Here is a 72,089-nt window from a genome sequence, read left to right on the forward strand (position 1 = left end):
CCAATCGACGCATGGGCGGCCCGGCCTCAACAGACGGCTCAACCCCAGGCGACACCGGAATGGCTACGAGCGTGGCTGGCCGTTGCTCGACATCGAGTATCTCAGTTGGAGGTGCAACGCTAGCGACTCGCTCAGTGGCGGCGTCGTCGTTAAGCTGAGCTTTGCCGTGAAAACCGTTCAGTGTCTCGACTGCCAGCTCTGCCTCAGCGTTGCTCGGTTTGCAACTCGCGTCCGGAGAAACACCATTCGTTTCAAAGGACTCGTGTTGCCTCCTTTCGCTAACGTCACGGTTTGGGCTTTCCCGCGGAACGTCGTTAGCCTGCGAACTGCACGCGTTCAGGTCGGTAGCCGCTTTCAAGGCCTCCCGTGAATCTGAGCACTCCGAACACAACGCAGACATTTCTCTGCTCACTGTAGGGTCTTTACACAAAGTGTATGTACGCTTCCCTCTGTCGTGAGCCCCCAGAAATGCCCCATCCTCGCTATCTCTCTGAGTCTCGCAATTCCTCTCAGAGGTGGTGACACTATCGTTACTTGAGCCCTTTGCAGCGAGCTCAGCTCATTCTTTCCACGGCTGTTCCACGCTGATCCGACCTGTTCAAAAATAGGTACCTGTATTCTGGAAGAAGTTGTGGGGATACCGCCGCCTGCGTGACATGTTCACCAAACGAACGTGCGATGCTGACTATAGCAATCGGCAGGCGCACGTTTCATGCTGCTACGGCCTCCTTCACCCAAACACTCTGTCCCGCCAGCTGATCCGGTTCAACTAACGCAGGGTGGACAATGTCTACCTTCGCCGCGGAGTCGCGAGGAACTCGGCGCTGTTTACCGGTGACCACTAGCTCACGTACGTACGGCTCTAGAAACTGCCTGCTGTCCTCACTCTTATCTAGCACGTGAAAGACGAGTTTTCCCGTCTTGCAACTAGCAGCAAAATTTCCCGTCTCGCCGCAGTTGTAACACGCAGCCTGTCTGCGCGCTTCAAAAGCTTTCTTTCTGCGCTGCTCCTCAGCGTCTGCTCTCTTTTTGTTTTCGAGGCCAGTTTCATTATCCGAGTGAACGACTTTGCTACCTCCACCGTCTTCCTGGGGAGCTCTGCCTCTCGGCCCTCACTTATCAGGCCTTGGCCTGAACTCTTTTTGGCCGTCTTTAGGCCCCTGTGCACCTCGTCGTGTAACGAACTCATCGGCTGGCTGAGCTGCATGATCCACAATATTTGCACCTGGCCTTTCGTGCACCCAGAGTCTCAGGTTTTCTGGTTGACGGCGCTAAAACTGCTCGAGACCGAAGCACTCAACTACCTTGTCATGCTCTCCCAAAGCCTTTGCCTCTTTGAGACACTCCTCCATGTTAGCGCTCAGCTTATACACGAACTCCGAGTACGACTCATCATAGCTTTCTCGGCTTCACGGAATTTCTGGCGAAACATTTCTGCCGACAGCCTGTACTTACGCAGGAGGCGTGACTGAATTTCTCGTAGTCCTCCGCCTCCTCCTTTGGCAAGCGGGCCATCACGTCGGATGCCTCACCTAGCAAAAGCGTAAGCAGCTTTTGTGGCCATGAGTATCGGCTAAACTGGAGCCTCTCGCACGTACGCTCGAAGTTGACCAAAAAAAGACCGATATCTTCTCCTAACCCACGCGACAAAAACGCACCCCCTACCAGCTATCCTCAGAAGCCTGGTAAAACTCAGTGAAGAAAAGTGCCGCCCTCACTATTGACCGCCGTGAATTCTGCAAAGTCCTAAGCCGCCTCGACGTCCGTGGTGTTGGATCTCGCACCGCTGGCTCAGGGTTTACGAAGTTGCCCTCCGACCGCTGCCACCAGTTGTTTGTTCCTGGAAGGCCAATCCGACCCGAGCTCTGTCGCCTCCGACATACGTGTGGTAGCGTGCGAACCTCCAGCGAATGGTGCAGCCGTAAATAAGCCCAGAAGCCGTAGACAAAACGTAACTGTTTACTTCATAGCGATATATGAGCCGAAGTCAAAGAACAATGCCCCGACGGGTGAGGTTACGGTACAGGACTCGAGCAGAGTGACATTATTGATTCGCTGCTGAAACAGGAATGAAGTACAGCGCTTGGAGGGGTCTTATGTATACCCAAAGCGCCAAAGGTCAAAACAGCGTTCACTCTAGATTGTACACACGATGCGAACGGCACAGACACACACAATATTGTTTCCAGAGTTCGTGAGCAGTCGGTAGTAGCGACGCACGCTGAGTCCGAGAGAGGGGAGAGAGGAGGTCTCCGCAGCGGACGCGTGGCTTCTGCGTCCTTGAGGCAAGTTGAAGCGTACCCCGTCTGCCAACGTCGGTTTGAATCGCGCCGATAGATAGGCGCCAGAGATCCAGACACGTCGGAGCTTGCTGCAAGCGTGAGTCACCGACAAAGGGGGCCTGCTTGAAAGGCGCACGTAGTGGAGGCTTCGCCGCACAGCCGAGGAGTATTGAAACAAAGCCCAGCGGCGGGCTCATTCGTAACAGCCCCAGATTCAGCAGCCCGTTCATTATTTAAAATAATTCTTGAATGACAGTTTTATATTGGCAGAACCTTTTCAATGCATTACCTCTAAACAGCTGCTCCATATTTCTTGGAGAACGTCAATGCATAACTGGTGTTTGCAGTGCTATTTTAATAAACTAGATGTCTTGATAGATTTTGTGATAGCAAATTAAAAAAAAAACGCTTTGAAAAACCAGTTGGAACCACGAAATACAGACAAGGCTCTCGCTGGTACCTCGCGCTCGTGGCTGCAGCACGAAGTCCAAACAGTCCCAAAAGCAGTAGTATGGACGCGGGAAAATTGAACTCCGCAAACCTCCAATGAGTGAACCGAGACAGGAGGGCAACAGCGTGAGAGATGGGTTAATGATACAAAAGACAAAGTAGCGTAAGCTACACTAGCCGTTGTTCAGCAGTTTCGCGTGGAGCTTGAAGGGCCGTGCTGTGCAAACGCGAGGAGCATTGGATTGGATTGGATTGGATGGGGGCACGACATCGCTATCAACATGGGCTCACACCCCTTTTTTGTACAGGTCCTGGAATGCCTGACTGCAATCGCCCGTCCGATGTACAGCGCTACGGATAACCAGTTTCCACCGCCATTTCCTGCAAGCCACCGCATCGAGTTCACGGGTTTCAAGCAAGCGGTACTGCCCTTTCATCCCTTCCCGGATACGTGTCGCACATCGCCAGGTTTGGCGTCGACGGCGTTTTCTACCTGGCAACCTGGTACAGCGAGCGACATCCTTCGTCTGACACGAGCACTTAACCGCCACTACTCCGTTGGACGCGTGGGGCACGACATCGCTATCAACATGGGCTCACACCCCTTTTTTGTACAGGTTGTTTACTTACGCTCTTCTTCATGTTACCGTACCTCGAATAGATATGTTATGGTGGTGGCGTGCCCTGATACTGTATTTGAGTGTGCCGCTTCTATCAAGAGACGGTGTTTTTCTGGTGTTGAACGTATGCTTATGTGTCTTGCCAGTATGCTGTTAATGGTGTCGGGAGATGTTGAAAGCAACACTGGCCCTAACGGTGACACCCCTTCCGGCCCTCATGACAGCCAATCCTCTCAGGCCAGCATTGATGGCATTTTTGAAATTTTAAAGCGGTTGGAATCAGGGCAAGTACAGTTTTTTCGCGAACTAAAAGAAGCGAAGGACCAACAAGTTGCAATGCACACCTCTATTGAAGTTTTGCTGGCCAGGGTAACCGTGGTTGAGAGCGACGTTAACTCGTTGAAACAAACTACGCCTAGCGCAGCATCGGAAAACAATCTTGCTAGTTCCCTAACCCGAGACATCGCCCAGCTAAAAGGACAACTAGAAGCCGCCAATAACAGAACTCGCAGAAATAATTTAATCATACATGGAATAACTGATACTGCAAACGAAAACTGGGCTGATTCGGAAGAAAAAGGACGCTCTTTCTTTCAAACACAATTAGGCGAATGCGTCAGTCCCGACCGTATTGAGCGTGCGCATCGAATTGGGCAATTCTGCGAGAGTAAGAACCGTCCAATTATTGTGATGTTTTCTAGCTACAAAGATAAGGAGCGCATCCTTTCCTGTGGGCCTAAGCTAAAAGAGACTGATTTTGCAATGCGCAATGATCTTACCCCTGCTGTAAGATTAGCATATTCGAAACTTCTACAACACGCCTGCACGTTGGATTTACCGTACAAACCGAGGCATGACAAGCTAGTTATCAACAAAAAAACATTCGTCTACGATTCTGGGCTCGACCAAGTATAGTCGAAACAAAAAGTTAGCTAAGCGGGACGCAGTTGTCTCGGCAACATGGTGCATGCGGTCGTAACTCTGTTCAGACAGCATTACATATTCCAGAGTTTACTATCCTCGTCGTAAACTGCCGTAGCATAAAAAACAAAGTTGATGAATTTGCTACGCTCACTTCAAAAGCCAAGCCACACATTATCATTGGCACAGAGTCTTGGCTTCATAGTTCGGTCCGGGACGCTGAAGTTTTTCCGCATGGCTTTGTCGTATATCGTAGTGACAGAAATACCCAAGGGGGAGGTGTTTTTCTGCTTGTCGATGCCAGCTTACAATCTACTTCACTAACCGTATCGTTGAGTTGCGCAGAATCGGTATGGTGTAACGTTCACTTAAACAGCGGACGAGTCATCACTATCGGGTCATATTATCGTTCACCAGCATGCGCTGATCCGGAAGCCTTCAGGTCTTTATCAGACTTTCTGTCAACATTGAACCACAATTACATACTTGGAGGTGATTTTAACATGCCGCAAGTTCAGGGGTTGGATCAAAAATGCATTCCCACCGACTCGTGTGCGCTGTCTGCCGGTTTCTACGAGTTGATACAAGCAAACGATCTTTTCCAATTTGTAACCGAACCTACCAGGAAAGGAAAAGACGCGCTTCCGTTTTAGATTTGCTCTTCGCAAATAGGCCCTCACTTGTCCGAAATACTGTAGTCGTCCCTGGAATTAGTGATCATGACTGCGTCCTTGCCTGTTTACCACCAATCAGATTCAAAACTGTGCACTATAATCCACGTAAAGGTTTCTTTTATAATAAAGGAGATTTTGTCTCCTTATCCAGGGAACTTGCATCCTTTTTACCAGAGTTTAACGAAATGAGCCGATGCTCTAACTGCAACACTCTATGGGAAGCTTTCAAGGACAAACTACAGCAATTAATAGCAAAATGTGTTCCTAGCAAACTAATACCCCGCAAAAGGCGTGCCGACAAGCCGTGGGTGTCTCGTGACGTACGTCTACTTATCAACAAAAAGCGCCGTCTTTTGCAAACGTATAGAAAAAAGAAAGACCAGAGCGTATTGGATGCCGTAAGGCTCCTCGGCAAAGACATAAAAATCCGGAACAAAATTGCTAAAGACAAATATCTCTGCTGCTTGGGAACTAAGTTAAAAAAAATCCCAAAGAAATGTGGAAATTTTTGAAATCCCAGGGCAAGGAACATACAGGAATACCCTGTCTTCACGTAAACGCCACAACTGTTTCTGAGGACCATGAAAAGGCGAATTGTTTCAATCATTACTTTCAGTCTGTTTTCTCTCCAACGTATTGTGAAAACGCTCCGAGTGTCTCAGAACAAATAAATGAACAAATGGATCCCGTCATTGTGACCTATAATGGTGTACACAAACTACTCCAGAATGTTAAAGTTAATTCTTCAGGCGGACCTGACGGCATACCCAATACCTGCCGTGAGACTATTGCCCACTTTCTCGTTACTCTGTTTTCCAAGTCGATCGCTTTTGGTGACCTGCCTGAGGATTGAAAAATCGCTAACGTTGCGCCCATTCACAAAAGTGGCCCGAAAAGCAATCCTGAAAACTATAGGCCCATATCCCTCACAAGTGCCTGTAGTAAAATCCTAGAGCATATAATATATAGCGCCATAATAAAACACCTGGAATCTAATAGATATTTTACGAACTGCCAACACGGCTTTCGGGCAGGTTTTTCCTGCACAACGCAATTAACAGAATTTAGCCATGATCTCTTCTCATCATTTGACGTGAAAGAACAGACAGAGAGGGAATTTTTGGATTTTAAAAAAAGCATTTGATTCTGTCCCGCACTCGTTGCTGCTCCATAAGTTGTCTTTTCTTGGCCTACATCATGATGTTGTCCAGTGGATAACAGGTTATTTGCATAATCGTACCCAATGCGTCCTGATAAACGGCTGTAAACCAGGTGCTGTGAGTGTTAGTTCTGGTGTTCCGCAGGGGTCTGTTTTTAGGGCCCCTGCTTTTCCTTGTATATATTAATGATATTGTAAGTAATTTGTCCTGCAAAGTACGCCTTTACGCAGACGATTGCGTTGTTTATGGCAGTATCAAAAGCCCAATTGACACGGACTATCTTCAAAGTGATCTCGACCATATCCAAACGTGGTGTGCAAAATGGAAAATGACTGAATATTGCGAAATGTAAGCACGTTTCCTTCACACGCAGTCGCAGCCCTGTTTTATCAAAATACACTCTCGGAAGTACGCATCTTGATACAGTGCTAGACTATAAATATCTTGGAGTCTATTTCTCATCTAACCTAACCTGGAAACGTCAGTTGAACACATGTCCTTTTCTGGCTTCCGCATGCTCAACTTTCTAAAACGCAACTTCAGTGATGCTCCTGCAAAAGTTAAAGAACTTTTATGTTTCACCAACGTAAGATCCATTGCGGAGTACGCCTGCGCCGTGTGGGACCCACAATTTGAAAATTTATGTGCACTACTAGAACGCGTCCAGAACCGCGCCACCCGATTTGTAACTAAAAATTATAGTTTTCGCACTAGCATTACATCACTTAAGGCAGAGTTGGGCTGGGAAACATTAAGTAAACGTCGGTTGCATCACAAACTTGAACTACTATATCGTATTTATTTCAATAAGACTGGTATTGATCCTAAAATTTTCTTACTACCCCCGCACTTTGTATTTAAGCGTGCGTCGCGACCATGAGTGGAAAATTCGTGAAATTGATTGCCGTACTAATGTGTACAAGGGTTCTTTCTCTCCCCATTCCATTGGGGAATGGAATAAACTACCAAGTAATATTGTTAATTGTACATCTGATGCTCTGTTCCACACGTTTTTGTCGCACATGTAAATTTCTCATTGTGACACTGCTTGCACATTTGACGCGCTATTGTGCAGATTTGTACAACTTATTCTCATGTCAGTTTTTTTTCTTCTCTCTTTTTCTTTTTTCCCCATGTGATGAATCGTGTCCATGTATTTGCATATACCCCCTTCTGTAATGCCTTATTGGCGCTGCAGGTAATATGAATAAATAAATAAATAGATTGGATTGTATTGGAATTAATTGGTTTGTATTGGCTAATTCAATTGGAGTACGGGTGCTTAAAGAATTGGGTTTGCACATTCGCCGGTCTTCGCATTCCATAGAAGTCGCGTCATAACCGCGCCAGACGCACTGGCAGCGGCGCTTGCCTAGCTGTGCGCCTCCGTTGCGCAGTAGCCAAGTCTGACGCTGCGCAGGAGCCGCTGGATAACCGTTTCGCGTGGCTTCTTGGGAGCTTTACTTCGCATGCGCGAGGAGCAGTGACTGGACCGGACTGAACTGGACTGGACCGGACACGACTGGATTGGATTTTCATTGGATTGGATTGGAGTAGAGTGGAAATCGTTTGATCAGCACTAAGAATGATAATCAGATAATCCTAGACAACCAGGAAACCGAAGAATACCCAGCTGAACCTCAGCTTACGCTACGTATATCCTGGCCTAGCCGAGCTAAGCCACTTCTAATTTTTTAGACGACATTTCGAACGAAGCGAGCAGATGCGGGCAAACGTTTTTGTGTGTCATCGCTCGCCAAGCACACCCACCTGACAGCACCGCAAATCATGCTCTTTCACTGCAGCGCACCGTGAGTTCACCAAATGATTCGCTGGCAACCCGTTTGGTTTCGTTCGCATGGTTTGCGAGCGTGCGTGGTTTCATTAGGGTTTAAATTTATTTACAGATTCTGCAAGCCCTTCCCGGGCCCATGCATAAGTGAACAGAAAGAAATACATCAACAGAAATGCAACATACAACTCGACAATCCATCAGTGTTGCTTGACGTAAATTTAAAACTCACAACACACATACCTGAGGCCTAAATATGCTGACAAAAACGGCCGTGGACATGAACACAATAATAGTGTATTCCAGTTTGCAGCAACGCTTCAACCAAAAGATATATTACCAATACGTTGACCGAACACTTCTAACGACACCTAATTCACTGTTCCTTCAGGCAACATATTTCAGTAATAAATTGCAGGAGGAAGCGAACAATTGATCATATTAATGCCGCTAATCGGTTGCCTAATAGTCTTCCTGTGATGTGTTCTCGCTGAACGTTTGAAAGGCTCTTGGGTGTAGTTTTCCTTAGACAATTTCAAGTGACCGTAGTAAAGCAAATAAAGAACTTTTAAGCTAGATATCACCCTACTCTGTTCTAGTTGCTGAAGGTTGGCGCTATTACGTAAAGTGATTACGCTATAGTGACGCGAATAAAAGAATAAATGAAACGCAAAGCTAAAATCTGTACTTCCAATTTTACTAATCAAGTATTGTTGGTAAGGGCTCCAAATAACATCTGCATACTCCAACTTAGGTCGCACTACTTTGTAAGCGTTTAATTTCACAGCAGGGGGGTATTACGGCACTTTCGTTTCAAAAATATCATTTTCTGAAGTGCAACCTGACAAACGTCACCGTGCGTTTCCCAAGTGAGGTTACCTGTAAGTGTGAGGCCGAGAGGCCTAGAGGTTTAACCTTATCAGTTCTGTTGATGGTAGCACTACCAAAACATAAGCAAAACTGAGGGGCCTCTTTTGGTGGCTGATTGCAATAGAACTTGTCTTGGTAGTATTTATCCTTGATTCCCACTTTCTACACCACATCTCAATTGAGTGCGAAGCATTGTTTCATTTAGTTTGGTTGTCTCGGTATGTTAATAGCTGTGTACACCACGCAGTCGTCCGCAAATAGATAATATGAATAGAGGGTTCAACAGTAAGATCAATATCATTTATATATACTAAAAAAGGGGAGAGCCCAGCACAGAGCGCTCTGCCACTACAGAGTACACGTACAACTCTTCGGAGACGCACTCATCAATAGCGACATACTGTCCCTATCCGAAAAGGCAGCGCGCTGGCAAGCTGCGATCAGCGCCCGCCTGATTTACGGACCAGCGCGCGTGTTTTCCAGCGGCGCTGTCCGCTGAAAAACGCGTGCCCTGCCAGCTCGAAAACGCTTGTGCTGGCGCTGTTTTAAGTGCGAATGCACTTCTTAAGCGAGCCTGAATCGTCCGCCGCCGTCGTCCGCATAGCAACAGCTGCGGGTGCGCGCGCTCCTCGTCTTCTCTAGCAACGGGGGGAGATGGGCGCGCGCTGCCTGGCCGCGTCCCCATGGCTCATTCTTGTTGTTGTTCCTGCTGACATGGCACATACCCACGTGGGGGATTGGCCAGGAATCGGGCGTGAGAAGGGCTAATGCACCGGCAATCAAGCAATCAAGTACAACGACAACACAAATAGGTGTCTGTGAATAAATGCAAGCAATCGGGCAAGCAAATCAAATCGGGCAAGCAAATCGGGCAAGCAAATCGGGCAAGCAAATGCAAGCAAATCAAGCAATCGGGCGTGAGAAGGGCTAATGCACCGGCAATCAAGCAATCAAGTACAACGACAACACAAATAGGTGTCTGTGAATAAATGCATCTTTCTTTCTTTGTAGTTGTGTGCGTGTGTGTGATCTCTCTTTCGCGAACATTACCGAACCGCGCAAATTCAACTCGTGCATTCGCACTTTCACATTCTTCCCCTCGGGGAAATGCGGGGAATTTTTTCGCGTGCGCTGGCGCTGTTTTTCGCTTGCGCTGGTGCTGTTTTTCGCGTGCACTCGCGGGTAGCAGGCAACACCATCGCCGACTACCATGCCCGAGAAATGTCAATCCGGGCCGAGAACGAGCCGGAAGAGCTACCGCACCCGGTTACCAGCTTTCGGGACATTACCCGGATGTACCGAGAGGAGAGGTGCAGACTGCCGGAACCGCACCCCAAACTGACTAGGCAGCAACAGACGATCCTGCGTCGAGCGCAGGCGGGATCGCTTGCGCATCCCGTACTGATGAACCGCATGTACCCTGCGGAACACGATACGCTCTGTCCGTTTTGCAAAATAAAGAGGGGCACCCTGCCGCACATCTCGGCAGAGTGTACAGAACTCAAGAACCCCCCTTCTTCCCTTCCCCACAACACCCCCAATCCCCAACCCCTTGAGCGATGGGAGACCTTGTTGACCAGCCCCGCCCTGCCGACTCAGCTCGCACTGACAGACAGGGGCCAGGAGCTGCTGGGAACATATGGGTCCCGTAACTAGGGGACCACCCCGTCTGGTGCCAGCGCGCACCACCGATTTCTTGGGCTCAGTAAAAGTTGATTCCTCCTCCTCCTCGCGTGCGCTGCCGATGGATATCGTGCTGTAGCGCTGGCCACTACAGCACGATATTTCGAAAATTTACATTCAATTTTATTGCTTGTTCATATCTTTACACAGGACATCTCTATGTTGCCAACTCTCGCGCGTTGATATGGAACTGTATTGTCCATGCACACAGGCTTCATTTTTATTATCTCCATTGCAGAAGACGTATTCGAAGATCCCTTGCTTGAAGGCTGTCTTCAGGACTATGCAGGATCCCAAAACAGGAGCCCATAAACCGCGTAGAGCTGTTGCTGTTTGCGGTGCACCTTGCTCCAGGCGCGTCGCTTGTCTTCCTTTGTCCCCAAGTTCCCGTTGGCACCTACAAAGAAAAACAAAACAAAACAAGACAAAAATGAGATGTAACTTTCCAGAAATATTGCAGAAAATTGAAGTGCTTACTTGCTATTTATGCCTGTAGATAGCACCACAAAAAATGTTTTAGAAAAATGGCGCAACTTATGAAGCTGGTGTGCAACGCATCCAATTATGGAAAGTTGTGTGCCCTGATTCACTGTTAACGTGGAACGTACGTTGCGAGGGTATTTGTTGAGCATTGCATGGAGCTGAAGACCTAAAAAAATGGCAACGCCCATTAACCCTGATGTCCGCTGGCCAACAGGCTGTTGGCCAATGATCTCCAAAGATATCTCTTGGCCAATGTGTCCATTGTTTGTTTGCCAACATGTATGTTGGCCAATGATGTCACTTGACCAACAAACCTTGGTGCCCAGAAGCCAACAGTCTGTATTAGCACGCTCTCACCCAGACTCGAAACTGTGCTAGCATGACCTCATCGCCATGAAATGGACTGTATGAGCTCACCCAGCCAAAGCAAACGATGCCGTGCATGAGCCAATTACCTTTCAAGAAGAGCGCAGGTTGACATCCGGATCTGTCGCTTCATCTGAGTGATACACCACATGAGCTATCCCTGTTCTTAGATTGTATCCAAGTATAAAGTGTTTCACTGCAGCTATGAGATAGATGCATCACCACACTCATATTGTCATTATATTTAGCTCTTTGACTGACACCATCTGGCCGTTAAGTAGAATTTAACATTTAATTTGTAAAGAAAACACCTGCTACAGCCGCAGGTAGCATTCCAAAGAAGAAATTAAGAAAACGTTTGGTTTACCAACTCACAATTGTCTTGTAGAATCACATATGTTCATGACTGTGTCTTGTTTAATTGATATTTCTTACTAACCGGGAGTTCAACATTACAGCAGGATTTTTAAATGTTGCGTTGAACAAGCATAATTTAGGCAGACAAGGAATAAGCAAACACTCCTTTTCTTTTTCATGACTGCAACCAGTGCCACTTTAAGTGACACAGTGAAAGTGCTTGCATATTCTCCATGTTCAATGCAGCGCAAGCAACCGAAACATCATGCCTCCCTTACGCAGCGCACTCATTGTGGCTGATGTGCTGCATTTTGCCTCTTCCGTGGCATTGACAAGCATCGACCAGAATTTTTTCTCCCACCTGCATTTAGGAGTGCTAGTCAAGGTTCATCTAGGTAAGCGTTCACATATTAAATATTAATTTTGAAAAAACTTTGGTCAAATGAAAGAAAAGGCTATACAGTGGCAGTCTTTGAATTCTGTCTTGGGTCACGGCCAAATTCGCCCCTACCATAAACTAAAAAAACCGCCTTAACCAATCTAAAAGACACATTTGTTATTGCCATCGAACAGCAGTTGGAGACGATGCTGCCTTGCGAGCACTCTGACATCTAGAAGTGGGCCATCCAAAGGGCCGAAGACGCCGCTGGAAACCAAGACATCCTGGCCGTCGTCTCAAGCACATCGACTCTCACTACGCCTTTCCTCGAGGAAGAAGGAAACTGCATACTTCGAAAAGCATTAACGAGACGTTGACAAAGAAAGAAGGACGGATTCTCGGCTTAACCTTACAGAGAGACGGAGCAGGCCTTGCAACCATCCAAAAAGTTCAAGAAGCAGTACTTCAAGTCACCCATCTCATTCGCCACGTAAGGAAGAGACGCCATGGTCTAAAAGAGCACGACACAATACGCTTGACCCAAGCCATCATCATCAGTAGGATTACTTACGGTACTCCATACCTCAGCGTCAAGAATAGCGAGCGCGACAAACTGAATATTCTTATCCGGAAGGCCTAAAAACTTTCCCTTGGTCTACCTCCGACAACTTCTACCCACAAGCTAATGAATCTTGGTCTGCACAACACCTGGGAGGAACTCGCCGAAGCTCGCAAAACCAGCCAACTCAAAAGACTCAAACTCAACAAAACGGGTCGTCACACGTTACGTCGCCTTGGCTACGATGCACAGAAGACATCATATAGCAAACAGCGCATCCCCCTTGTTCTACGCCAACTTATCACCATTGCTCCCATCCCCAGACATATGCATCCCGTATTCAATGCATACCGAAGAAAAGCCAGGGTCATCACCATCAGAAAATCCGACAGAGACAACAAAGCAGCGGTCCGCTACACAGATGCTGTCCGGTACCGTCGAAAGTCTGCGCATGCCATCATCGTTGTCAACAGTCATGGCACACAACTCGCGTCGGCCGCAATCCTAATCCCGGACACAGACTCTGCCGAGGCAATCGCCATCGCCCTCGCTGCTACCGCAGACTCTGACTACCTCACTGCCATCACAGACTCCAAAACCACCTGCCGGAATTACCAACTAGGTCGTGTTTCTGGTCAAGCCATCCGCATCCTGAACACTTCACAAAGCTCCCCCGAACTCCACATAGTCTGGACCCCAGGCCACGCATCCCTCCAGGGGAATGAAGCGGCCCACGCCGCTGTCCGCGAGCATACCTTCCGGGCCTTCCCTTCGTAGGCAGACCGATCGATAACCGCCAGCGATGATATTCCAAGAAGATTTAGGATGTCCTCGCCCATTACCGACTGCAGCGCCGCATTTACCCCCCTCCCCACACCCCAACATGACCAGAGAGGACGCCATTACCCTCAGACAGCTGCAAACTAACACTTACCGCCACGGAACACTACTCCATGCCATCTACCCAACAACACACACACTTACTTGTCAACACTGCCCCACACCCAACACTCTCTACCTAATGGTCTGGGAGTGCCGACAATCACCATCGTTACCCCCGACCAAACCCAACACTGGAGCAGTGGGAGGACCAGCTGACCAGTTCACACCCTCAAGACCAGCAACTACTGGTGGACAGGGCCCGCCGGACAGCCAAGGACGAAGGCTTCCTGGACTAAGGAGGCCTCCCACAACGGAACTCATACAGTTAAATAAATGTTTATTCCTCCTCTTACTCCCCGTCCCCCTCTCAGTTCCTTCCTCTTCATGACGTTCTTCTCTAAAGGGCGTTTGTTTCCGAGTCATAAAAATCTAACGTCCCTTTATGCTGAAGGGAGACCTTGCAGAAAAAATATAACCGGGACCAGTAAGCGCTACCTCTACTAAGGTAAGGGGAAAAATGAATTTCAAGCGCCGGCCGCATTTGACGCGGCATGATGGCAGGAGTACTTGCGGCTTTCTAATTACCTATTTTCTGCTACTGCTACTACTTATGGAATAGTTAGAAAATTAACAGTTGCACCGGGTTCTTTTTAACTTAATTTTGGAGACAGGCCTCCATAGTTTTATACAGTTTACGCCATAATTGTTGCGATGTAAAAAAATGACGCCACTGCTTATCAATCAACGGCTAAAAATGAGGCTGGTTGGTTGCTGTTCTAATCAGAGTGACGCATACCCACTCAGGGTGGTTGTCTAGAACAGAGCAAAGATGTTAGCTAACATTGCCATGATCTTCCTCGTCGTCATTTCTCGATCTATTACGGCACGTGTTGTCACATTCTTCGGTGTAACAAAAAAGTGCTACAGTTATTGATCAATCGCTTAAATAAAAGCTGGTTAGTTGGTGCCTGAATAATAATACCGCGTGGCTACTCAGGAGGAAAAGGAGACAGCTATCATTTCCATCATCTTCTTCGTCGTCTTCATTTCTCGAGCGACGAGCACCCGCGTCAACATTTTCATTCCCGTCACCCCGAGGAGAATAAAGAGAAGTGAGCATCGAGAATGGATCCCGCCGCCTCTCCGTCGAAAGTGCTACCAACGGACCCCGAGAAACCGCAGCCCCAACCCGAAGACGACCCCCAAGGCGTCCCCATAATCCAGAACAGCGAGTTCCAGAGCGCCGACGGCTTCAACATCTGCTGCAAATCGTGGTCACCGGGCAAACGCGCCAAGTTCGTGCCGCCCTCCTTTCTCTTGTGTTGTAGACCTGGGCCATATCTCGCTATAACGGCGCCCAATCAGCAATGAAGCAAGCCTTGTCTTGGGAGAGCCTCCCTCGCGCTGCTGGTCAAGCTGGTGCCGTGTCTAAGGTCCTGGGCGGCTGAGCCCAGGAACGCGGGTTCTATCCCGCCCGCGGTGGCTGCTTATCATATAAAGGCTAAAAGTGATAACGCCAGGGTGTCGAGATTCCGTCACACGTTAAAGATCCATAGACGGTAAAAATTAAGGTAGTGTCTATTATCACGGCAACCGTGAGACTTATCGTCAGAAATTTCTCACGGCAGTCACCTCTTATTGGCTAACAACGCTGCCCAGACATTCTATGGGATGAATATTTCTAAAAAGCGGAGTTCGCAGCTGCTCCTGTAGCGCTGAGGTGTGGTATTTGGTTTTGAACCTGCAGAAGGGGAAGGTTGGAACCGACATTGCGATGTCTTTTTTTTGTGGGGGGGGGGGCGGAATTTTTCGGTCATCGTGATTTTTAATGCTTACTTTTTCGCTGGTGTTTACTATACCAAGAGGTCGACGCACAGGACTTCTAGAATAGGTTGAATAACGTTTAATGTAGGTTGTGTTCTATGTCGTTGGGCTGGGTTACATTAGGTCTGTTGCAGTTGGGCTGGATTTGGGTGGGTCATGACGCGTTAGCTTAGGTTACATTGGTTTCGTTGAGGTTATGTTACGTTAGGTTACGTTGGGGCGTAATATATTTCAGCGAATTTCAGGCCAGCCAGCTTTCATGGAAACTGACGTGAGATTAGACGCAGCTTTGGTAATGTCTTGGGCTGCTGAGCCCAAGAACGCTGGTTCTACCCCGGCCACGGTGACTGCGTATCAGACGGAGGCCAAACGTGATAACGCCATTCTGTCGAGATCCCGGCACACATTAAAGATCTACAGATGGTCAAAAATAATCCGGAGCCCTCCTTTAGGGCACATCTCAAAGCCCAGGTATAGCTTCGCTGCGTTAACCCTGTAATCTTTTAAAATAAGCCAAGCTGCCGCCGGGAACTAAGACGTATGCGGGCAGCGGGCAATAAGGAAGGAGCTCCTGTGGCAAGGGACGACCGCTACAGCCTCGAAATAAACTACGGTTATAATTATTTACCATGCACACAGTTTCTCCTTCCCCTTTTTGTGCATGTTCTCGAAATTTAGCGCTCTGGTTCTTCGCCACGTAACGCTAGGAGTACCTGTACACGCACTTCGTACCAGGCCCCAAGACCTATCCCAATGCTTCGGCCGCCAGTACTAAACGTTAATCATGATCGACCCGTTTATTAAGACCGTCTATCGCTGAGTAACTGGAACAATTACCGCATGATTATGTCGACTGCTGCTTAAAACAGGGTACATTAAAACGCTGAAATAACATATGCACCCACCCCGCCGTCACAGCTATCAACCGTCACAATGGTGACAGTGACGGTGCGGAACGGCACTGTAGACGCCAGGTAACCTTCGTCAGGTAGACGTGAGGGTAGCCGCGCCGCCGACAGCTTCCGCAGTGATAGCGTCTACTCGTTCATTTGCTCAAAGGGAGGGGTGCAAAAGGGAGTTGGGAAAAGTGTAAGGGCAAGCTTAGCAGAGGTCAAGCCGGTGCTTCGTGTGCTTCCGCAGTGAAAGCTTCTAAGTGCTACTTCATTTCGAGAAGGCGGTGCGGAGGGGGCTAGGGAAAGAAACGTAAGCCGTTCCACTCAATGTGAAAGCTGTCGGAAGTGTAGAGCAGTTATTCGGCATAGTGGGCTTCAGCGCCTTATCCGCTTACTGCTGCATTTCAAATTTCCCGCCTTCGCTTCTACAGCAATCAACCCAAAAGTCTACAAAGATTCCCTGGTAAACAAAAAGTGATGAAAATTGTGAAATGTGCTCAATGTGAAAGCTGTCGGAAGTGCAGAGCAGTGGTTCGCCATATGAACTGTAAAGCCGTTATCCGCTTACTGCTACCACCCCATGCAATTCAAATTTCCCGCCTTCGCAGTGCTCGCGCCTCCCTGCCTGAAACTACGCCAGCAGAAGTTCTGTTTTCCTTGTGCTTCTCTCCCCGAACGTGCCGGCGTTGCACTGCCACATTTTCCGTTTACTATCGCAAAAACCAACCCAACGGGCGTCCTTAACTGAAGGAACGCGTGCGCTGCCGGTTAATTACGTATATTTTGCCTCAAATGTACCTATAGTTTTCTTTGCGCTAAACAACGGGAAGGTGTATGACAAGCGCTAGCGTTTCACGAGTTTCGAACGCTTATGACTATATAAACCTCTTGGCTTTCGAAGCCTCTGGGGTACGCCGCAAACAACAGCGCTAACCCGGGACGCCGCCTTGGTACTCTATATACTTGGGTCGAGAAAGCGAGCTAGGACGTCAAGGCGCGCGCCTAAAGTGTTCTGCACTTAGAAGAGTATACATATGAACTACTGCATACAGCAGAACAGAAACAAGCCCTTCAAGATAAACGGTTACACCAACCCGCAGTGGGATGCATAATGTATTAAAACGTTACACGCACGAAAAAAAGTAATGCCTTGTTATTTAAGGTCTGAAGGATTGGAAACTAGCAAAACAGAGAACGAATAAAAGGAAGGCCCGCAAGGAACTATTTTGCCAGGCAGCATTGATAGGCGCTAGCTTCACGACAACAATTTGGGGGACGTAAAAAAAAAAAAGAAACAGTACCAAAATGACGCTATCAATCCACACACTTCCTTTTTCGAAGTACCCGTCGAAGCACGCGTCGCTTCGTTTCTGCGTCATTTCGAACGCGCACTTTTTTTCTTGCGCGGCTGGAGCCATGCTGCGGCATTTCGAACGCACCATTCTTTTTTTTTTTTTTGCGCGACCGCTTTTTTCGCTTACTGTCGTAAAAACCAACCGAACCAGCGTTCCTAACTAAAGGAACGCGGGGCTGCCGGTTTTACACACGTATTTTACCTGAAATGTACCTGCAGTTTTCTTCGCACTAAATAACGGAGAAATAGATGAATCACAAGCGCCAGGGGTTCACGAGTTTTGCACGGTTATAGCTATTTAAACTGCGTGTTTTTGAAGTCTGAGCGTGACTTCCCTAAGACTCTACTTTGGTCCGTTATCTCGCTGCGCAATTTGATTCCGGCAGTCACATCGACCGTTACCGAGCTAAGACGACAAGGCAACCCTATAAAGTGCTCTGTACTTAAATTATTAAAGGCGTGTGCCATGATAAAACAATGCAAGAAGGTGCTGGCTGTCTCAAAGTTCACTGCACATCGGCGTCTACAACGGCTACTGCGCCGAGACGCGTCTATTTTATCTTGCCGTGCAATTTTTTGCGTGTTCACTGCAGGCTGTCGCCTGAAAACCAAGCTTTTGCTCAAGAAAATGGGTTTTATCGCGTTCCAGCACGGCACAGTTGACTAAATAAAATATGTACCATGTACGAAACGGAAAACTCATTCGTAGTTGCGAACACCGCCAACGCTCGAAATAAATAAAATTTGTTCTGACATTTCACTTAAATTCTGTGTCACTCCCTCCTGGGTCGCATGCTAGAAAGCGGTGCTGGTCACCGGCGTTCACAGAGTGCAATAACCCGTGATTTTTTTTGTGTGTGCTGAGCAAATTTGCTTGATAGTCAGAACCGACTAACCAGAACCAAATGCCCGTTGAGGGATCTTTTGTTTCGTTTTCATTTGCAAGCTAAGTTGTTCAGTGGTTGTCGACGCAGGGGGCTCGTGTTCATGGTGCACGGATACACCGAGCACTGCCACCAGCCCTACTATGACACCCTGGCCAAGGCTCTGGTCGCGCTCGGCTGCTGCGTCTTCGCCCAGGACTTGGGTGAGCCGCCCGAAGAGCTGGGTGCCCCAACGCGGTGGCTTTCATATTTACGAATTAATTGTATTGTACCCGGGCTTGTAAGAACAGCGCTTTTAAAGTTAGACTAGCGGTAGTACTTGCTGATGGCCAGGGGCGCCCGTATAACAGCAGGCATAACACATATTGAGAAAGCCGTAAACCACTCAGTTTGCACCCAATTCATGGTCGTGGGACCAGGTATTATTCTACTCCCAATTCTCAATCCTTACAAATGGCAGTAAAGTTGTCTTCCTTCGAAATGGCAGCGGAAGCAGACAGAAGTGATAATTTGAGCTGCACTGGACGCCGAATAATTAGCGTATATCAAATAGGCTTGTGTACAGCTCGAAAAAACACGGTACAGCACGCAAATCACGTTGTGTAACTAACTTGCAAACCATTTTCAAAGATGCAAGGAAGGGAATTAAGAGCAGTGCATGCAGCTTGTCACACTAACAGAACGACTTTCAAGATGCTAAACGTTTTGTGACACGGGGGTGACTTGCGCCTTTTCTTGCTATACATCCAAGAGCAAAGAGTGGTATTGTCCGCCCATCATTTGCTTAAATTAAGTGATAATGTGTTCGTTAGAAATGTAATTTATGTTCTAGGCGTTTCAAAGATGTCTGAAAGTGGCTATGGGACCTCGAAAGACAGAAATATTACGAGGCCCACGCGAAATTATAACGCCAGTTATGAGATACATGTAAAAATGTAGAGCCTTTTATGAGCCCAGTATTAAATTATGAGGAATTGTATGATGACCATGTGAAATTGAGGCCTTCTATGAGGCCTATGTGAGGTTTAATGCGCCATCTGCATTGGTGACACTTCGCTCCGCAGTGGGACACGGCAAGAGTAGCGGACCACGGGCAATCGTCAAGTCGATCGACACGTACGTGGACGACGTCCTTAATCACTCCGACGTGGCAAGGCGGAGATTCCCGCGCAGGCCTGTCTACCTCTTTGGGTATTCCATGGTCAGTGTGTTCTGCGGAATTTCTTCAGAAGTATCGTTCTGGTATACCCGAACCGATAAATGCGAGAATAATAACTGCATGACATGCAGTAAAATCACTCCACTTTAACCACTGAAGGCCGGGGGGCAGATTCATGTTAGGAAATTTGGTCGAAATAATAAGCAGTCTATGGAAATTTAACTGCACCGGCAGCATATTTCTATTTAACCGCGTATACTGGACAACCACAGAACCTTACGCAGCTGAGACGATATTTATCTATGGGAAGGAAAACAATTACATTAGGCATCGCAGCGGCACAGGCACCCCAAAAGCGTTTTTTGTAGGTGCGATATGCACCTTAGGACCTTTCTTTGTCCATGCCTTGGCCTCCTTGTAGTACACAGTGTTATAAACCGAATATGTGTGCCAGCCCACCTAAAAGGTTCCAGGATTGGACTGAATTGGATATAGATTGGATTGGATTGAAATGGATTGGATTGGATTAAATTGAATTGTATCGGATTGGAATTGTATATACTGTACACACGCGTTGTCACTCATTTACATGCGCCAGTGGGCAATGCCACGGGTGCTTTACGGTAAGAATGATCCCCAGTGCTTCGCCCACTCATGATTCACTTCGTGGAAATGCGCGAATTTTTTTCTAAATACAGTAAGGCGTGACTTCCGGCGTTTGAGTTGGACATAAATGTATAAATCGCTGAGATAAACTCAACATCTCTGAAATGCACTGCACAGCTGCGACATAGACCTTCGCAGAAGAAAAACTTTGATAAAGATCCCTCAAACCTCGTTCTTATTTTCCCTGCCGAAGGCTCGATGAAATTTTCCAATACAGCATGGTTTTCCCGACGATAAGGTCAAGGCGTGGGCAGATTGGTTCATGGTTAACCAAGAGGGGAACAGCGCACAACGAACGATGCACCAGACGAAGAAAAAGGGACAACCACAGCGTTTGTGGTTGCCATTTTTTCTTCGTCTTGAGCATCGTCGGTTTTGCGCTGTTCCCCTCTTTCTTTCGGGATGGACTTGAATACCTAATGAATGTATGGATGGTTGGTTGCCGGTCCCGAACATTAAAAAAACTGGGCCTTAATTACCTTACGGAAGTTGCGGAAGTGGAGATACGAAAAACAGATACAGAAAGGCCATGTGGCTTGGGCCTTTCTACACCTGCAACTGGTCCAACTGGTGTGTGAGTACTATCGGATTAAACACTTTTTGAGCTTCAGAACGTTCGACGGAGTAAAGGTGTGCTTCCGGCACCTTCAGACGGCTGGGTGCCCGGTATTGACATTGCGCACGCCTCTGTTCCTCCCCACTACCCAGGGAGGCTTAATATCCGTCATGGCCGCCCAACGAAGACCCCTTGATTTCGCCGGAATCGTCTTGATGTCACCGCTAATGGCCTTCAAAAAAAACCACCTCAACTGGTTCAAGGTACGAGCGCGTTCCCTATCACCCAACACATTTCTCTGTGTCCAGATCAGAGTTCACCGAGTGGCACACAGGGACCTGAAGTTTTGACTTGAAGCTATGCAGGCTCAGATGTGGCGGCAATTCTGTATCGCGAAACGTGCTGGCGCTCAGATTACGCAGACGAAGAATTACACAGACGGCGATAAAATGCCCACTACAAACTGTAATATTGTCTCTTGTCTAAAGCTTGTTTAGACTATTTTAAACACGACAGCCCGGTCCCCCGCCACTATTCCCGCCAGAGTGAGCCCTTGTACGTACCTAACGAAGTCGATGGATACAGCGTTGTGGGATGGATGACATGAACACGTGCGCAGCGTATTCGTTACAGCAAGTGCTTTGAATGTATCACTGGGATAGTTTATGGCCTAAAAAATAAATTTTGCGTGTCGGCAAAACTTTCCGCCGTCGATCCGCGGGCAGAGAGCCGCACAAGAGCAGACAGCGGCAGAGCGCGTGCGGATCCGGGAGGTGACGTCAAGCCGAGCGGGCAGTGGGGGCACGCAGCTTTCAGCCTAGTTGCTCGTGAAGCCGTGGATCCTCGTCGCCTCCCGCTGCCTGACGCGCGGTCAACCGGCATACCGGCTTAAAATGGAGTGTTAAGCTAAAGCAGGGCATAGAAGGCGCCACAGAGGGTGGAATGGGAATGACGCGACGAAGCTGCAATATTGGTGAACAACTAGAATAGTAATTGTAGGCCCATGACGCTGTCAAAGCGAGAAAACCTGACGACTGAGGCGGCGTTTTGAGCTCAAAGCACGGTCTGTACAGTGTGCGTGTAGCGTGCGAGAAGCGCCGAGTTGCGGGATCCCGTAACCGGAACAAAGTAAGCTAAGCGTGTCAGGCCTCGTGTTCGCGCCGGAGAGGGTTGATATGCGAACGCATTCTGAAAGCATTAAGAATGGTTTTTGAAGAGAAGCTGCCTATGGAGGACTTATGGTGATGTAGTTACACCAAAATGCACTGCGTGAAAACCACCTTTTACACCAACCATGCGCCTCAACAAACAACACTTCATCTGGTCGGAATCGAACTTGGGTACCTCGCGTTATGAACCAACGTCGATCCGATTGCTCCATTATCGCTTTTTTTCTTCATTGCCTGCTGATATACAACAGAGGTTCTTGGTGACAAAAACACCAAAGGAACACATCGATGGCTTTGCCACCGACGCGTTTCCATTCAAAGTTTTTAGGCGAACTAACTCATCGGGAACGGGCAACCCCTCAGGGGGTCCTGCCAAGTGTTGCACACGTTCCTCTAAAACAAGAACAAAAGCTCGTTCCTCGTTCCTCCGAAATTTTTGAAACGAGTTCCCGTTAGAAGTTCTTTTATTGCGAAAGGAACGTGTTCCAGCACCACTTCGAACATTGGAACGTGTCTTTACATTAACGTTACATTACATTACAAAACCCGAAGATTTGTACGCAAACAATCACCTAATCCACCCTCTCACTCTCAACTCAAACTCCCAGGTACTCATCAAAGTAATAGTATAACACAAGTTAAAAGCGATTAAATAAAGCGGGTGGCCTCTTTCAGGTATTGTCCATACGGCGCGCGACGAAATTATGCCCAAAAATGATGAAAGTCTTGTCCTTTATTAAACACAACTGTTGGACAAGATGGGGCGTTATGATTGAAAAATAGAGCGCGACTTCGACAACGACACAAATGAAGAATGACGGGACGAGCGCTCACTTGCAACTAACATTTATTAAAACATCGTCTCGTATTTATGCATGCATCACTAGGAGCATGAGCACTGGAATACACTAAATGGAAAGCACTAAATAGGTGATGGACGCCATCAAAATGACGTTTCCAAAAATTCAAACTCTGTGGCACGCAAAAGCCCAGATGTGTCGCTGACACAGTTCCACCGACCCTTTATGGAACGGTGGCGCTCCTCCGTTCCTCCGAAAAGGAACTAGTTCCAGGAACGCCATTGCTTGGAACGCCGTTCCGTACAACACTGGTTCTGCCTGATTGCGATACGCGTACCGTGGATACATAACACTTTTGATGAAATTCTTGCGCACAGGTAGCGCAGCCACATGGGCACCATTCACAGCCATTCTTGATTTCAAGATACTATGGAATGCTGGAACCACGATCCTGTCGTAGGTACACCCCCATAGTTCAGCACTGGCACAAAGTGGAGTCCGTGGGGCGTGACTGGCAATTCGTTTGTCATTGTTCGTTGTAGGATATCCAAATAAAATATATGTCCCTGCAATCAACGAATATATGATCAAACGCTTCAGCTAATCTGTATAGCTACATTTCGTGACCCAAAGCAAAAATGTACCCTTCCTCGTACACCAGCTTGACACTGGTAGAGCGTTAAATGCAGGTTTTGAGAAGAAACGTTGCATTGCAGGTTTTATAGCGATTTTTTAAGCTTTTAATGACGTCCAGTCTTGACCATTTAGAATACATTGATATGTGCACCTGGATAGGAAGAACATTGTCAAGTAGAGATTTAAAAAATTGTTTCTCAGTAACTAAACACAAATATTCATTAGAAAAACATACACAAATGAATTGAAACGAAAGCGCGACTTCATGCGAATATCCTCGTACAGCAGGACTGAAGATATTACTTCAGGATGCAACGAACTTTGGAAAGCAATTTTTCATGCTGACTTGTGTCATTGCGCGATAATATTGATCTTTGTGGTCACGCAGAAAAAAAAATTTAAATACAACTTCCCTCTAGACAGAGCGAGCGAGCGAATGCTGAGTGCTCTATACAGATTGAAGCAAGTTTGTTCGGCTAGTCCGGTCAGTGCTAGACGACCAAATACACACCGCGAATACCCTGTGCAGCTCTTGCTCAAAGACACACGAATTAGTCAATATTTGCAAAACATACAACACTTTCGTGGTCACAAAAATATTACGCACAGCGTCCTTGCCCTTTTGTTCAATTCCCCCTCCATTTTTTTGTTTCTTTTTGCCAATACTGCGAATGTTCACGACAGGGCTCAAGCGGCCCAGCGGGGTATCTGCTCGGAGACTCGGACCATTTTTGAAAGACGGCTGGCGCCTTGCTCCAGTTTCCGTACCAAAATTCCATGGCCTTATCCGAATTCATGAGATGGCCATCCAGTTTGGAAACTTCGTGTTCTTGACAGCGTTGTGCGCACTCGGTCATTATGTCAGACCGAGAAGAAGAGTGTTTTTCTGTACGTTTATGCGCGTATCCATCCTATATAGGATAGATATAAATTACGGTGACATATGTCACTGTACTGTATGTCCTGACGAATACCTTGAAAAGGAGAATTAACGTTGCGTTTTAAAGCGCGAGCTCTACGCCGGGCGTCGCAAGGTCGTTGATAGCGTCCCAACGACCTTTAGCCGCCGCAGCGCAGTCGTGGCAGACGGCACAGCCGATAACGCGGCGGCTGTGCCGTCTGTGCTTGTGCTTAATATTTTGCTCGTGATAACTAGGTTTCGAAGTGTTAAGCTCGAGAGATATGTCTGCTTCTACACGGACAAACCAATCCCAGTCTAAAATCACAACAGGAATACCGCGAAAACCTAACAAGAATTCCTGTCGTACGAGAAAAACCTTTGTTGTGACAACAGAAGTCCTGTTGTTACGACAAACCCATCAGTTGTTACGACACGCATTTCTGTCGTAGCTACAAAGTCAATTTTCTCAGCGACAAAAATTTCTGCTGTCACAACAGAACTGCCATTTACGCTACTCTTTACAAGGAGCAATAACAATCAAACCATGTGGAACTACTGATGGAACATCAGGATCCCGACAAGAAAGGAATTCGACAGGACGGAACTTCAAAATCAGGACAGGAATACGGCACTCAATAGAACACCAGATGCCCGATATGACAAGAATACGAAGAGACGACAGTACAACACGCGAAAATACGACAAAACAACAGAAATTTTTTCTGTCGTTTTTTTTTTTATTGGGATCCTATGCCCCCGTACTTTATGACCTGACCAATGCCTCGGAAAGAGGAACTAATCTCGTCTTTATCTAGTGGGGCTCGGCCACAAATATATTGCATACTTTTCTGCATAAAACTTTGAACCACTCCCAAGACCACTCTGAGCGTGCGACTTCCTGGCTTCTTTCAACTTCTCGGTCATTCAGAAGATGATGACCAAGGTCCTGGGAAACCTCGCTCCCAACGCGCGATTGGCGCCCATGAAGCTGAACTTGATCAGCAGGGACCCCGAAGTCCTCTCCGCCGCCACCAACGACCCTCTGCGCTACCACGGACGCATACCAGCCGGATGGGTTTTCGCTATGCTGAAGGCTATGGAAGTAAGTTCCCTGAGAAAACGGTGCTCGAAGATGGGCCCCCGTCACGGTTGCGCACTGGCTTAGGTGTTGTGCTGTTTAGCCCATGGTCGCGGATTCGATTATGGTCGCTTTTCAGATGAAGCCGAAAAGCTTAGATTTAACTTCGACGAGTTAAAACCCAGCATTGTATTTTTCGAAACTGCTGCGCTGTCGACAGAATGGTCATGTCGACAAAAGTATTGTGTTCGAATTCCCAGAATTGTCTACTAAACTGTGACTATTCTTATGCCGCTTTCCGGTTTCACAGACCTTTCGCGTTATTTGGTGGCCTCTTGTGTGCTAATTTTTATTCCTTTAGTTCAGTGAGGGCGCTGGACTATAGGCAGACCTTGGGGATTTCCTTAAATAAATCTGAGCTTTGTAATAGCCACGCGTTGCTATGAGCAGACAAATTATGCGAATTTACTTGTTTTGCAACGGAGATGTACATGGCTAAGGTTCCAGGATTTTTTTTGTCCACCGGCGCCTTTGGGCAAGCATAAATGCATGGCGCCAAAGCCAACTATATCACGGATGCTCAGCAGAAAACGGCTGTAACGGTCAATTTACCAAAAACGTCCCCAAAAACAATTACGGTCAACTCCCGTTAATACACACTTCACGTGGACGACAAATACCTTTCAGTTAACCACAAGTACCAAAAATGAACGTTTTGTTAGTTTTAAAGGTCACTGTTTATTTAAAAAATCGGTATTTATCCTCCGCTTCTACTTGCGCCATCTTGCTGCGGAAAATAAATTATACAGAGTGTAAATGTGCCGGACTGCTTCTTCAGCGGTGCTCTCTAGAGCAAGAATATTTACCAGCCTTCCTAGGGGAAGTTGACAGAAGCGCGGAAGTTTTGTCACATCAAAGCGGCTTCAAAAGTGCGGCAAAACCATTCTCTTTAGGTGCGTCCAATCTTCGACGGTGCAACGGACCGTCAAATATTCAAACACCGTAATCGCAGACGAAGAATGGACCCATACGACAATTTCTCGCGCAGTACGTAAACGCACGTACAATCGACCTAAATGTAAATCGCATTTGAACGTCCTAAGCAAATGTCACCTGGTTCGGAAGAGCCACAAACGGAGGTGTGGCGTCTGGCGGGTGTGAGGAGGAGGCAGGGAGACATACTGAGCCTTGCGACGCGCTGGGAGATGACGCATTAGCAGCACATGCCGCCCTCCCCCTCACCCTATCGCCGGACCAGCTCCTTTCTCCATGGAGTGCCTCGTTCGCTGGCGCGGTTACCAAACCTCTGCGGGCTCAAAACAACGTGTAAAAAGCGGTTCGAACAGAAGCAAGATAAAATGGAAAATGAGCAGAAGAACAAAGAATGTCGGATCGTGCTGTTACAAGCACACCAAAACACGAAAGGTGAAGAAAATGACGCGCGCTGTCCCAACAGATGGTGCACGAGCCGTGTGAAGGCGGGAAATTTGATTTTAATTTAAGCAACTTCCACTGCATTCGTCGTGGGAGGAGGAGGAGGAGGAGGAGGAGGGGAGGGAAAGAGCTTGAGAGGTGGGAGAGTGAGAAAAGAGGGGCGTGTACGTGGCAGGGGCGGCAGAGTCTTTGAAAAACATTTGCATCTGAGCGAGAAGATACGTGGCCAACGTTTTCGGCAACAATTCCTTTTACGTATATGCAGGTGGGCGTCTAGTTTGCCACGAGAGGATGGATAGCAAAGAGTTAAAGTATAAGTGTCATTTTGTATCGTTTCCCTAATGACTACAACATACCCACCGTTGTTATAAAGCCTCACGTGATGAATTTACCTACCATTCCTCCAACTTGTCTCTATCTTCCTAGATGGTTTAGCCCATCCTCAGAGTTTTATGGTTCTCCTATCAATCATTGGCCTGCTTAGATTCCTGTTACAATCTCTCAGAAGCGCTATGGTCGCCCTGTTGTCTGTCTTTAGAAATCCCGGTAGCTGTAATTCGACCCAAGAAAACGTACTCTTAGATCGGCCCGGATGAGCACGTCGACGCTGTTCAGTCCGTCAGAGAAAGTGCTATGTGCGCGTGTCATTTTTCCCAACTTTTCAGGAGGCGTTGGATAAAGCGGGGACTCTCGAACTTCCTTTGCTCGTCCTGTTGGGCTCTGACGACAAGCTCGGCGACGTGGAAGTTATTAAAACATTCTTCCAAAAAATCCCGAGCAAGGACAAGACCATAAAGGTATCATCATTACATCAATGTCTACTCGCGTGCAAAATGCTAACCGTAACTTGTAGCCTAGTGAGGTGAGGAAGAGTGAGGATAGTCGGTTGCAGCATAGAGGCTTCTAAAAAATGTTCACGTCACAAGCTTTTATTTTGTCATGCCGCGGTTTGAACGATCGGGCATGCCGCATTTTTCATAGTCCTATTGAGCTTGGCGTACAATGCGCAATAATGTAAACCCTTAAGGATGTAATTCACTGTCTATAACTAACATCCTCACACCCTAGCCAAAAACAGTACCGATGAAAACACCCTTTAAGATGTTTCGTTGCCTAAACCACCCGTACACCCAAGCAAAGACCCAAGAATAGACTATTAAATGGTGTAGTTTTGTTAATTTCACCGTTGAAAAGAGTGTTTTTCTTTGTTTTTGATGGTGTGTAAAGGTGCTAGTTACACAACAAAAGGATTTAAATAATTGTACGTGGTAGTTGCTGATTTCTTTTCAGAATAGAGAGCCGTGGCGAGTTTGTCGTGAAATAATAGATGTAAGGCGAACCTTTCAAAGCGCCGATCTCCCTGACGAAGACAACACCAGCTCCAAGCACAGAGAACGTCTGTGCAAGGCAATTTTTTGCCGGTGCGCCGCAACTTTTGTTGACACAATAAAAATCTGCAAAATGTCAAATCAGAGACCTGGAATTGGCAATTTTTTAAAACCCTGTCATCGCTTATACCATGCTGAATACGCCGCTTATCGCCCAATAGTAGCCCCTTCGTTTATACTGCCCTCCCATTCTGCAGGTTTACGAGGGTGCCTACCACAACCTGCTGATGGAACCCGGAGGGATAAAAGAACAGGTCCTGAAGGACATCACCGAATGGTTCGTGGCGAGGCTGCCAACGAGGCGACGCTCCGTGTCCTGCCCGTCATCGTGCAAGAAATCACCGGAAGAAGATACGACGACTTCAGCGGAGATCACTGAATCCTAACGTGACGCAGAAACACATTTTGAAACATGCTGAAATGCAAACGTGACAGGGAGAAAATTAAATGTCTCGAAACTGGAACCGCTAGTTGGCTTTGTTTTCTGTCACTATTGTTTTGTGACTTTGCCCACCATGCACAGTAAACGGCTGCTCTCAATGGATTGCATATAAGGGGAGTCAGATATTGCACCAACCGTGTACGGTAGGTTGGTGTCAGCGCTAGGCGGGTCGCCGTAGCGACCCCACTTATGTGAAGACGCGAAACAGGGAATAAGTGGCGACCAGGCAGTTCCCCCGTCGGGCCTCTTTCACGTTCCAGGTGAAAAGCTGTTTTGTTCGCCTCTCCTGCAACCAAAACTTTCTCAGGGCACAAGGAACACTCAAGGCAACGAGCAAGTTGGTTCCAAACGAAAGTGTGACCTTCCCATAGCCATTTCAGCGTTGATTCGAGGCCGAGAGATTTCTCATTGCCGATTATACGCTAATCAAAAGCAGATAAAACGCGACGCAAACAGCGACATTCGCTGTTCGCGTCACGGTAAACCGGAAGCCATCGAGGTGGCGGTGATGTATAGCGGTATAGACCGTTTGCGCATGACCTCTGCGATTAGATGCTTACGGTGCGCCCCGCAGCAAAAATGTGTAAGCCGGCTAATTCCGCAACAGCTCGGCGCGAGCACGCCGGTTTCGCTGAGAGTCCTGCATGACTGACAGGCCCGGATCGTTTTGTCGGAAGGCTTTCACATCTCTCACAAAGTGGATCGCGTTCGCAAGCGGCCCTTTCGGGAGAGGTGTAAACCGGCTACCGAACTCGCCGTCCGTGCTCCCCTCCCCACTTCAGGTGCAAACGCTCGCGAACTGGCGAGGAGGACACCACGCGAGAGGTCGCGCCACGAATGTTGGGCAGAGTGTTCTTGAAGGTCGGGCTGGCAGACGCTTGGCGATCCTCGCGAGGCGCGCGCACAAGTGCGCTCCGTATTTTTCTTACTACTAAAGACGATAGTCTTTCTTGGGCTATTTAAACCCAGAAATTTTGGTCTGTCTGTCTGTCTGTCTGTCCGTCTGTCTGTAACTCGATTCAGCCACCCGGCCAAAGTAAAATGCCTACTGCGAAATAGTCTTATATAATCACAGCCACATGTAAACGTCTAAGCCCGGTTTATATGTTCATACTTGTCAACTTTGTTGAACAAGAACAAGGCATTACTCAAATATAAGACAGGAAATTAGTACAAAAGGGATATATACAGTGTTCCTTTATTAAAAAATCCCTGGGTGCTTGGTTTTTCGATAGGAAATTATATTGTACATCTACTGCCGAAAACCGCCGCCTCCTGGCAGCATATGAAAAATCACGCGGCAACAGCAACGAAAGGTTCCACTAGCTAGGTTCCACGTTCTGCTTGGAACGCACATGGAGCACGGCACGCGGTTCTATAAACCTTGTAGTCGGCCGCCTCCATTCACGCGCGTCTCCGCCGTACTGCAGCGCTGCAATCGAGGAACCCCGCCTGTAGCAGTGGAACGCGGTAAATTCAAATCTCGTTGAGCAAACCTTTGGTGTATTTACTGTGGGATGAGCGCTACGGAACAGGAACATCATGACAGGTGAGCAGGAAAGCGAAGGGGGGCATTTCCTCGGCAAATGCCTACAAAGACTATCGTCTTTTGACGACATTTGCAACGAAAAGAGCAGATATGCGGCCAATTTTTTTTTTTTTTTTGCTAACGTCACTAGTCCAAGCTGACGCTTATACAGCTTTGCTGTTAAAAGGGGCAATTTTTCTTTTCTTTTTTTTTTGGGGGGGGGGGGTTGATAGCACAGATAAACAAATGTGAGCTTGTTAAGCCTGACATGGATGATGAAAAATGCCCCAGCTTATGTAGAGGACAAGGAGGAGGCGTGACTCATGGCTCACTGTATGCGCAACACTTTCTGGTAAACGAACTAGTAACTCCACACACTGAAGAGTAGCATCGCTTTTACCCCGCACACTTGTGCACGCTGCACGTGGAAGGAAGGCATTACAACAGTCAATTTCCGTACTCGGTCATCAGGAAAGTTTACGACGCCTGTCGACGAAAACTAATATCTATCTGCTCGCCATTGTGTTTAATATTTGCCTTATGTAAATGTCGCCTGAAAAGGTGTAAGGATGGGCGACAAATCGTGCCGAAAAGTGGCCCAGGGACGGTAGCAAGGCTGCTAGCAATGTTTGCTTGCAACTAACTTTGCTGATTGCTCGCTTATAGCGTTTTTTGTGTGAATCATTGCAGATCTACGTGGTCAGATATAAATGGTAGTCGGGAATGATCAATATTTAAATAATAAATAGCACTTAAGAACACTGCCTCCTCAGTGTTGGTTTGATAATTTTTATCCCTTTGTTTTACGCGATTCATTCGTTTACCTCGCAAACATCGCTGCTCGATTGCTAAATGTTTTCACTGGAAGGAAGGTCCATTGGCCTGAAGGCCGCCTCGACAAGAAGATAACAACATCAAACAGCTCGCTCAGATAGCTCAACCTTCCTTGTTAGCTTAATATACGGCTCAAAAAACACACACAAGGACAAGTAAAAGACATACGCAGCGCTGTACTTGCCGTCACTTGTCCTTGTGTGTGTTTTGATTGCGCTGTAGATTGAGCATGTGAAACCAACAAGCCCAGACGTTCACCTTACTAAGATATATTCCTTGTTAGCTTTCTCCGCAGTCCAATCACGACTCATCAAGCCACGTGGAAGAAGTCATTTGCTTATCGCAATAGTGCCTTTATCAATTTTTCATGTCACTAGAAGTAAAACTTTGGTGATTTTTGCTATCACGGCTTTTTACGGCGCCAAGCGCGAAATAACTGCATTGGTGAGAAACTTCCCACCAAAACACTTGGAAACTGAGCGGTCGCTTACGCAGCGGACACCCATTGGCTGCAGTGCCACTTTGATGCCTATTTTGGGCTTGCCGATTCCCCTATTGGGCCTAGTTCTTCTCAAACCTTTATCCATAGCTCTCGACGGCGTCCTTATATATATTGAGCCTGCTGGGAGCCAGCTAGTGGATATAAAATCTCGCTGCCTCTCCTTGCGCCCACTTTTACGCTTCTCGGGCTCCCGTCCCAGGCTCCTGCGCCAATTAGAGCTCGGGGATATATCGAAAGAACGTGTGAAACGATGCATTAATTACGTTCCTTTTGACATGTCCTTATTAGCGTATAAATTACGGGCTGCGCGCCGGCATCGTGTCTCTACAAGGGCGGATACCGGATCGCATCAGCACCGGCCCGACATGCCTGTTCTAGAATGAGTTCCCGACGCAACCTTTGTTCCGGAATTCCCCTACAGCTTTTCGAAAAGTGCGACGTCTCGTGCTGGTCTTTACGAAAGAGGGAAAATTTAAGGCGTCGTTGGTTGAAATACGGTATTGATGCGAAGGCTCGACGAACGTCAGCTCTAAACGTGATTGAATATTCGCGTCCTACGCCTTTTAAACATGAAATGCGGTTAATGTACTCGCTAAGCATTTTATACCTGTGCGTGCTGCTGTAGCTGCAACATGTCCGCATACAAATCAAATGGGAGAGGACGTTTATTGGAGAAAGAGGGGACTTGTTAAATTCTTAGAACATTCGACAAAGTTCGCCGAGATGTTCGATTCTATTGGCGATAGGGTAGCAGTGAGGGCTCAGAAGTGGAGAGGAGGAGAACCTAGTTTGGTTACATAAACCCCGCCCTCGGCGAGGTTATATCACCATGTGACTCAACAAGCTCTGAGGAGCAAGACACAAAATAACAAAGTGAATCATGAAGCAACGGATAGCCTAACATCAAACGTCTCGGTCACAATCGCTCAGCTATTTGCGTAACAAATATCAGCGCCAAATGTGAGAAAGAAATCTTCGGATTTCTTCGCTCACCAAGCGCTGCTAGAAGGCATACGCACTGCATTGATACCACTGGTATCACTGATCACAGGAACTCTAATAGCATCCCGACACTTACCGAAAACGGTGGACTTCCAGTGCAAAAGGGCCCGGTAAATACAACAGAATCCCCTTTGCCCCTCAAATTCAATACCGCCAAAAAAACTACAGCACACGAGTTGAAAAAAAAAGTTTAAAGAAACATCCCCCTCGCGAGGGGCACGATCAAATGCAGAGCATTTCCGGGGGCGCACGAGGTTAAGTAGTTTGCTTTACGTTAATGTTGTTGCACTTGTGGGAACTGCTGACGAGAGAGCGCGGCGATGAGTGCGTTCCAGCCTCGCCGACACCCGCCTTTATCACGCCACGATCGCGCCACGCGCTCGCGATGCTGACGTCACGATCACGCCACAGATGTTGTTGATCCCGCGACGCGCGCGCCCCCACCTGTTGGGCGCGAACCGACCGCGGAGAGAGCGCGCGACGCGAGCGGAGAGTAGGCGAGGAGGAGCGGGGCTGACGAGAGAGCGCGGCGATAAGTGCGTTCCAGCCTCGCCGGCACCCGCCTTTATCACGTCGAGAGGGCGCACCTGCGAGCGATGCGGACTACTACGGACGCCTAGAACGGGTGACATCGTGAGTTAAAGAAATGCTCTGCATTTAAAAATTATGTGCTCAAACTATTACAGCTACCGCATTATCTCCCTTGCGAGGCGTGTTTGAACTTGTTTATGGGGCGCTGGCCAAATAAATGATTCTGCACAAAAACTAAAAACATCGACGCAAACTAAAAAATGGCTGTCCAGATTACCAAACCTTGCCAAGGAGTCTGCACCTAGATCTCTTGATTTAAGGAAAAAGGATATGTCTTCTTCATCTGCAGAACTTCTCCGGAGCAGCCCTCTATTGATAGCTTCGGGTAGTTTTCACTTTATTGTCACTTGGTTTATGCATCGCCGTAAGCGTTACTCCTCGCATTAGCCTAACGAAGCAATTAGTACATCGTCTGATGACTGTTATGCCCTGAGATGAGGCAAAGGGGTGTAGCGTTCGGTATACAGCTGACGTAAAGGGAGATAAAGTGACCCTCATTTCATTGCGATTGGAAGTAAGTGCTTTTGTGCTACTGAGCACGGAAAGTGACACAGACGCAAAGCAGCCGCTTATACCGAAACGCCGTGCTATGTCTCTTAACTTGCCTAACGGGGATTGAATAGAAATTCTTTTATTTGTCGCGTTTTGGCGCAGGCTTGTTGGTAATAAATCCCGTCGAAATTCTGAAAACTTATTGAACTTGGAAAGACGCACCGCTAATGGTATCCGACATGAATGCAATCGGCACGAAAAGATGATGATGATGGTTGGGCTTTATTGGCGCAAGGCCGACTATGGGCAAAGAGCGCCAAGAAGAAATTATTGAGTTTTGACCAGACCGTAAGTACTAAAACATGTGACTAAAAGTAAAGGTGATGCAAAACAAAAGACAATGGAGATGGCTGGTGTATAGGGCCAGGGTGATTACACGTGATATGACAAGAGCTGTAGAAAGTTTACCTCAGCTAAAAACTTAAAAACACGTTGACTAGAAAACATTGGTTCGTCGGCTAAAAAGTATGATGGGTGCAAAGGAATGTGTCGTCTGTATAATTCAGGGAAATGTTTGTGTCGTGTTGTGTCAAGTGCCTTGCATGTGATTAGTATGTGGACTACGGATAGGCCCTTTCCACACCTGCTACACGTGGGTCCCGAGGTTCTAGTGAGCAGGTGGGAGTGCGTAACATGTGTGTGGCCTATCCGCAGCCTAGCCAGGGCGACTTCAGTGTATCTGTTGTGTGAGTCAGTTATGTAGCGTCCCAGTTGTGGTTTTATTACGTGTAGTTTGTTGTCTGTTGACTCCAGCGTAATTGACATGTGTTACGAAGCTGTCGTCTGATGTGTGTCTTTAGGTCGGTGTAAGGTACTGTTGTTATGTCAACTGTGGTCATGAGAGCAGCAGCACCAGCCATTTGATCAGCAGTCTCATTTCCAGGGATCCCACAGTGACCTGGTACCCAGCATATAGTTATTTGAAGATTTGAGGCATATGCAGTCATTAGTACCTTGAAAAGAGCATTGATCACATAGTTTTTAGATGACTTTCCGGATGGCAGTGCCTGTACAACGCTTACAGAATCTGTGTAGATGATGGACTTTGGAATTTTATGTTCGAGGATGTGGTTTGAAACGAGTAAAATGCCATAGGCTTCTGCCGTGTAAATACTGCTATGAAAATTCATTGTTTTAGTTACGGTAAAATTTGGTCCGTGCGCTGCACAAGATACAGTAAAACCAGTTTTCGACGCGTCGCTAGAATTCTGCGCACCTGTACTTGTCCTGCAGGAACAGGAAGTGCTGCAGAATTGCACTTCTGGGTACCCTACTTTTTTCTACTAATGTGAATGATAGGTCGCATGATATAGGATGTAGATGCCATGGTGGAATTAAATTATGGATGGGTGTCTTTTCGTGTCTGAAAGAGGGACCGTGCGTGCAGAAGCCTCCTCCCTAACTCTGAGAGAGAAAGGTAAGGAAATGGATGGCCTGTTTAAAAAGAGTTGCAAGTTTGATGTATTGTTTATGATTGGATTAAAAGGATGGTTGGTAAGGGATACAATCTTAGATGCATATAGCAGGTCAACATACTCCCGCTGATGCCCTAGACACCACTTGTCGCACTCGACATAAAGGCTTTCGACAGGGCTAGTGCGGAAAGCGCCGCACGAGAGGCGAAGGCCAAGATGCAGCACTGGGTCGAGCATTCTCAGTGCGGTCTTTGTCGCCGACCCATACACGACACTGCCGTAGTCGAGCCGAGACCCCACCAACGCCGTGTACAGGCGCAGCAGGAGTTGTTTGTCGGCCCCATAAGATTGATGTGAGAGAACCTCAAGAATATTCATCGTTTTTAGGCATTTACATTTGAGCTGTTTGATATGAGGGATGAATGTAAGTTTTTCATCGAATAAAATGCCTAAAAACTTGTGCTCCTTGTTCACAGGAATTGGCACATTCGCAAGAGTGATGTCTGGGTCCGGGTGGACCCCACGCTTCCTGGAGAATACAACACAAGAGCTCTTTCCGGAATTAATTTTAAAACCATTCTTGTCTGCCCAGCCGGTAAGCTTCTTGACGCCGAGCTGGACTTGACGTTCGCAGATGGACATGTTACATGATTTAAAGGATATCTGGACGTCGTCTACATACATGGAATAAGAGATTGTGGGTGGCAATGCCTTTCCAAGAGAGTTCATCTTAACTATGAAGAGCGTGCAGCTCAACACTCCACCTTGCGGCACGCCATTTTCTTGCACATGTACCTTTGACAGTACCTTTGACAGTGCAGAACCAACTCTGACGCGAAAGGTTCTCTCCGACAAATAACTAGCAAGAGTGTTAAACATATTACCAGAAACACCGAATGACTTGAGGTCAGTAAGGATTCCATAACGCCAAGCGGTATCATAAGCCTTTTCGAGGTCGAAAAACACAGTTACGCAGTACTGTTTATGCACGAAGGCATCCTTAATATACGATTCAAGAGCTACGAGTTGATCATTCTTGGATCGCCCCGCCCTGAAGCCTGCCTGGCAGCTCTCGAGAAGGCCGTTGTACTCCAAAAAGTACACGAGCCTCCGGTTTATCATCTTCTCGAGAAGCTTGCACAGGCAGCTGGTCAGGGCAATGGGTCGATACCTAGCGGGAGAAGAAGGGTCCTTCCCTTCTTTCAAGAATGCTACAATTATGGCATCCCTCCAAGACTTTGGAATGTGCTCCGAAAGCCAAATCTTGTTGAAAAGGTGAAGAAGTGTTACAAGAGTGTCTGTGTGTAAGTTCTGTATCATTGTATATGTAATGTTGTCTGGGCCTGGAGCTGAGGGTGTACACGTGCTCAGAGCACCCCTCAGCTCATGAAGCGTGAACTCGGAGTTATAAGAGGTGGCTGACCTGTCATTGTCATGTAAAGGCTTCTGTTCGGCCACGAGTTTGTGTTTCATGAAGGTGTTTGTGTAGTGTGCTGAACTGGAAACGTGTTGGAAGTGTTGTGCGAGTGTGTCAGCCTGGTCTTCAAGTGTGTTCCCTGTTGTACTGACCAGAGGCAGGCTGTGTGTTTGATGTCCTTTGAGTTTGCGTATTCGTGTCCATACTTTCCCTGTGTCTGTGTAGGAGTTAATTGATGTTATGAATGTACGCCAACTATCGCGTTTTGCCTCACGGCGCACACGTTTTCCGAACGCCTTGGCCCGTTTGAACAAGAGGAGGTTACTCGACGTGGGGTACCGACGAAGGATACCCCACGCCTTGTTCTGGGCCTCTCGCGCCCCCCTACAGTCCTCATTCCACCACGGCCTCCGCTGGTTGCGCGGGGCAGCAGAGGCGTGGGGAATAGACCTTTCGGCGGCGTCGAGGATGTGCGCCGTGAGCAGTTGGGTAGCTTCTTCGACGTGTAGGTGTGTTATGGACGTGTAGTGTAGTTTGGATGTCTCTGTAAATGTATTCCAGTTAGCTCTTGCTTCATTAAACCTGTTTTGGGAAGATGGACTGTTCGGGCCCTTACCTATATATGTTAGTGAGGTGGGGAAGTGGTCACTACCATATGGGTCTGTGCCCACGCCCCATTCAAGACATGGAAAGAGAATTGCAGAACCAATAGCCAAGTCAAGATGTGAGTATGTGTTGTGACCTGTGTTATGGTATGTAGGCTGTTTCTTGTTGAAAAGGCATGCTCCAGAGGATGTGAAAAACTTCTCTATCAGGCGACCTCGGGCATCCGTGCGAGAAGAGCCCCAAAGAGAGTTGTGAGCATTAAGGTCGCCTGTTAGGATGTATGGTTCAGGCAGCTGGTCAACCAGCGCCTCGAAGTCAGAGCTCGTAAGTGCTACATCAGGAGGAATGTAGACGGAGCATACCGTTATCAATCTATTAAATATTATTGTGCGGACGGCTACAGCCTCAAGGACGGTGTTCAAGGTGACAGGGTGGCATGCTAAGGATTTGCGGGCAATTATGGCCACACCGCTAGAAGAGTGTGTGCAGCCATCCCTGTCTTTCCTGTATAGCAGGTAACTATTCAAGAAATTTGTGTGTTTAGAATTCAGATGTGTTTCCTGGACACACATTAAACTTGGCTGATTGGCATGCAGAATCTCATGCACATCGTCAAGATTATTCAGAAGGCCTCTGCAGTTCCATTGAACTACGTTTTCTCTTCCCATTATGACGTGTTAGAGCTACTGGAGTGTGATTATTTATGTAAGGTCTTTCGGGGCTTGCCCCCTTGGAAGGGGTTTTCTGGCCTTCTCTACTGACCTGGACGTCGCAGCCCGTTCCTTCTGCTGCGATGAAAGCCGGAAGGGCTCAACGTCCATGTCGTCATCTGATGGTAAGGGGGTGCCCAGCGGACTGGGCCCCCTTGACGTGGTACCCTTTCGGGTGTTCTTTGCCTGCGCTGCCAGTGCCGAAGGCGTGGGATAGCACCACAGGTGGCACAGGCAGTGAGGCGGGAGAGGGGGTCGCTGCGACTGCCTCCGTCTCCATCTCCGTGCCCTTGCGTGTGCTTTGGGCCGGTGGAGAGGAAGCAGTGGATGCAGCGGCATCCCCAACAGACGTTGTTGCCACCACAGCCGCTGCTGGGTGAGCGAGCGGTGCGGAGGCGGGTTGGGCTGCCATAGGCAACCCAGGGGGGGGGGGGGGGGGGCGGAGGCGGGACCAAGTCCGACTCGCGGTACTGGGTCCCCGCCGAAACCAAACGCCGCTCCGCCCCCCGGCGAGCTGCGTCGGCGTACCTGCCCAGAGGGAAGGAGGCGAACCTCTTTCGCGCCTCTGGGAAGGTGATGTTTTCGGTTATCTTAAGGTTAATGATTTGTTTTCAAGATGAAACTTTTCACAAGCGCGAGAGTATTCTGCGTGTGGACCCTGGCAATTCGGACAGGTGAAGTTGGTTGCAGTGCAGTTGTCGGATAGATGATCGTGCTGGGCGCATTTGGCACATGTTGTTCTGCCTCGACAGGAGTTGGTACCATGCCCGAACCTCTGGCACTTGAAACAGCGCCTCGGGTTCGGGATGTACGGCCGGACAGAACAACGGATGAAACCTGCGTTGACATGCTCGGGCAGTGTGCAGCGGTCAAAAGTCAGGATCAGATGTTTGGTGGCTATTTCTTTGTTCTCTCTCCTGATGACGATGCGCCTTACTGCTGTCACGCCTTGTTCTTTTAGGCCTTCGAGCAGATCAGTCTCTGTCTCGGTTAGGAGATCTGCCTCAGAGATCACACCTTGACAACTGTTGAGGCTGCGGTGGGGTGTGACCTTGATCTCCAGATCTGCCATGCGGGTTTGTTTCAGGAGGATTGTGGATTGCTGCTGGGTTTTAACTTCAACTAGCACTTCACCAGTTCTGAGTTTTTTGGTGTCATATGTTTTGCCGATGATACCTTCAAAGTATTTAGAAACAAGAAATACAGATTGAGAGGAAACCGTCTTCGATTTGTCCACAGATTCCATGATCAAAAAACGAGGATAGTTATCTGGCTTTGGGAGCGAGATAGAAGGCAAAGAAGGAAAAGATACTTCGTTGCGGCCCCTTTTAGGGGGCCGATCACGTCTGGGGGGGTTTGATTTATCCATATGGCATAGGAAAAAGCAGGGAGACGGGGGTACTTTCTTCTTTGACCTTACCCTGGTAGTCAAAGAGGTCCCGGAGCTCCCTGCCTGGTGAACAGACAGGGAGCCCATCCGCCGGAGCTTGACCTGGGCTCCGACGGCCACCGTTCGTGGTTTCTAACCCTCCACCTATAAACACGTCGCCAGGGTTGCATCCAGCTTATGTTTGGGGGCTCGGGGTCCGCGGTATCGCCAGTACCGTCACCAAGATTACTCAAGGTGCCCCGTGCGGGGGGCACGAAAAGAGGAGCCGCTTTCGGATATAATACTTTTTAGGGACGAAGGACCTTAGGGGCTCGGGCTTTCGGCGTCTCCTGTCGCCGTCTTTTGTAGTCATGGTACCAGTCATGTAGTCATGTAGTACTAGCCATGTAGTCATGTAGTACTACTTTGCAGTCATGTAGTCATGCACCGGGACACTCATTTTTCAAAGCCTCACGCTAGAACCTAACGCGTACTTAAAGAACACCGGGCGACACTCGTCCTCCAACGCCTCGCACTAGAACGTTTCGCGCTTCAAAGGCACGACGTTTTACAACAAAGCTGTGTACCTCTACCCCCCAAATGGTTTAATATCCGTGGGCAAAAACGCCAATGCGCCAAGGCCTCAGACTCGAGCGCTGAGCATCAAAACCGCACTATGGATGATTAAACGCCAGTGAACAATTGGACACCCCACCACGTTTTCCTGGTAAATATTATGTTTCCAGATTATCTTTGAAGGCTACGCTGGATCTAGTGAGGCTAGCTGAGCGCAAGCGACAAGCCCGCCGCGACGGCGAGAAACATTTTATACCCTCCGTTTCGAAATTCCGTCTCGAAATTGGTTTCAAACGCCAAGTTCTCTCGGTAAAGCATACTTCTTTATATGCTGTGGCGTGTAACAGGAAGACAACTTACTGTCGGCCTCTCATTTAATTTCTTGAATCCGGTTCAACGCAAGTGTGGGCGCCACCACCTCAACAAGCACGCGATTGCGTTTCCGACCGGCGCTTCTCCGGCACGCAATCAGCGCGTGCCGCGTGACAAGAGAGAGACTTACAATCTTTGAATACACTTCTGCACTGCATGCTTCAGCCTCTCCACAGGTTTCACATTACTGGACACGGCCCGGGTTTTTTAAGTGCAGAGCACATTAGGGTCTCGCCTTGTCGTCGTAGTTCGCTGTCACAATGTCACGCGACAGCCGGCCTCTAGCGGCGCCGCGAAATAACGGACCCAAGTACAGCCCCAGGGCGTAACGTAACGTTCATATAACGGTTCGCTACTCTTGAACCGCTGGCGCTGATCATACATCTCCCCGTTGTTTAGCGCCAAGAAAACTGCAGGTACATTTGAGGTAAAATATGCTTAGTTAGCAGGCACCGCCGCATTCATTTAGTTAGGAGCGCCCGTTGGCTCAGTTTTTACGATAGTAAGCGATAAAAGTGGCGGCCAAGAACGACGCATTCCAAACTGAGCAGTAAGGCACCGGAACGTGCGAGATCCCGCTCACGCTGTTCAAGGCAGGGGGCGGGCGAGCACTGGGAAGGCGATAAATTTGAATTTCATTGGACCAACCTCCGTTCAATTCAGTAAGAGAGGAGTCAGACAGGGAGGCAAAGAGCGTGATGGGTGGTAGCAGTGAGCGGATAACGGCGCCACAGCCAATTATGGCGAATCAGTGCTCTCCATCTCCGACAGCTTTCAAGTTGAGGGGAACGGCTTTAAATATTTTTTGTTTCGGCGCTTTTCTTTACGTATATTTTTTGAGAGTTAGGGGGTTTTGAAAGCTTAGAACAAACTGTTCGGCAAGTTTATTAGAGAACATCAATTTTTTTTAGTAACAGTAGTACACAAACGATGATGTAGATGGTTCCGAGACATATTTCCAGATGCACGCGAGTTTACAGCTGGTGTCAATAGAGAATTAGGCACCGTTCACCCGTGGGTATAACAACGGGGATTGTTCTTGGCGTGCGGGTAGCAACCAGCGTAGAATAAAAATGTAATTCGTTTTCAATTTTTATTGTTTCCAAAAAGTAGTAGTTACAAAATCAAGGGGATACAGATTAGAGCCCCCGAGCCAAAGACTTTAGTGGGACCTTCCATTGGTTGATACAATTTGATGGTAAAATCTGCACAGAGCAACTGAACATTGTTACAAAATTAGGACATGCAAATCCACTTTTACACCACAAATGAAGCAAAAAAATTAGCAGTGGCTTAGCGCGGCTATTCCAGGATATACGTAGCATGAGCTAAGGTTCAGCTGGTTATTCTTAGGTTCCCTGCTTGTCTAGGATTAGCTGATTATCATGATTACTGCTGCTCAAACTAGTTCTAATCCAACCCAATGCAATCCAGTTCAGTCCAGTCCAATCCAGTCCGGTCCGGTCCGGTCCAGTCCAGTCCAATCCAGTCCAGTCCAGTCCAGTCCAGTCCAGTCCCGTCCCGTCCCGTCCCGTCCCGCCCCGTCCAGTCCAGTCCAGTCCAGTCCAGTTCAGTCCAGTCCAGTCCAGTCCAGTCCAGTCTAGTCTAGTCTAGTCTAGTCTAGTCCAGTCCAGTCCAGTCCAGTCCAGTCCAGACCAGTCCAGACCAGTCCAGTCCGGTCACTGCTCCTCGCGCATGCGAAGCACGGCTCTCCAGAACCACGCGAAACGGCTATCAAGCGGCTCCTGCGCAGCGTCATACTTGGCTACTGCGCAACCCAGGCGCACAGCTGGGCACGCGCCGCGCGGCGCCAGTGCTCTGCCGCGGCTATTAAGTCACTCCTCTGGAATCCGCAGACTGGCGAATGTGCAGACCCAATTCTCTACACACCCGTGCTGAATTGGATTGGCAACACAGTCCAATTTAATCAAATCCAAGCAAAGCCAAGCTTAGCCAAGCCAAGCTAAGCCAATCCAATCCAATCCAATCCAATTTAATACAATCCAAATTTACTCCAATGCAATCCAATCCTATCCAATGCTCCCGCTTGCGCAGCTCGGCCGTTCAAGGTCCACGCGGAACTGCTCAACCTCAGCCAGTGTAGCTTACGCTGCAAAAGACTCAACATGGTATCAAAGGAAACGAAAAACAAACAAGTCAAAAAGTTGAAGGTCGACAGGAACAGTTATTTGAGAAAATGATTTTAAGAGACTTTTGAAACAATGGAAACGAAATGCAGGATTTTATACATGCCGGCAACCCATTTCTAGAATAAAATCGCACTGAATGCGGAGGTCTTTTTCTCGTAATGGGTATGAGGGGGGGGGGGGGGGTAACAGGAAATTTTTATTAGCCGCAAAACTGGTCACATTATTATTAGGCAGAACGTGAGATGCCATAAGTGGGAGTGCAAGCTGATTATGCAGCAATTTGTGGATTAAAGTAAGATTCAAGACGAACAAAAGATTTACGGGTAGGATATTGTTAGAGCGGAGTAACGTGTAGGCGCTCACAGCAAAGAACTGGAAATGACAATGCGTATTGACTGATTTTGAATGTGCTGTATTGATAAGTGACAAGCATGTGTTTTGCCCAATGTGATTATACCGTAAGTGATATGACTATTAATGAAAGCAAAATACAACGCCAGCAGTGCTGCGCCAAAAAACAAAGCGCGAGCTTTGACCCATGAGCCCATACCAAACGCAGACTTCTGCTTAAGATGGTTAAGGTGACAGCGAAAGGTAAGGCTCGGCTCCAGATGTATGCAGAGAAAGACGACAGCAGTACATGCGGGAATGGAACGAATACCAAGTTTTATTACGGCAATAATAGATGACATCTAAATACTTTTACAGACCATAAACTTAGTTTTGTGGGATTAATAAGTGACAATTGCGGCACCAGTTCATTATGACACTTAATGCAAGATTTAACTTTAAGACCACGAATGGTTTTATGAGATGAAGATGTGGTTGTCATCTGCGTAAAAACCGCAGTGCCGACAGTTATAAAAGGTAGGATCATCCGGAAAATTATTGATAAATAAAATAAAAAGCAAAGGACCTAAAACAGAGCCCTGCGGTACTCCCTAGTTAACATATTTTCTTGCAGAGAAGGTATTTGTGCGTGCACTGTGCATTGTTGGTCAAGCAGGCAATTTGTTAAGAATGTCAGCGCAGGTCCAGTTATACCATAGTATTCAGGTTTATGAAACAAGACTTGGTGATTTACTGTGTCAAATGCTCCAGTGAGATCTAAAAAAACAGATGCAACTAAATTCCAAAATCGATATAGAGCAACCTAAATCTGGATAAATAGCCATTCAGATGTTTAACAAACAATTTTTGGGCCATAGTTTGCTAAGGGAGGAAAGAATTGAAATCGGACTGTAGTTGGAAACTGTTTGTTTGTCGCCTTTTCAGATTCGAATTACTTAGTTTTTTTTAAGAATGAAAGAAATAAACCGTGTTCGAACACAAGGTTGATACTATGACAACGCTTGTCGGAAACTTAATGTGCAACCAGTTTTAAGTGCATTTGATTGATTTAAGGTTTAACGCGCTGACTCAACGCGGACGATGAGGCGCGCTGTAGTGGAGGGCTCCGGATTAGTTTTGACCACCTGCGGATCTTTAACGTGCGCCGAAATCTCGTACGCACGGGCGTTTTTGCTTTTCGCCTCTATCAGAAAAGCGGCCGCAACGGCTTTAAATGCCTTTCATAAATGTCATCCATCTGAGGCCCTGTATTTTTAGAGTCAACGAACGTGGAATAGACTTCCTGTGGTATTCCAATGTGGCATTGGCAATTTATTTGGGCCCGGAGAGGGTGGATCAATTAGAGTCAATTTTTATTACAGGGACGTCAGCAGATGACTTGTTAAGGAAGGAGTTGAGGAGCTGCCATTGCTTTGCGGGGCTATTCCTATTCTTGTCGAATTCGTTTTCATAGCACGCTTTTTTCGCTTGCTTGAGCAAGATATTTAGTAGGCTGCAGTAGGGCTTATATCGTTTAGCCAGACTCATATTAAAGGGCTGACGCTTCTTTATTTATAAATGCCTTTTTCTTCTTTAAACTTATTAGGAGACCCTTTGCCACCCATGGATCGTATTTCTTTCTACATTACACAGTGCGTATTAGCCGACAAGGCGAGTAAAAATGACGAGCAAAATTTTCGTTACGCTGCATCGGGATCGGATTTAGACATAATAGTCGCCCAGTCAGTTTTGCTCATAGCCTCAACAAAGGAATCGGAACTAAATGCAGATATACAGTGGCTGGTATTTCGTGAGTGGATAATGGTTCTAAATGTAAGAAAAATAGGAAAATAATCGGTAATATCAGTGTCAACAACCCACACACAGACAGGTGGTGCCATGTTGCATAACACGTGATCATTCAGTGTACCGGTCCCGTGAGGTGCTTGTTTAGTTGGACACTTAACATGCGATTTGAAGCCAAATCCAGTAAAACAATCAGTATAATTTGCATGAGAAGTACTATCCGTGTCAAGCAACCTAATATTTACATCCCCTACAATTACGACGGTTCTTATTTGTGCATGTAAGAACAATTCATTGTTTCTGCAGAGGAAGAAGGTGAACATATAACCTATTCATTCAAACACGTTTTGATCGCGTGGGAAGACGTTTTTAAGTATAGGGACCATTTTTAGTTCGTTTATGCGAAATAACTGCAATATAAAAATTGCGGGCACACAGATTCTAATTTTTCTTATATGTTGTTTCAGCAGGGGTGGACCAAACGCATATGAAATGATGGCTACGCTTGTTATTCAAATAAAATCGATCGCTGCATACCGAATGTACTAGCTTAGTAACTTGCGGGGATCAAACAAAACTTTTTTGGTGGAGGAAAATTGCTGATGAACACACGTGCACAAGATTGAGCATCTGCTATCAGTAACTTGCAAGAAATCCTGCTTAAGAGGTGTCCCGAAGTGTTAGTGAACAAAAATTCACGAATTCAGTTCTATATTCTGGTGATTTAACGAGAAAAGGGGCGCCCTATATGCGAAGTAGCATTTAGATTTTATAAAGCGTAACTGTTAATGCGGATTTTGGAATTCCTCGAAGTAAATTATTTCTGCGAAGCTACTATTCGCTTACTATGCGTTTCAATATTGCCACCTTCATCTTAAAAATAGCCTTGTTTCAAGCAATATATTTTCGTGACCACAGAATGTGCAGTGTTTTCTTTTTTGAAAACGCACCCGACTATGCTAAAATATTTTCGCAGTTAACAGGAGTCACAAAGCGCATTGGAAAGTGGACATTTGTTTTTAATCGTGGTTCCTTGGGGTATCTCAAAGCGGAAATTCTGGTCTGTTGTTCTGTCGGTAAACACAAATTCTTTATACGTGAGACCATCCCAAACTGTTAATGATATTTTTCCAAGGATACTACACGTCCATGGTATTCAGCGTGAAAGAAACCTCAGCCATATTTGAGGCGATATATATAAGTACATGGCCAAGTCAACCAGAGTTCCTTCATTTACGAAGGCACGTTAATTTTGTGCTGACCATTCTGAACTAAAAGTACAACGCTTAAAAATAGTTTTCAAGACTGGATAAATAAAAAATGCTAAAATTGAAGATATCGGCTTGAGCTGCTCTGAAAAGCACCAGGTCCAGTTATTATGGGAAACCAGTAGTAATAAAAAAATCCCTGGACATCTCCACAAAGGTGAAATCTGGTGAGGGGCGGAGCATGCAGTCTATAAGTGTATTCTTAGCACCTTGGCGTTTTTTTCCAATGAAGATAAAACCGTTTGGGGTACAGTAGGTGTAAGGCTTTGCTGTAAAAATTTCTTGTATTTGAAGCAAAGATCCTTAGTCGTCAGCGCCTCCAGGAATCCTCCCCTGTGGGTTTCCTCACACCTCTAAAACGTCTCCCCAGAAAAGGAGAAGTTATTGCAAACAAGATATACGCAAACTCTGCATATACCCCGGACATTCTCTTTAAATGTACCTATCCTCGCACAGCATATACTCCAAAGTGCATATTTTGTGGGGAATCAGTCGTTTCCAATCTTTACCACCTTATCTGGATGTGCTCTGCCTTTTCACAAGGACGATCGGAACTTTTAACACTACACTCCATCCCGTGTGATGAACAGGACCATATTAACCAAATGCGTGCTAATCCCTCTTTATCAGAGGCAATTGTAGAGTTCTCTCTCCAGAATGGTCTCTATAAAGCAGTTTGATTCGTGATTTACTCAGCCCTGTATGGGTCAGTGATTCTGTGACAAGTGCGAACTGACTTTCTAATGGGTCAAAAAGTGCAAATGTGTTATCGATTACTTTTATTTTCATATTTTTTCCCTTTCCCACTCTCCCCCATCCCCTTCAGGGTCTTATGACCTCCTCCAATAAACAGCCAATCTATCAATCAATCTTTGAAGCACGACGCTCTCTAGCGCGAGGCGTGAACGAGTGTCCCGGTGTTTTGTTTTTAGTAGGCGTTACAAAGCACTTCAGCGCGAGGCGTAATTGAGTGCCCCGTCGTTGTTTTAGTAAGCGTTACGTTTTAGCGCGTAGGGTAAACGAGTTTCCCTGGTGTTTCAGTACCGTGACTACATGACACGAACGACGATTACAACGACGATTACGACGACCACAGGAGACGCCAACAACAAGGTTACTGGAGGCTCCCCTGCGACGTCTTGGACTGACATTAAGTTTGCTAGTCGTTTTGTCTTTTGGGGGGCGAAGCTAGGCCACTGCCGTGGGGATGTTTGTCACGCCATCCATTCCTTCATTTCGGAAGCGGCTCGTCTGCCGTGTTAAAAGAATTCAAATCTGGCTTTCTCGTTCCTCTCTTTTTTTCCTTTCCTCTCTTGAATCTACTTACTAATTTCTTTCTTAGGTTGTAATGTTTTGCCTTCTGTGGTTCTTTTTATTGAAAAACATCTCCTTGGCCAATCCGCCTGAGTGGGTACGGGCCGGTTTATGGGCCACCAGCACCACCAACAGCAGCCCCAGGCGCTAAGGTGCTTCGCTCCTAAAAACTGCAATGTTAAGGCAATACTTCATCTTCCCGACGAACTAATGCTGGTCACAGTGTACACACCTAAATGGTAAACGTGTGTACCTGCATGCGCACGAACGAACTTTGCTCGTAACGTCAGCCTTTGCTACTAAGTCAGCGTATCACTGCGACGGGTTCAGTAAAAGCCCTTAAAGTGCAGTACGTTTTGGCGAAAGAAAATGTTGACATCCTCCTAAAAGGCAGGCGTATGGATACAAAAGAAGCCTATAAAAAATTTCAAGAAAATTCGCAGTTTAAGAAATTGTCCTGGTGCGATCGTTGGTTCCAGATTAGTTCCTCACTTCGAGATTTCAAGTAATTCGCTCTAGCACTATAGACAGCTAGCCTCCTAGATAGCTGAGTTGGAAGACCGACTCCCCTCCATGGATGTAATTCGGGGGCTGAAATTTTGGACCATACCCGCCGCGGTGACTCCGTGGTTAAGGCGTTGTGCGGTTGATCACGAGGACGCTGGTTCGATCCACCGCCGTGGCAGCCACTTTTAAAATGCAGGCGAAAAACAACAACTCGCGTGTTTACGAGATTTGGCACACGTTAAACATCCCCAGGTGGTCAAAATTAATGCGGAGCCCTGCACTACGGCGCACCTCATCGCCTGCGTTGCATGGACGCGTTAAACATTACAATCAATAAAATTGCGTACCATGACTGATTTCTCTTCTAGTCCGAAATTTCCTAATCATACTGCTTCACTTCAAACGGATGCGAAATTTTCCATTTTCAGATCCCGGAAAAAAATTCATGGAGGAAAAAGCTGCATCTCCTAAACCATTACCTGTGAATCTTTCTCTCGAACTTACTTTGCGGCCGTGGCCCCAGGCGGCACCGTCGACTTTACAAAGCAGCTAATGCAGCAACACCTTCTTTAATGGTAGACGACGAAGTTAAACATAACGTTCGAAAAGCAATTAGCTCGTGTTAGTTTGGCCCCCAAGATGCACGAGAAAACGGAGGTGTCGCCTCACAAACACCTCTTTGGCGCTACATCGTTACAAAATTGAAACACCGCCTTTCCACACGGAAAAGTTACCGTGTTTGCCCCTGCCGTGTGTCCAAAATCTTTGCCATCCCCACGTGCTGTCCTGCTGACGATGCACACGCAAAACGTTGATGTTACCGTCATGCCTTAAGGATATCGTTCTGGCTACATACAGTTAACCCTGTATTTACGCCGAGCCGCTGTGCAATGGGCCATGTTTCTCAGGCAGAATAACTAAGATGAGAAAAAAGACGCATGTTCTATGATGACAGTAACAAAACGACACTTTCGGCAATTGTACCTTGAGCTTTCCCATTCACGACATCATTGCAGCAGCGTAGCTGTCAATAAGCTTACTAAGAATACTGTTATTATTGTTGCACCATTAAACTGGTAAGTTTATTGACAACTACGGTAAGTTTATTGACAACTAAGCACTATTCTTGACGTCAAGAATAGGAAAGCGGAAATGTATCACAGCCTGTCCTATTCCCAAAAAATGGACTATACTCACAATAACGGCAGAAGATTGGCATGAATTCGATACATTAGAAGAACTTACCAGGACACCCCAACCGCTATGTACACCTTTGCAACCGTAAGCAAGCACACTAAAACTTTGGCCGTAGGCACAAAAGAACATAAAAATGCTTTATTTCATCATTATAAAAAAAAACAATACGCAAGAAGGAGATCCACCTGCCAATATATACTTTCAATCAGATGGGCTGGATTCAAGAACAATGAATCCATAATTGCCCTGACTCGACTAGTGCCATAAGAACCTTAATCTGCGCCGTCATTCCAAGAGATGCTCAAAAAGTGCTTCAAAAAATTTTAAACACAAACACGCAGTTGTCTGGACTCCTGCCTGTCAGAGGCTAGATGGTAACGAGGGCGCCGACTCACTTGGAAGGACTACCATACCATACTGAGAGCCGGAACATTCGTACGCCCTCCCGGCTTCCTCTCATGGCACAGACGAAATAACATCGAATAAACTCAAAAGAAGGTCAATGCTTACGACACACCTCAGCTTAGGTCCTGAAGAAGCAAGAAATCTCAGAAACATACAATTCACCTTCTCCAGACTCTCACCAATGTACAAGAAAGACTGCCAACAATGTCAGCAGAAAGCTGATTTAGTTCATACATTTTAAGTCGCCCAAATGCTTCGGACGAAATTGCTACAAAACCTCACTAGAGTCCTCGGAGGAAGCCCTGTCCAGATCGGAGTCTTTAGAGCAGCTTTCGCTGCTGAGTAGGGCCAAAGCTGCCGAATAGCTTCCGAGGTGCTGTAATTTTAATCCCGCCTTAGAGCTCTATCCCTTCCCATCTCTCTTTCATAAATCAAAGCTTACTACAACAAGAACTACTACTACTACTACTACTACTACTACTACTACTACTACTACTACTACTACTGCTGCTGCTGCTGCTGCTACTACTACTACTACTACTAATATGACTACTACTACTACTACTACTACTACTACTACTACTACTTGACGAATATACGCTTCCTTCATATACACCCAGAATACAAGTTAGAAGGGTAGTAGTGCTTCCACCGCCAAAGAATGCACAGGGTTGATTTGCCACACCCTATTATAAGTAACCGCATCACCTCTTTTTTCACATGCCAGTATTCTCTCATTTATATCAAGCAGTGGGCATGGTGAGCGTGATGACAATGATGATAAAAATTCCATCTACCAATGTAGTTTTCTTTGTAAACAAGCGTGTTGTCTTTCGCAGGCCGTTGCTCATTGCGATAATTATCATATTTCCTTAGTTTTTGCTCAACTTGATTACAACTGCAAGAACATCGCAATTACCGCTTCTCCAAATATTGCCTATCCTCCATCTTGTGAATATACCTCCCTAGGAAGAAGAAGAATTCGAAGACGAATGGGACTGCGGTTGGAATTTGCGGTGGCCGACAGCTTGCTGAAGGACGTTGATAAGATGTCTGGGGAATACCGCGCTCCAAATTGAACCCGGCGCACAGGGCCCGTGCCACGCTACAAGCAACGCTTAAACGAAGGCCCTACGGGAATTGCAGGCATCGTTCGGAAAAACGTATACGCGAGCTCCGATCATGTCTGCTGGTGGCAGCCCAAGAAATTCCACGATGAATCACGAAGAGAGAGAAAACATCCCACCGCCAAGCCTACCGGTGGATCCAAGCGTGCAACCCCATGCCCAACCAACACCGCCCAGCGACGACGTCACCGGCACTGTTCCGGCGAATCAACAAGCAGATGTTCAGGCAGAGCCTCAAAATTTGAATTCGCGGCTTACGTATAGCGACGAGCCCGAGGATTCGCCAGTCAGCCCGATACTAACGCCCCCGCTCCCGCCCTCTTCAACACCATCCAGCGACGACGTCGCCGCCACTGTTCCGGGGAACCAACAAGCAGCTGTCCCGGCGCCGAATGAAAATTTAAATTCGCGGCTTACGTATAGTGACGAGCCTGAGGATTCGCCAGTCAGCCCGCTACCAACCCCCCCACTTCCACCTTCTTCAAGCAACACGCCACCGGGGCAACAACCTTCATACGTTGCAATAAGAGCACGGTCCCCCAACGTTCTCACAGAGTCCTCACAAACCCATGAGACTTCTCTGGGTAGCTACAGACCGCTGACACTCGAGGCCTCGCCACGAAAAACGCTTAGATCGAGGTCCATGTCTCCGCCTTCTTCGCACAGCGTGAGGCTGCTTCCCTCCAAACTGACCGCTGGATCTCCTGGCTCCCCGACTGATGATATAAAAGTACTGCCCTCCAGCACAGCCACAATTTCTCCCGGAAGCCCCTCAGTGGTACCCAATGTCCAGGCCGGGGTCTTGGAGCTGCTAGACTTGGTCATAGAAGCGGTGGGCTCAAATTCATGGCCTGCAACAAACGAGGACCCGGGTCGACCATCGAACGACGAGTCATCTGCTCCAAAGCCTCTGGTATCGCGAAGTGAGACGTCCGGGAGAGTCGCAGATATCTCGTCCCCTGCAAGCTCTGGTGCGGCTGTACACCTGAATTCCCGCGCTAGTAGCTCCCCAGTGGTATCTAAGTGGCGGGAGGCAGGCTTGCAGGTGCTAGACTTCGTCACGCAGTCGTCGGGCTCAAATGCACCGCCTGCAGCAAACGAGGAGCCGGATGGGCCATTGAACGACGCGCCATCTACTCCGAACCCTCTGGAATTGCGAAGTGAGGCGTCCGGGAGAGTCGCAGATATCTCGTCCCCTACACGCTTTGGTGTGGCTGTACACGTGAGTTCCCGCGCTATTAGTCCCCCAGTGGTACACAAGAGGCAGGACGCGTGCATGCAGGTGCTAGGCTTCGTCACGCAGTCGCCGGGCTCAAATGCACGGCCTGCAACAAACGAGGAGCCGGGTCGACCATTGAACGACGCGCCATCTACTCCGAAGCCTCTGGTATCGCGAAGTGAGACGTCCGGGAGAGTCGCAGATATCTCGTCCCCTGCAAGCCTTGGTGCGGCTGTACAAGTGAGTTCCCGCGCTAATAGCCGCTTCTGGCGCGATCCACGAGACGCGGCGGAAACAACCGAGTCGGAAGGTGGTCCTGCCTCTCCTCGCTTTCCATGGGTGACGGTCATCGTGATCGCGCTGCAGGTTCGAGCGCACTGGGATTTCCTTCACGAGCACTATCCGGGGCGGTGCGCTAGCGCAGCCGCAATCGCAGATGACGGTCACTGGGAGCTCGTTGCTTACGCAGCCTTCCACCACGAGGACATTGGGCACCTTGCCTCGAACGTGATTCCGTTCTTCATCAAAGCCGTCCTTCTCGAGTCGGTGCTTGGCATGACCAAGTTCGCTGTCGTCCTTACGATTATCGTACTTTCAGTTGGCTTACTCAATGTAACCATCGCACAAGCCGTGTTCGCTATCACGAAGGCGTCAGGTGTGCACACGGCCTGCGCCCAAACTTTTGTTGGTGTGGTGGCGGCGATGGAAGTTATCAACAGACTGCAGTTTGGTGACTGGAGGATCCACTACCGGGAGGTAGTGTGTAAAATGAAGCCACTGGGCTACATGTATCTGGAAATGGCGCTCCTGTCAGCAGTGTCGGAGAGAAACTTTATTCCGTTGCTCAGCGGCCTGCTGGTTGGCTTCGCATTGGTCTTCATGCCACTTGGGAACATAGTGACCAGGTATGAACTTTAATTGCTAACAGTGGAAAGGAAGTGTCCTGCCGTCTTCAATAGAGGTTCTTGTACAAGCAAAAGCACAGTAGGTTAATTCTTGTGTGTTGAAATGTTTTCATACAATGAATAGAGCACGTATGCCAATTTCCTTGTGTGCATTCTGCTTATCCAAGAAGCGCCTGGCAGTTCGCCTTTTTGCATTGGAGGAAAGTAAACACACCCATACTGAAGCCAGAGATGTAATGACAACCAATGTTGACGTCCTCTGTTGGGTGTTAAACTGTATCACTGTGCAAAACAATGCCAATTTTACCATTGGAGCCAAGTAACCCAATGGGCATGCAATAAGAATACAATAAGTCGGTGCCCAGAAAAACCAGGCGCTGAACGCCACATAACGTCCACCATTCTGCCAAACAGTTCATGAGATGGAGTGTAGACAATGAAATACTCGAAGGGGCTCGTGACTGCCACAATGTCGGTTAAGTTGTCGATACATGTCGGTACAAACGGAAGGAAATCGGGCATACGCCTATACACGAACCCTACTATGGCCCAGAGAGCAGGATATACCTATACGTGAACTATACTATGGGCTGGAATTCATTCGGCCAACAGGCTGGTAAGATGAATTGAAAGTCACTTCTTACACTAAAAAGAAGTGTATCCAAAGAACGCGTTTTGCGGGTGAGGATAATGACGCAGGAACTTGGGGGGTAACTAAGCAAATTAAGAAAAAATCTTACGTCGGCCCAATTAACCATGGAAGCAGGAACGACAGGAACGCTTAGAAATAAAAAAAGGAGCTGATGAGATAAAGGAGCAAGCTCGGGTGGAAGATTTCTTACCTTCAATAAAGAGTAAACACCGAAGGTAGGCTGAGAATTTAGTGAAGAACTGATAAGAGTTGGACACCTGACCGGCGGAGTAGCTTTCAAGACACGGAGTTTAGAAGTAAAACACCTATAAGTGCATAAATTGAAGATATCGGAAAAAAATTTCAGAATTCCTGAAGTTGCTTTGCAGCAGCAAAGAGACGGATTGCTCAAACCAATTTGGCGTCATAATGTGCTTTTGGCTGATCGAATGTCGCAGCACGACTAAGAGAAAAGGGCACGTGTACCTATACGCCATTCCTCATGCACCCGTGGCTTACGTGTTCGCCGCGTCGATCCTGGCTGCCTTTTTGTTCGGTCCCTATCCCACACATTCAACGGAATCAGCCCTCACGTTCAAGTTCCCCATCGGGAACTGGTGGCTCTTCCCGGCTCTGTATATCGGGGACGCCTTCCAGCTTACGTACGTCCTGCTCAGCCTGCTGGTGGAGGGCGTGGCTTTGGAACAACACCTCGGCCACTGCAGGTAAGGAACAGGAAAAGTAGAGCCAAAATAATAAACTATGCGAACAATCTAGGGTAAGGGCTGACGCTCAATACTGAACTAAATAATTATATTTCTTGGTTCAATGTTGTTGTCTGATTTTTTCTAATCAGGCCAGGTAGTGTAAAGGAACCCAGTGCTCTAAAACGACGGCCCAACTATTGAAACGAGGCGGCATCGGAGTGAAAATGCACGTTTTCCTCCGTTTGGGAGTCGTGCAGAACCTTATTCGGCCCCCACGTAATCCTGAAAGTCGGGGAAGCTTTTTTTCTAAGAAAAGAAAGAAGATCTATAAGAGTAGAAAGGGAATTAGAAGATTTCAAAGTTAACTCAAAAGTTTTTCTTTAAAGGGCACAGCTCTAGCGGTAATAACCCTTAGAGGGACCATGAAGAGGAAATACAACTCCAATTAATTTAACAAAACTAGGCCTCAGTACCTCACGCAGTTTAGTTCTATCCGCAAAATAGGTTTTAGGTGCAGAGCAAGAACTCAAATTTAGCTCTACATTGATGTGTTATGAGCATAAGTGATATCATATAAACACAACTGTCAGTGTGTCAACTGCTCGTTAGCATTATTCTAATCACACTGTTATGTGTGCCAGTGGTAATTTAGGTAAGCGGCCTCCGGCCGCGCAAACAAGAGTTTGTGACGTCATGAAAAATTGGCCGGGAAATTCCTGGGGTGTCGCCACTGTTTCATATGTTTTGATTTATATCTCCAGTATTTGTTAGATGTTCGCGATAAAATTGACCCCCTTGTTATCAGGGTGAAGCATTTCTTTAATGAACGAACCCTGTATTTTGTCTTTATTGGCCCTTTAAACATCGATGCCCAAGTGAACAAGAGTAACCGAGTTTCGGGGTCTTATGTTTGTACTCTGTTGACGCGTATCAGCTTCTCACAAATTGTTAAGGCGTCTAGTTAGAAAATTACAGGGTCAACCACCCAAACCTACAGGAAGGAACAAGACACCACCATGTGTGGAGTGCTCGTAATATTCTTAAACATAATCGAGTTCTGTACACGAATATCTTGCATGCACCGGATTTATTTCTAACTAGCCAGACGCCAGATATATACTGGCCAAGGTAATATTAGCAGTGATTTAGAAGTTGCTGCACCACAGCGGGGCAAGGAAAAATATTTAGTACAATTTAGCGTCGTTTGGCAGCCACAATTAATCAGTCATGAGGCACCAAGCCGCCTGCTTCAAACTGCTACTTCCGCATTTTCCACACTCTGGCAGGTTCCTGCGCTTGGCCGCCGGAATGCTGTTCTTTGTGAACTTTCTCCAAGACGTCCTCACCTGGACCGTCTGGAACCACTCGGACACCTTCTTCGGCAGCCTTCCTCCCGCCGTCAGGCATTCAAGCACCTGCAGCTGCGGTCTGGTCGGCACGCTGCTGGCGCTCAAGATAGTGCGCCACAGGAGGCACCTGTATGGCGTCTTCCAGATGGCGTCCTTTGGCATCCCGTTGCCCTTCTGGCAGGCCCTGATCCTTGAGCTTCTGCACCTGCACCTGTTCAGCTCAAGCGGCTCCAGCTTCGGTCACGTGACTGGAGTTCTAACGGGCATCTTCGTTGCGTACTGCCCGTGGGATCACGTCGCCAACCTCGCTACCAATGTGGGAGGCTCTTTATTTTCGACGACGTCACGGACTCTGTGAACGGGGGCGCAAAGTGTGCGAACGCCGCCAGACCCAAATTTATTTGTTCGATCTGTAAGCTTACATAACTTTTGATGAGGCGGAGTGTGACCAGAAGCACTCGATAGGCAACAATTGAATTGTTCTCAATGTATAATAATATCGAGGCGCCTCCCATGTCAAGTGTTTCACAATAACCAAGGAGGTGCCTATTCAATCTATACGGCTGCAGCGTCGCCTGTTTGGCAACTGAAGACCATCGTGGCTTACTGGGCATAATGTTTGAGCAATTGTTGCAGTTTCTTGTGCTTGGATTGTTTAGTGGATATCGCTAAGGTTTTAAGCATTATTGATTGTCTGGACAGTTTACTGTTGATATTGTAGCAGGCGTTATGAACACTCTGGACGTCGTTGTTTAAACAATTTCATCATAAATCACGTTTACTATGGAAATTTTAATTTCTTTGCTTGGAAATTAGAAGGTGATGTGCTACATCTTGCGTTTTCTATTACGCAAATTTCGAGCACTGAGCCGCTCAAGCTTAACTATTCACAATTCACCAAACGCGCTTGGGACCAGCACCGCATGAACTGCCCAATGACGCACCAGGCTATCCTGGTAAAAAAAATGACAGCTATCACGGCAAACCAGCGACTAGGAAGTGCAACACGGAATTGGTAGGTATTGACGCGACACCTTTTTCAACGATACCGTGTGCTCCGCGTTGCAACGGAAGGCGATACATGGTTTGAGATTCACGATGGACAAATTTCCCTTTCCTTTGCAACGTCGTGCAACCCGTATTTGCAAAACGTTGACACACACACACACACACACACACACACACACACACACACACACACACACACACACACACACACACACACACACACACACACACACACACACACACACACACACACACACACCCACACCCACACCCACACCCACACCCACACACACACACACACACACACACACACACACACACACACACACACACACACACGAACTAGCTAATTACAGCTTATGTATATCGGGTTACACGACGACTTAGTCTAGCATAAACAGAAAAAGGGTGGCTGTTTTATGCACAGAAAATCCATTATCACAACGAGGAATAGGAGCACTGCTTGCCCGCCACCGACAGCTTCGTAACATTTGGCCTGTGGCAGCCCGATACAGAAGTGCGATAACACAAGACTGATCATTCTTCAAGTACAGAGATTTGTAGGCGCGCATGGTGATCAAAGTGTCCGTGACGTGAGAGAGAGAGAGAGAGAGAACAAACTTTTATTTTCCTAGGTCCTAAGTCCAGGTCCTAATTTGGGTGTTCACTTCACCGCGTGATGTGAGGATGAACTCGAGAATTGTAGTAGCTGCACGTACTCCGGTAAACCATTAAAAGTTTTCGCTGCTACGAAAATATAATGCCTTCTCAACAGCTAATTTGTGGCGTCTTTGGAGGAGAGTCTTTCTTTTGGAATTGTTATTTTTAATGCGACTGAACTGCTTATTGACTGAGTTTTGCTGTATTTACGTGGTGTGGTTGCTTTTTCATAACATATTTTAACATCATTGAATCGTTCACGCTTTATCGGTTCCTATATGCATAATCTGAGGATATGCTGTGGTGTGAATTCCAGTAGGGAGTTCTACCCTCGGATCTTTTTTTTCTTTCCTCCTCGACTGAGTGGCTTCGTTTCATCAAAAATCCATCTTTGAGGACGGCAAAAGGCCTGGGGGGATATTAGTGAACGTTCGTGCTTCCTAATTATCCATGTTGCTTAAGGGAGGAGTTATTTTAAATGACTTCAAGGACTGCAATAAAAAAGCAAGGAGTTTTACAAAAAATGAATATGAATTAAAGTTAAGCGAGAATAAACATGTCGAAAGCGCCCTCCTCAGCTTATGTAACGGAACGCTCGAACAAGTAGAACAGTATAGCTGTCTCGGACAGGTTGTCAGGGCTTACCGCAATCACGAAAAAATTTGGCGCAGAACAGGTCTGATTGTGATCGATCGATCGACCGATTGATTGATTGATTGATCGATCAATCGATCGACCGATTGATTGCTGATTGATTGATTGATTGATTGATTGATTGATTGATTGATTGATTGATTGATTGATTGATTGATTGATTGATTGATTGATTGATTGATTGATTGATTGATTTTGGGGTTTACCACGCCGACGCTACACAGCCGATGAAGCGCGCCGTAGTGGAGGGCTCCGAATTAATTTTGCCAACCTGGGGATCTATAATGCTTCACTTAATTTTGTCCTGACGCTTTGTTATAGACCGTTCATTGAGTGCTGTTGGCGCATTAACCTGAACACAGACTGTTCGTCAGTTTCAGTTGCAAGTCGCGGCTGTCTCCCTCCTTAGGCGAAAAGTCATACTGCGGCCGTGGCACCTCGCTCTGAACGTTCGCAGCAGTGAATAAAGTGGTCATCCCGTGTTGTCTGGCCCTGTAGTCCGAAGTCTTGCGAAGAATACACCGATAATCATTGACGCCCAGCTCGGAACATTCCGTAACTGCTGCGACTACAGCGACCTCGCCTCCGTCCCAATCCTCGGTGCTCTTGGAATGCGTGTTAACGATGGAGCGAGGGCCTCTTGACTTCGAGTTATCTCACCTACCAGCACGTTCCCACGCAAACCAAAGTGCTTCATTTTAGGACAACCTGAGACAAGGGCAAATGCGCATGGCTTACGCACGTGTACAAAAGCGACCTACTTCCTGCGTTTGATATGTTCATCTCATGTTCGTCTCACTCGCGCTGCTTCTTCTTTTTCACTTTTAAAGCAAAAGGTTTCTTTTGGGGCCCGATGGCTTTCTGTTTAAAAACTAATGAATTGCCCCATTGACCGACTGGTCAGCCGGAAAGCTATGATAGGATCTCTGGATACACGGCGTGTGGGTTAAAAAGGGCTTTCGTTGTGTCAAAACGGTTACTTCCAAATCGCTAAAGAGGAGCGGTTCTGCATAAGACAGTACACGCATCGATCACTAAGAAGACGTAGTCTAATATTATACCTTTATCTCATAACCATCTAGATCGGGGGTCGGAAACGTTTCGATACGGAGGCTAAGGTTGCGTGAAGCCGACAAATAGAGGGGGGGGGGGGTGTCTGCAACTTTAAAGTAACGTACCAAAGCGGAATATAACGCAATTGGAATTGGAATGATGAAATAGACACTGGAATGCCAAAAGTGTCATGTAGTCTTCCATGCAGGAAGTGACAAGAATAGGGGTGGGGGTGGGAGAGGGGTGCAGTCTGACGTCGAGCCAGGAGCCGCATAATACTACGGTCCATATAACCGTAATAATACCGTCACGCGGATCGCATGCAGCCCGCGTTGCTGACCATTCACCTAGATCGTTCGTAGATGTGTTTACTTAGTGCGCGAAAAATTGTCGTAGTGGTTCGTTGCTCGTTTGCGATTTGGGCATTTGCAGGTTTGACGTTCGATTAGACGCAGTTTCAGCGAAGGTTGGGCGCAGTTTTCGCTTTCGCGTTGCTCTCAACGTTCTTCAGCAGGGAGTATGAATATTGTGATGGGAGAGGACAATTTCCGCACCGCCATGATCCTCCCAACAAAAGACGACAAGGATGAAGCTCGGTGCGGGGTGCACCCAGCCCGGACTCAGTTATGGCTGCATGTAAATAGTTGTTCGCTTCATGTAAATATATCGCTTCCTCATCAGATGGTTCGTGTCATCTGCCGCCACGTACCAATATTTTAAGGAACTTACTCAATTACATTCTCAACCTTGTGAACCACGCACTTTCGCACGCGACCAGCCTGCTGTTTATAAGAAAACCACGTGGACGAAGAAAGCGGGAGAGCACTGCATCAAAGAGTCGTACAAAGCAAAGCGAAATGGCGGGGAGATCCTCGCCTTTGTTTTTTTTCATTTGTGCCCGAACCTCGCTGAAGGTTCGGGCGCAAATGAAAAATTACACGGCACTGCCCGGCTTTATTCTGACTTCTATCTGTGCAAACACTTTGCACAGCGGCACAGCCACGAATGTTTTACGGGGGTGTTATACCCCACCAGCAAAAAAAAAAAAAAAAAAAAGAAAAAAAAACCCTCAAAGGAAAGGCAGCCTGCGTGCAAACACCATTCCATTTTTATTTTTTTTAACCTATGTTGCTTCCTTTTATAACGTATAATGATATCCCGATGCGGAGTGCGAACATCGGGGACGAATAAAAAATGCCGAAATAGTGAAAGGACAGAGGGGGAACGTACCCCGCCGCAAATTTCGGGGGGTGTTCTGACACCGAAACCCCCCTCCGTCACCCCCCCCCCCCCCCGCCCCAAATCGGCTTCGCCCCTGACTCTGCATTTAAATCAATGCCGAAGGACAAATTGCGCCACACATGTTATGCAAACCTGTTTTCGTGTAGTCAAACGATTACTAGGACCACCACAAACATTTGCACATCCGCATAAACAAGTGCGTAGAGAAGTACACGGGTGGACGACTGGTGCTACGATGAATTTTCTCGTTATGTGCACTGCCGGTACCAGCCTGCAGAAACAGTCGAGAAGTGCCCACTTGTAGCGCTGTAGTACCCGCAAGACAACACGAACAGAGCCCTTCGGTACCAACAGAAGAAAGGAGATCGCCGTCGTCTTCTTCCGACGATTAGCACAGCCGATCTTTCTCACTCTCTCCTGCTGCAAAGAACTGAAGAGTAAATAAAGCTTAGTGGAATGCGAGTCCGGGCTATAGTTGGTGTCGGTGATGAATAGCTTCGTATGCCGCTTATTTGTAGCTTTTCTAGATATAGTTCCTGGTGACATCTGCATTTAAATCTTAAGATGCGTGATGCGATACCGTACTTACGTGCCGAGGGAACGTTCTGGAAAGGTGTTTCGGCATTTACCATAGATTCTTTCAAAAAACTGAAATTCAGGGACGAGATCTAGGCTAGGCGCAGCTGTTTTTAATCACCGCGCCACAGGAGAGGCAGCAAACATCTACGCTACCGTACCGGCTGCGGAGTTTTGGTCAGTTTGAGCGGGAAGGCGAGCGTGTCGGCGATAAGAAGTGTTTATTTTGAATTGTGCTCGCCTGACGGAACGCTTTGGTTTTATATAAGACAGACACAGTGAAAGGCGTTTGTCGATTGCGATTTAGTGGAAATTTGTAAAATTGGGAATAGAGAGAAGGTAGCCCTGAAGTGTTGAACTCGAAGTCCAGGTCCCCAGGATTAGCTCACGCTGATCTCGAATCGACAAGCTGGCCAGAGAATCGTGACATGGTTTGACATAACTGGAATACGTAATGTTTTAATTGTTCACCCCTTAGTATATCCTTGGGTAGGACGAGGTTGTATAGGAGGGACTAGGTGTTTCCCCGAGTTTAGCAGTTTTAAGTTGACGTCAGACATTTTATACCAAACATCTTCGTGTATGGGGATTTGTGGATATACGTGTTGGTGTGTATCCGGTGCAGAGTTCGCGATTATTCGGCGTTGAGATCCCCGTGTGGCACGTGGAATGATGCTGTACGTATATGTACAGGATGAGGGGCCGTTTTTATTCTTTTTCCAGGAGGAGACTGTGGTAGTCGTGGTCAACACGAAGCACGGTATGCGAGTTGGCGCATAACTTCGTCAGGTGCGTCTTTCTTTTTCAGACGCTTGTGTGTGTATACAATGTGAAGTTAATTAAATGTCATCGTTTTTGGTGGAAGAATCCTTGTCGGTACTCTGTTGAGGTACTTGTTGAGGTACTCTGCCCGCAGCCAAAACACTAATGGTCTTTTGAGCGTTTGTAATGATGGTTAAGTAACTATTCTATAGTTCCGCTGTGCGGATCGCCAAAAGGATGTCTCAGTCTTCCACTTTTTCAAGTTTCTGTGTGTATTCGAGTAATGCCCTCACAGCGATTGTCACGATAGTCCACGACGACAATTGTTGCTTTTCTACTCTCCCACGTTCCGGCTTCGGCGTATACTATGTCTTCGTGGTCTTGGAAATTTCCTCGGTGGAATTTGATAGTGGTTTGTCCCCTGTCCTTTCGTGAGTTTTGATATATACGGTAAGTGGAGGGCTTTCCTTTCATACGGAAAGTTTTGGTGCCATACATCGCTGGAATTCGCTTCAAAAGAGCTGAAAATAAGAGAATTTAAACACCCTTAAAATGCTCGTTGATTGGATCGGACCTAATCGGCATCATGCAATTTCGTCATGCAGACTCCGACAAAGCACTTATGTACTCGATGCTTTGACGGGGTTACAGCTAAGTTTTAACTGTATCACCAAGGGAAGAAAAGTATTGTTTGTAAAACGTATGATTACGGTTGTTGAAATATGAATTGAGGCTTTGCCTACAACAAAAACAATCCAACGGTGTCATACTGCCATGTATCGAACTTCCGGCGCTACGTAGTGTGTGTGAAGGGAAATAAAATGTGTGTACGAGCCATAAATTGTCCAATAAGCGGGCCTACATCAAAAGTACCCAGTTTCATGACTTTATTATAATGTTTGCTCCAGGCGAGTCCCGCGCTTCAAGCACGCCCGCTATGATATCTAACAAACAAATGCAATGGCATACTCATTGTTCCGATTACGCACCCCTTCTAGAAGCTCACAACCTTGCAGAGCTATTTGTCAAAAGAGATAACCATTGTCAGACTATCACGTCTCATAAATCCTGAGTCACGGAGCCAGGATATGCCCGCAGAAAATTCGCATTGAAATCCCAACGCAGCTGCCGGGTTTAAAACTAAGGGGTGCTCACACAAGGAGACATCCTCCTTTTTTGGGTAATCCGGATGCCTTATGGACACGTCCATCTTACCTGGTGGGGAACAAGAGCCTTGCAAAGCTCCACCCCACTTTAAATAGACCCTGAAGGTATCAGCAAAGATTCCATCCGAGGCCACTTGCAAATACTTATACCGACGGTACCATCGTGTGAACAGGCCCACAACCTTATTGGACTTCATTAGGTTGCGTAGGTTGATAACGGTCACAACATAACCTTCTTCTTTGCTTTCTAGTTGGCTGATGAAAGGTGACATCCCTACGCTCATACCTTCAAGATGACCAGCAAAAAAACCTTCGTGTTCTGTGTGCAGTTGTTTCTGTTGCTTATCGGCCCTGTGACGCAGCAATTCCAGGCAAGCGTGTGATTCCGTGGCCATAAGTTCCAACTTTAGAAGGATGTGCCTCTTTTCCAATTTCCACGGCATCTCACTCCCAAACGTCGTCTCTGCCTCTGTGCCGTTGCTGTCCAAAAGTTTGAAATTTTTTGTCAGGATAGCGGAAATCTCACACAGCTGAGATCGAAGCTCTTCGCCAAAGGTTGTCGCGAGCTCCCGCCTGGATTGGGAAAGTTGTTCACTCAGCCGGTGGTCAAATTCGTTCAATACCCTGGCGATGGCATCACTCTGGTTATCCCGCAGTTCGGCTTCTAGCGATTGAAGTTTGAGGGCAAACGACCTTGAGTGCTCCCCTAAGGCCTGTGAGAGCATCTGCTCACTTTCACTGGAAGCCCTCGTGAGTGCCTCGATTCGGGTTCGGATGCTTGTAGCCTCTTCCAAAACTTCATTTATGTTGCTTTGGAGTGCCGGTAAAGAATCCTGGTAAGGGTACCTCATGAGAGCCTTCAACTCATCGAGGCTGGCTGCGATCTCGTCAGGGCTAGGCGTATGCCCTTGACGCAACGTTGGTTGATCGGTTGTATTCGTAATGCCGTCGCCTTGGCATCCAGCCCTGTAGTGTCTTGGAAGGTCTTGACGTAGTAGAGAGACCTTGCAGCGCGGACAGGAGACCGTGTGGAAAGTGCAGTGCTTCTCGTAATGCACCAGTACGGCTTGAAGGGTGCCGACGAATGTGCAGCCCTGAGATTCGTTCCAGCAGCAAGCCTAGAAGAAAAAAAGAGCAAAACAAACTAAACACGTATAACTGACACCCTTTAGAAGTGAACAAACGCAGGGGAATGCTCTGTAGACTGGAGACTCGATTTTGTGTTCTTTTTTTTAACAATATTACAGAAGCAATGCTTAACGATCGGCTAAAAATAACTTTAATTAGTAAACGTGAAAAATTAAAACTTCTGCGTTTATTTCAAAAGAGCCGCCGAATATTCGGGATGGGAAATAATTCGAAGAAGTTGAAACAAAAACGGCCATTATTTAATCCTATGCTCCTTCTCCCACCCCTATTGTACTCTAGGTGTTCTTTGATTAAAGCTTCGTACAAGAGGAACCGAAAAAATTCACGTTCGAAAATGTTTTATAACTAGGGCTCCCTGATTTCGCAGTTCATTTCTGGTAAAATTGGGAGGGTGTTTTCAATTACCGGAAATTCGTATTTTATTCCATCCCAATTCCGGTACTACAAATCATAAGGTGAAACTATATCTGAACACGAACACCTCAGAGACCCGGCGTGGTGGCTCATGAGCTAAGGCGTCGTGCTGTCGAGCCAGAGGCCACGTGTTCGATTCCCGGCTGCAGTGGTCGCTTTTCTGATGGAGGCGGAAAGCGAAAACGCCGGTTTGTTCGCGATTTTGGCGCACGTTAAACATTCCAGGGAGGTCAAAGTTATTCCAGAGTCCTCCACTACGGCGTGCTTCATCACCTGTTGGCGTCGGCGAGTTTGACCTCATTGTCAATCAATAGCACCTAAGAACGTTCGGGGCAAATTTTTTTATCGAAGGTTCCAATGGCAGAGACACATATGCATACACGAGAACGAATAGTTAAAGACAAAACATGAACGTTTTTCCTATTACAACCGTAAAGCGTGTTGCAATATAAACGCTAGCATATTTTACGAGATGTTTGCGCTGATGGAAATGCGCTGGTTTCAATTTATGATTCCACATAAAAAAATGCCCTTTCAACGTTTCCGCAAGAAACAGGTGGAGCTAGAAATCTCAGAGCGCAGCTACAAAGCACTGGCCAGTGCTAATTGTGTACTCTCCAAAACGAGACGGTTTCAAAAATGTTGCTTATTTCCTAGCTGTGGAAGTTGGCCAAATCTTTCATAAGCTGGCTTATATCAATGCACATAACTAACCCTCGTGCACTTTGCCCTCTGTCAACAGAAGTACACTGGTGTTGAAAGAGGACAAAGGAGCCTCCTTGTGGGACCGGTGCCCATTCGTATATTTTATCACCGAAAAGTGTCAACGGCCATTGATGCCGATAATTTACCGGATATTCCGAAGTCTGAACTGAGATCGTAATTTTTTCTTACCGTGAATGGTCCAAAATTTCACCGGAGAATTTTTTTCGTTTTTTTTTCCAGATTAATCCGACCACCCGGGCCCCGATTTATAACCTGTGTGGTTCCTATTTAGTAGTAGTATTAGATATGGAGTACATTTTGCTAATCGCGCACTGTATATTTACAAGCACTGTCTTTGATTTGCCTTCCATTCTTACTTGAAAGTACTACCAAACGTTCGGTGTGGGACCACTTGTGGTTGTCTAAAGGGAACATTTTGAGGCAACTAATATACAGTCGCGTTTTTAAACCATTTGTATCATCTTTATTCCGACGCATCATTCCTGGCGCAATTGATAACTGCAGCCGTCCCGTTGGCGAATGAACGTAGAGATGCCGTTTGTAGCGGTTCAAAGTATTTCAAACCTATCTGGACTCAAAATGAAAAACAACATTTGCAGGCACAATCCTCAATTTCACAATGATGTTCCTAGACTACAATGTATGCATTACTGCGCGGAAAGCTGTGATGACCTGTCGTCTTCGAAGCACTTGCTTCGAATGGATCGAGAGCCTCAAAGCAACATTCGAGAAAGTCGTGGAACATTGTGCCGATTGTGGGAAGATTAGATAGATGTTAGTACAAACAACTTTGGTTTCTATAAAGACTTCTTTCCACCGATAACAATGATACCAAATTGGTCGCAAACTTCAACTTAAGAAATAAAAGTGGCCACGTATCTGCTCATTTCGTACCAAAAGTCAATGTCTCCCTTCGCTTTCCCGCTCGCCTCTCATGCTGTTCTTCTTCCGTCTCGCTCCTCCCAAGGTAAACTCGCGAAAGGTTTGCACAAGTCAATTGAAATTTACGTTCCACTGCTGCAGGCCTGGTGCCTCGAGGCCAGCGCTGCAGTACGGCGGAGACGCGCGTGGATCGAGGCGCCATACTTCAACGTTTATAGAACCACGTTGCCCTACTCCTCCTGCGGTCCAAGCAGAACGGGGAACCGATCTTGTAGTACCTTTTGTAACGGTTGCAGCTTGATTTCTTAAAATGCCGCCAGAAGCTATAGTTGAGCGGGAAACAGCATGCAACGGAGTGAATTTTTTTTCCGCAATAGATGTAGTATTTATTTTCGCGAAAATCAAGCATATATACATTTTTTTCTATACAGGAAAACTGTAAATATCCCTTGTGTATTAATTTTATGTCTTACATTTGCGTAATGTCCTGTTCTTGTTCGACGTGTTGACAAGTATGAACATTGACACCGGAATTAGAAGTTTAGATTTGGCTGTAGGTATATAAGACTATTGAGTATATTTTCTTTCACTTTGGCTGGGTAGCTGAATCAAGTCACAGACAGACAGAACAAAATTTTTGTGTTTAAGTAGTCCAAGAAAGACTGTCGGCTTTAAAACAGAAGAAGTAGCAGTAACTTCCCAACCCCTTCGTGGCAATATCTAAGTGTCTTTACAGAATATTTTTGCCCACTGGCGGATGATGTCCTAATCCGCTGCCCAAAAACACAACTCGGAAGATAAGGTGGAATGCAACCTTATATGATAAAAACAAAACAGAGTTAGGGCCCGTGGCCCTTCGCCCAGGTGCAAGCCCTATCCCAGGAAACCATTGGTCGAGGCCGCCGCTCTCGCTCGTTGAGCTACAGCCCTTCCGGACTCCAGCTCCGGGAGGCGGTCCCGGGACTCCCGCCCGGGACCGCCTCCCACGCTTATCTGGTAGGGGAATGGCTGGGGGTAAGGCAGGACTTTTCTGAGACACTCACACCATGTGGAACCTATCGGACACCTCCCTCAGGGCAGATACCACCCATATGTTTTAAAGGGACCCTGCAGCACTTCTTTCAACGTTTTTTTTTTTTTTTTTGAAATCTTAAATGCTTGCAGAACGTAGTCACCCAACACACCCAGTACTTAGATTAGGGGGTCACACAGTACCTTAGACAAAAATTACTACTCTACGCCAATCAGATAACTATTAAACTTGCTTAAAATATTTTTCTCTCTTTCCCGGTTTTGACGTTCTTCGACGGCCCGAATTACGTCCCTGGGGCCATGTAGCAGCTGTTGGCCGGTTTTCCTTCAGTTGCAGCAATGAAAGGTTTTCGATGGCACCTTTAAAAAAAAGCCACAAAAACAATGCAGAAACGGAAGGCGTATCTGGTGCGACGAGCAGATCACGCAGTGCCGCTCCGTACTAGCGATAACTGTAGCTTCCTCAGTGCTGCCAGACGCGAAGGAAAGAGTGAAAGCGTTTATCGAAAGTGTTGCGGGGTCCTTTTAATGTCGAAACGCCTTGCTACTGTAGGGTACATAAAAGTGTGTCTACAGGCGCCGTATTATTCGTTCTTCGGCTGTGTTCAGACTTTTTGCAGAGGCTGGCAAAAGCCGGCGGTTGTCGCAGAAGTAGTTGCAGTTTCGTATTTAACTAAACCGTAGAAGCGGTTTGCTAATCTCCGAGACGTAAGAGCCCGGGTGAGGCGCCCGGTGGGTCAAATGCAGGGGAGTCTCTAGATCTGTTTAATGGTGTTTCCTGAATGCTCGGGTTGAAGCCACCTATAACTATATTTTACTGTTTCTAATTGATTTTAATGTGTGTTGTTTTAATGGTTGTATGTGAATGTTAATCTATACTGATTAAATAACTGTGGTGTTTACCATACCCAATCTGCACTTGGACTATGAAGAGTACCGTAGCATAAATCTCCGAATTATTTTCCCAACTTGTGGTTCTTTAACGTGGGCCGAAATTTCGACACAAGGGCGTTTTGAATTTTCTTCTACATCTGAAAAGCAGCCACTGAGGCTGGGATAGAACCTGCGTCCTTTGGCTCAGGAGTACAAAACCTTAGCCAGCGAACTACCGCTGGCATGTTTAAACTAAACGGTGGTGTGTTTAAACTAAGAAAGTCAGCACTCACCTTCAGCCTATCAGCAGTTGCTGGAGGCAACTGAAGTTTTTGACAGTCTCCCACCGCGAAGGACTCTTGGTCAAGCGGACACACGATGTTTCCGTCCTCCACGCTGTGACTCTCGCACGTCTCGCACAGGGTGTGGAGACAAGGCAGTACAACAGTCCTCCGCGGAATCACGTGGCACAGTCCGCACGTTACGTGAGAAGGCACTGGTGCAGCGAACTTGGTGGGTCGCCAGTTCACTCCACTGACGAGGCCTTGCACTCGGTGAAGCGGCGTGTCTTGATCGGGCATCGCAGCGGCCGTTCTTGGCTTCGCGGCTCAGTCCGCGGCGCTTCCAGCCGAAGCAGTGCACCCTAAGGCAGCGCTCACTACACGGGCGGATGTGAAAAGGGGTACTGACAAGCACCGCAGGGTTGACGAAACGCCCCCCAAGCGATAACAGCATAGATAACATTTGCACGAGTCGTGCGCCGTCCATAAAAACACTGGTACTTGATCGGAGCTGACGGTGCCGCAGGCGCACGATAGTGGAGAGATTGCCGAAAGCACTTGCTACAATAGAAAGTCTACGATAGAAAAGCATAGCTGCCAAGCTAGATTTTAAGGCCGGCAGTTGTTCGAAGACAGCCTCACCAACACTGCGTACACCGTCTTTTTTTCGGGACTATGAAAAAATACATACATACACCACAAAGTTGGGTAAAAAGTCGCCGACCCGAGGTTTGTGATACTGAGCTATAAAAGCAGTGCACTGAGAAAGAGTTTACAGCAGAATGAAATATAATTAGGAAGATTCAAAATTGCTAATGAACGGGTCAGTCGAATGACCAAAGAAAAAATGCCGGAAGTCAAGGAGATGAGAGAAAATTTTAAGCGTTTCCTGTGCTGTGTTGAAGTACATTGATATCTTTAAACGAATGGCGGGGGAGAAAGATCTGCCCCCCCGGAGAGGGGACGCGAACCCATGGCCTTCGGAGTACCCGGAACAAGGCCATACCAGGTAGGCTGTAATAACATATTTACAGGTGCTCCAAAGTTAAACAGAGCACGAGAGCGGTGGCTGGAGCGGGCAAAACTGCACGCCAGAGTTATCTATGAATACATGCGCCTCCCATAGTGAGAGTGCGTGGGCACATCCGGCTGGTCCATCTCGATATACTGACGCCGCTTATCGCCAACTCAAGCGCAGCTGCGCGGCTGCCATTCTTGCTCGCCAGGGGAACTTCAATTGCTTTTCAAGCTGGGATACCCGTATTTTTCAGCATAATTCCCTGAAGTTCGTGTAACAAAAACGATTTGTTTTGAAGCAGGTGATCTCCGATTGGCTCGCTTCCTCAATTTTCTTGAGCGCCTATTCAAACCATGGAAGCAATGCAGCCAATACACGCATGAACTGTTTGTTGCATTGATTTTTTATGCTTTCCTTCAGCCAAGCATGGTTATCGCCACAGCTACTGAAGGGTTCCCGAGCGTTTAAACCTCATGGCACATCAGACTTGCCGCCGAGGGAATCGCGAACCACGGCAGAGACATGGACAAACTGGTGGCCTTCAGTTCAGTTTTTTTTTCAGTTCAGTTTCATTTTATTAGACAAACATAGTAAATAACATAACGTCAGTCTACAGGCAAGGGTCCCATAGTGAAGAACACTGCAGTTGGGACCCCTGATGATTAATAACAAGATGAACAATAGGTGCAGTCGCTGAGCAAAAATAAATTCATAAGGATTATACAATTGATAAACAAAATACTAAGCCAGGAATGTTGAGGCAATGGTAACATGCTAGAAACAAACAGGAGTGAAGAAATGCTAAGAGTGGGCGAAAACAAAACGGAATCCATACGGCACCGGCGAACCAGTTCTCTTTCCGACGCGGGCATACAGATTCGTGCATAAAGCATAGGAATCGCGCCTGGCAAGCAGGGATGGCAGCGGCGCAGCTTCGCTTGAGCCGGCAATAAAGCGAGCCTCGGAATGTCCAGATGGGCGAGACAGATGTGCACCCACGCACTCTCGCTATCTGCGCCGCATCTATTCATAGATCACGCCGTAGAGAAGCGTGCAGTTTTGCCTAGGGTGCCTCGATTCACGCGTCCGCCGTACAGGGTGGAGACAGGTATACGCTGGCGCCGCCATTTTGGGTCATACGCTCTCCGGCACCGCCGCAACTCATTGTATCAAAACCGTGCTAACATTATCGCCGCAGCGTGGTTTACTGGCGAAATTTGAATCATCTTATCGGTTTCGCGCCGCTGGGCCTCCTGGGAAACGGAAAGAAGAGCGCTTTGACAACTTTGACCCAACAGTGCCGGCATGGGACTATTCAAATGGTGTTTCCACCCTGTACAGCGGTTCTCCCATCTAGGCACCTTATTTTTACCCGCTCCGACCACCGCCCTCGTGCTCCGCTTAATTTTTGGAGCACCTGTAGAGATTTCCACACTAGTTGAGTTTGCAGAACGGAATAACCTACGCATAATGAATACCTTCTTCTGTAAGCGGGAGAGTCGGAAGTGGGCGTGGAGGAGCCCGAATGGGGACCATAAAAATGAAACAGACCTCATATCATACGATAACCCTGGCGTCGTGAAGGATGTGGAAGTGCTTGGAAGGGTAAGGTGCAGTGACCACCGTATGGTAAAATCTCAAATTAGGCTAGATTTGAGGAGGGATCGCAACAAGCTAGTACGAAAGAAGTCGATTAATGAGCTAACAGTAAGACGTAAAGTAGAAGAATTTAGGATCGCGCTGCAGAACCGATTTTCAGCTCTTAACGAGGAAGCCGAGATTACGACACAGGAAGCCAGCGACAACCTTACACGCATTATCACGGAGTGCGCAGTAGAAGTCGGGGGCACGATGGCTAGACAGGATACTGGTAAACGTTCACAGGAAACGAAAGATCTAATTAGGAAACGGCAAACCATGACAATCTCCACCCCCGCTGACAGAATAGAACTAGCGGAGCTTTCGAAGTTAATCAATAAGCGTAAGACAGCTGACATACGGAAGTATAATATGGAGAGGATCGAATACGCTTTAAAGAACGGAGGTAGCCTGAAAGCAGTGAAGAGGCGTCTTGGCATGGGGAAAAATCAGATGTATGCACTTAAAGATAAGCAAGGCAATGTCATCACAAATAGGGATAAAATAGTCACAGTGGCCGAGGAGTTCTACAGGGATTAGTTGCCGGGACATTCAGGATAATGCCGAACAAGAAAGTAGCTCAGAGGAGATAGACATCCCACCAGTAACGACCGAAGAAGTAAGGAAGGCTTTGAAAGAAATGAAAGGGGGCAAAGCACCTGGTGAGGATCAGATAACAGCAGACCTCTTGAAGGATGGCGGAGAAATTGTATTTGAAAAACTGGCCAACCTGTATACGCAATGCTTAATGACCGCAAGTGTACCGGAATCTTGGAAGAACGAGAACATCATCCTAATCCATAAGAAAGGTGACATGAAGGACTTGAAAAATTACAGGCCGATCAGCTTACTGTCAGTCGTCTACAAGGTACTTACCAAGGTAATCGCTAACCGAATTTCTGAAACCTTAGATTTCAGTCAACCTAAAGAACAAGCAGGGTTCCGTAAAGGTTATTCAACAATGGACCATATTCACACGATCAATCAGGTGATAGAGAAGTGCGCGGAGTATACTAAACCCCTATATATAGCATTGATAGATTATGAAAAAGCATTTGACTCGATCGAAACCCCAGCAGTCATTCAGCATTACGGAACCAGGGGGTAGATGAGCATTATGTAAAAATACTAGAGAATATCTACAATGTGTCCACAACTACCATCATCCTCGATAAGGAGAGGATCAAAATACCTACAAGGAAGGGCGTCACACAAGGAGACACAATATCTCCAATGTTATTCACAGCATGTTTACAAGAAGTATTCAGAACGTTGGATAGGCAACAGGTGGGAGTAAGGGTTAATGGAGAATACCTCAGTAACCTCAGATTTGCTGATGACGTTGCCTTGCTAAGTAACTTGAGGGACGAATTGCAAAGCATGCTTTCTGCACTGGACGAACAGAGTAGAACCGTGGGCCAGAAAATTAATATGCAGAAAAACAAAGTAATGATCAATAACCTCGGGACAGCTCAGCAGTTTGGGATAGGAGGCGAGGCAGTAGAAGTGGTAAGCCAATACATAGGCGAAGTTGTTACCACAGATCCCAACCATCAGGCAGAGATAATTAGAAGGATCAGAACGGGGTGGAGTGCATACGGCATACATTCTCAGATAATGAATAGCACCCTACCATTGTCGCTGAAGAAGAAAGTGTATGACAGCTGCATCTTACCGGTACTCACCTACGGGGCGGAAACTTGGAGGCTCACTAAGAGGGTTCAACTTAAATTGAGAACGGCTCAGCGGGTAATGGAGCGGAAAATTATAGGTGTAACATTAAGGGACAAGAAGAGAGCGGAGTGGATCAGGGAACAAACGCGTGTTAAGGACATATTAGTAGAGATTAAGAAGAGGAAATGGACGTGGGCAGGGCATGTAATGCGAAGGCAAGATAACCGCTG

General features: G+C 47.1%; 2 protein-coding genes across 2 annotated transcripts; one reads left to right on the top strand and one right to left on the bottom strand.

Moving 5' to 3' along the window:
- The first annotated feature begins 3,237 nt into the window (after positions 1-3,237).
- On the top strand, positions 3,238-28,653 carry LOC144157954 (monoglyceride lipase-like). Its single transcript, XM_077688660.1, has 7 exons — positions 3,238-3,349; positions 18,524-18,636; positions 19,498-19,634; positions 20,967-21,077; positions 25,249-25,422; positions 27,498-27,629; positions 28,418-28,653. The coding sequence occupies exons 2-7, from the start codon at positions 18,537-18,539 to the stop codon at positions 28,604-28,606; spliced, it is 843 nt and encodes a 280-aa protein (XP_077544786.1). The 5' UTR covers positions 3,238-3,349; positions 18,524-18,536; the 3' UTR covers positions 28,607-28,653.
- Positions 28,654-61,871: 33,218 nt separating this feature from the next.
- On the bottom strand, positions 61,872-67,941 carry LOC144159258 (uncharacterized). The gene is made up of 2 exons (XM_077690636.1): positions 67,542-67,941; positions 61,872-63,290 (listed from the first exon to the last, which is right to left on the bottom strand). The coding sequence occupies exons 1-2, from the start codon at positions 67,827-67,829 to the stop codon at positions 62,025-62,027; spliced, it is 1,554 nt and encodes a 517-aa protein (XP_077546762.1). The 5' UTR covers positions 67,830-67,941; the 3' UTR covers positions 61,872-62,024.
- Positions 67,942-72,089: the final 4,148 nt, after the last annotated feature.

This window comes from Haemaphysalis longicornis, unplaced genomic scaffold (genome assembly GCF_048455015.1).
Source record: "Haemaphysalis longicornis isolate Haplotype H1 unplaced genomic scaffold, Haemaphysalis longicornis Haplotype H1 scaffold_10, whole genome shotgun sequence".
Classification (NCBI taxonomy): Eukaryota; Metazoa; Arthropoda; class Arachnida; order Ixodida; family Ixodidae; genus Haemaphysalis; species Haemaphysalis longicornis.

What these genes read in the sequence shown, in the direction of transcription:
- LOC144157954 (XM_077688660.1), top strand. Translation starts at nt 18,537, where the DNA reads ATGGTGCACGGATACACCGAGCACTGCCACCAGCCCTACTATGACACC. An exon ending in CTATGCTGAAGGCTATGGAA is followed by an intron (nt 25,423 to 27,497) that starts GTAAGTTCCCTG and finishes CCAACTTTTCAG; the next exon opens with GAGGCGTTGGATAAAGCGGG. An exon ending in GCAAGGACAAGACCATAAAG is followed by an intron (nt 27,630 to 28,417) that starts GTATCATCATTA and finishes CCCATTCTGCAG; the next exon opens with GTTTACGAGGGTGCCTACCA.
- LOC144159258 (XM_077690636.1), bottom strand. Translation starts at nt 67,829, where the DNA reads ATGCCCGATCAAGACACGCCGCTTCACCGAGTGCAAGGCCTCGTCAGT. An exon ending in CAACTGCTGATAGGCTGAAG is followed by an intron (nt 63,291 to 67,541) that starts GTGAGTGCTGAC and finishes TTTTTCTTCTAG; the next exon opens with GCTTGCTGCTGGAACGAATC.